Source organism: Apium graveolens, chromosome 6, assembly GCF_009905375.1.
Source record: "Apium graveolens cultivar Ventura chromosome 6, ASM990537v1, whole genome shotgun sequence".
In the NCBI taxonomy this organism is placed as follows: Eukaryota; Viridiplantae; Streptophyta; class Magnoliopsida; order Apiales; family Apiaceae; genus Apium; species Apium graveolens.
The window spans coordinates 176,023,641-176,095,729 of NC_133652.1; the positions used below are offsets into that span (position 1 = coordinate 176,023,641).

Below are 72,089 nucleotides of genomic sequence, written 5' to 3' on the forward strand. Positions count from 1 at the left end.
GAGTAAGATTCCTTATGCTTCAGCAATAGGATCTATCATGTACGCGATGTTATGTACTAGGCCTGATGTTGCATATTCAATCAGTGTGACGAGCAGATATCAGTCCAATCCAGGTGAAGACCACTGGAAAACAGTGAAGAACATCATTAAGTACTTGCGAAGGACTAAGGATATTTTTCTTGTTTTTGGTGGCGGATCTGAGTTGAAAATAGAGGGTTATACTGACTCTAGTTTTCAATCAGAAAGTGATGATAGCAAATCCATGTCAGGGTACGTGTTTACTCTGAACGGTGGTGCGATTAGTTGGAAGAGTTCCAAACAGTCTACAACAGATGACTCCACAGCGGAAGCAGAATATATAGCTGCAAGTGAGGCTGCAAAAGAAGCCGTTTGGATGAGGAAATTTGTTTCTGAGTTGGGAGTTGTTCCTAGCATTGAGGAGCCTATTGTGTTGTATTGTGATAACAACGCAGCAATAGCACAAGCCAAGGAACCTAGGTCTCATAAAAATTCCAAACATGTTTTGCGACGCTTTCATTTGATTAGGGAAATCATTGAAAGAGGAGATGTCAAGATTGAGAGAGTTGACACACATAACAATGTAGCAGACCCACTCACAAAGTCATTATCTCAGATTCACTTTGATCGTCATAAAGAAAAGATGGGTATTAGATACCAGGGTGATTGGCTTTAGTTCAAGTGGGAGATTGAAAGTATTTGTCCTAAATCCAATCATGTATGATGAGTTAGGAAGAACTTTCTTGTATTCCTATTTGATTTTATTTTGAATTAATAAAAGACTTGTTATATTTTTATGGGCTTTATCTATTTAAAGTGTATTAAATAAGATGTTCCATAGTTTAGAGTAAAGCTTCTAGAATTATAATGAGATTATAATAGTGAGATCTAGAAGATGATAACTCTGGACTTAAACAGTTCCTGATCATAGGATAACTAATCGGATGTTAGTGGATCCGCAAAGATTGGTACATACTATGCTTGCTCCCTTCAGGAGGATGTCTGTTCTCATAGGCATTTGTGTGGTGACACTATAGCTAGTATGTAGGTGCTTATTAGGGAATAAGTTCACTGAACATGACTCGATAAGTTGAACAACTAATGGAGATTACTCACGTGTCAATAGTTATTCACTGAGTGATAGTTGTACAAGTGTCCTTAGACTTGAGATCGTTAAAGGTATCTTATATATAATGAACTGTGCTTTGGTTTAGTCCTTAGTCTCAAGGACATCCATTAGGTCTATTCTGGGCATAGGGATTTGTGTATATGGATAGTTAACGTCAATAGAGGATCTACCCCTTCCAGTATAGGAAGAGAATATCCTATGTTATTCTTAGTATGCGAGTTCTGGAATCTCTGGCCAGAGTGTATGAAATTAGAAAGGAGTTTCTAATTTGCATTAATATGAACTTTGCATTATGAATAAGAAATCATATGATTAAATTTGATAGGCTTGACACAAGATCCATGCCCTGTATTTAATCGGGATATTATAAGGGTAGAAGGAATTCATTGTACGGTAACTATTCACTGACATGTTCTTGGTATTCTAAGCAGTGAATTCATATTATCCGGATAATCGCGATATGTTGAGAAGCATCACTCACGATGTAGAATAAATATAATTAATTAGTTAATTATATTTAGTGAATTTTAATATTCATATAAATAATTAATAAAAGTTTATTATTATTTATTTCTACTACCGGCATAATATTGAACCTATAGGGTCACACCATAAAAGAATATTTTCTTTGATGAAATAATGAGAGAGAGAATTATTTTCTAAATAGTTAAGAAAAGAAATAATGATTAAAATAGTTTTAATTATTATTAAAGCATTTTATGAAGATTAAATGTGAGGGTTAATATATATATAAAGATATATTATAAAACCCTAGGAGAGCCCTATAAATAGAATGAGATAGATGGCTCATAAAACATAACACACAACTTTGGTTTTATGAAAACCCTAGCCTCCATCTTCTTCTTCTCTCTCTCTCTCCCAAAAAACTCCATTTTTATAAAAGCTCAGTTTTATAAAAAGGTTTATCGAAGAGGATCATTCTTGGTGGATACTGGTAGAGTGCTTCACACACTGAGGAGCAACTGTTAGCACTCCAATTTTATAAAGCTTCGATTCACGAGGTATGATTTCGATTCCTCAGTTTTTCCCTTTTATACGTTTTTCTATATGTGCGATATATGGTTTTTACGGAATAAATGTTATTTCACGCTTCTGCTCATCCGTAAATTCCATCAGTTTGTTAACATCCTAGTGTACTATTCTATGTCTGATCCGCTTGCACTATGGGAAAAATACTGGCCAGCATTTTCAGACGATGTTCTATATATGAGGCACAAGATTTCAGATAACATTCATTTAACATTATCTAAGTATGAAATTCAGATTTATGCTTTAGCAGGCATGTGATCATTATTAAATAATTGATACGCCAGTTAGTTCTTAGTATTACTTTTATTATTGTTAATCAGATGTCGGACCATTTACCATTGTGTTTTTTGTGCAGAGATTTAAAAGTTGTTAAATGATTTTGGGAAATCCTTAAGAGATTTTCATATGATGCCATTTCCTGATAAACGATTTTTTCACACATTTGTCAATCGTCTCATTGTTGAGGAAACTAGCTACAATAAAGAAGAAATGAGACTTAATCATGAAAAAGATCATAAAAATCTGAACTCAAGGCGATTGGATGTATATAATACAGTTTTGGTTAATGTTAAAAAAATAAAGGTGGAATGTTTTTTGTTTATGGGAGTGGTGGATATGGTAAAACTTTCCTTTAGAAAACTCTCTGTTCACGTTTTCGATCAGAAGGAAAGATTGTTTTTCCTGTTACAGTCTTCGAAATTGTTGCTACACTTCTTCCTGGTGGCCGAACAACTAATTCTAGGTTTAAAATACCGCTTAAATTAGATCAGAGCTCTATTACTGAAATAAAAAATGGTATAGACATTGTAGAGTTGATGCATCACATAAGTCTTATAATATGAGATGAAACTCCAATGCAGCATCGCTATGCATTTGAAGTCGTTGACAGAAGCTTGCGAGAAATAATGGCTGCCGTTGATGTAGAAAGAGGAAAAAGACCATTTGGTGGTATTATAGTTGTTTTTGGTGTCAATTTTTGACAAATATTACCTGTTTTGCCTAAGACCGGAAGGGAAGAAATAGTGAATGCGTCGTTTAACAAATCCCTACTTTGGAAATCTTGCAAGGTATTTCTTCTCACTCAGAACATGAGATTACATTCAGGTAATTATGATGCCAAAAGTAAAGTAATAGCTGACTTTAGTAAATGGCAACTTTAGATTGGAGACAGAAAAGTTGAATGCATTGATACTTATCGTGCAGATGTTGAAACTGAATTTGTAGTTCCTGATGACTATGTTGTCAAATATTCCTCGAAAAGTCCCATAAAACCCTAATTGACATTATATATCCAGATTTTCAGAATAATATGCATTCAAAGGAGTATCTGAGATCGAGATCTATTTTGACTCCAACAAACGTTTTAGTTGATGATAATAATGCACAGATTCTTAAAATAGTTCCGGGTAATGTGCATACTTATCTCAACCAAGATTCAATTGAAGACAGTGGTGTTGACGATAATGATTTTGATGCATCCTTTCCAGTTGAGTATCTGAACTCTCTTAATATGCCATGTTTGCCTAAACATGAGTTGAAAGTAAAGGTTGGAGCTGTTGTTATGTTGATGAGGAATTTAAATCCGATTATGGGTCTAGTAAAAGGTACATAGATGATAGTTACTAGATGCAAAAAAATAGTATAAAATGTCAAATTCTCTGTGGATCTCAAGTTGGTAAAAAACATATAATTTAAGAATCAATATGGTCCCAACAGACAGGAATTGGCCTTTTGAATTTAAAAGAACACAATTTTCTCTCCAAATATGTTTTGCCATGACTGTGAACAAGAGCCAAGGCCAATCATTGGACACAATTGGATTTTATCTTCCTCGGCCCGTTTTCTCTCATGGTCAGTTATACATTGCAATATCTCGTATTACATCTCCAGAAGGACTACATTTTCTTATTCATTATGATAATGGGAAAAGCACAAATATTACATCAAATATTGTGTTTGAAGAAGTTTTCTACAACCTTCAAAGATTGTGACAATATTTGTGTTAACTAACTTATTGTAATTGTTTGACCATGAATATTTTGTACTTGAACTCCTTATTTCATGGTATGGAAGTTGTTTGACAGTTAAATGTTTTTTTATTATAATTTTATAACATGGAGTTTTGTTTGGAATAAATATTTATAGTATAAAAAAGAATAAAATAGAATGTCATTGAAATAATAAGGTTGTATAAGTAGTTCCCACTAATCCATCTAACTAACTAGATCCTGAACCAATCAGATTGATCCTCATCGTATCAAGTAATAATCCATCCAATCAAGGGATATGTTTATGATTCAGTTAAAGGCTGATTAGATTAACCCTTCACAAGATTTATGTCACGTATTAAAAGGGAAAGTTCAATTCCGTAATATATGTGTTTTGTGCAAGTCATTCTATAACATGTCATCAATATCATTCCCGTTAATGTAGGCTAATGTACTAAAAAAAGACTATCACGTCGGTGTGATATTTTAAGTTCACTACCTCCATTAAGAATAGAACATGTAAGCTCTCTCATGAGTCATGAGTTTTAAATTCTAATAATATATCATCGTGTTTAACTTAAATTACATTTTGTTTTCACAGAAACTTGTAGAGATGAAAGCCCTCATGTTTGAACATATTGAAAGTCTTGACAAATCTAGGTCAGGTTGGAAGATCAAGGCAAGAGTTACAAGAATGTGGCCTATAGTATCTTCTGAATCAGGAATAACGAAAGGCTAGAATCTCTTCTTCTTGATGATGATGTAATTATCTAATCTGTTAAATTCGTTATATATTGATTATGTTTACATTTTCATAATTGATAATTAAAATTAAACTTTGTCACTTTATAATATATGCAGAATACTCATATTCATGCATTTGCTTTTGCTGGTACTTGGAAACTGATTGGGAAGAATGTTGTTGAATGAGCTGTTTATATTATTGAGACATTTATGGTCAGGGATGCGGCTGAGAATTTAAAGCCTGTGTCTACAGACACATCTATAAGATTTACAAATGCTACCACTTTCCAACCATGTACCAATGATGTTATGATTCCAAAATACAAATTTTAATTTATGGATTTGGGTGATCTGCTAGATGAAGCCAAAAAATATGGTCCCAAAGAGAATCTAGAATTTGCTATAGGTTACTTCCTCTTCACTATTTGTTTAAGTATTATTTGTTTATACAATTTTATAATAGTTGTGACTGCAATCCATGTGTTTATATATTGTAGACATAATTGGAGTTGTTGAAGACTTTATTAAAGTCAGCAAAATCCCCACTAAGTTTGGAGATAGAGATATTGTTCGATTCAAAATTTGTGATGCATGGTTATTCTTTTAATTATCTTAACAAATGTTTTTTCATTATACGTTGTTATCATTTTTCGTACTTTGCTCTATAAATTATGAATTGCTTACTTGATTATATTATAGCAATAAGCACAGGGTTGGTATATGGGGAGATATGGCGAAAGTTGTGAGTGATCAATATGAGGAATATAACCATGAGGAAAATGTTATTGTAATCTTGACAAGCGCAAAGCTAGGAATATACAATGGTTTGATCTTTAGTATTTTATGCTATATAAAAATTTGTTATTAAGATTACACACAGTTATAATAAATAAAATTATGTTTAAAATACATATTACTTTTATACTTTAGATACGCTTCAAATCAACAATTTAACATCCTCGAAAGTGTACATCAATCTTGATGATGAGTGTGTACTTGAGATGAGAAACAGGTACAATATTTTAAACTTTTACTCCTTTCCCATATTTAGTCAAGATTGCATATAATATGTACATCATATAATGTGTAGGCTTGAGCTTGAAGGCTACAAGCCGTCGAGGGATGATGTGGATAATAGCTATGCGTTAACATTGGTCTCTCCTTACGAGTTTATAAATTTGAAAAAATTAATTGACAATATTGCTGGAAGTGTTGAGGTTAATTCAAATTTCACAGCAATGTTAGAGCATTATCTTTGAATTATATGCAATATACTTATCATTTATAACACTATGCTCAAAATTATCAATTGCAGAAGAAATTGTATTGTGGTTTCACAATTGCTAAGTTGGAAGAAGGACATCCTTGGTTTTCATATTCATGTAACAAATGTCATTTAGAAGTTTTGGAAGTTGGGAATAGATTTAAATGCGGTAAATGTAATCACACTTTTCCAGTGGCTGAAAAAAGGTATTGATACATAATAAATCATATATTAAATATTTTCAATGTACATCGTCTTTGGATTACGAAAATGTAAAATTATTTAATAATTTGTTTCCAAGGGTGCTCCTTTAGCCTGAGCAAATTACTTTCTTTTCCTTTGATCCCTGGTTTTCTTTCCTAGCCTCCTGTCATTCTCCTCTATTTGAAGTTGAAGTTGTCTGTAGAATTCAGCTTTATCTTCTTCATTGATATCTAACTTAGATTGCATATCCTTGAGAGTTTCATTACTGGCAATCTTTAGCTGATCTTCAATTCTGAAAAATCTTCTGACTCCTTTGTTGTCTCTGAACTCCATCAACCAATGAGGTGATTTGTAAATTGTAATACCTCTCTCTTGAATGAGTAAAGTTCTAGGCAAGGCATTGGGCCCCCTCCAAGTTTTCCTTATGTTGGCAATCTTGTTGAGAATCTCAGTCCTGGAAGTTCTGGTAAAGCCAGAATCCTTATGTATGGCTGAGTAGACTCTAATCAAGGTAGAGTAGCCTTCATTCAGAATTCTGTGAAGAGACCATGTTCTTTCCCCAGCTCCTTTGTATTTGAACACTAGTCTTTCTGGTAGCTGTCTGTAGGCAGCTATTCCCCTTACATCCTCCAGCTCATCCAGATAGAGTTCAATATCTGAAAATTCTTTTATGTCACAGATGTGAACATAATCATCTTTAGAGGTTTGAGGTTTAGGCTTAGGCTTCTGTGTGAATTTGATTGAGGCTTTAGAGGGTGTTGATTTGATTCTTCTTTTCTGTTTCTTTGATGGTGGAGAAGAGGTTAGGAAGGTGGGCAATTTGATGGTGTCCCAATCAATTGGTTCCTCCTTGGGAATGATTGTTTCACCATGAATGTTCATGAAGGGGTCAGGTACAATGGGTTCAGGAATAAAGGGTAGTGGTTTGGATATTGATTGGGTTTCTTCAGTCTTATCTACCTTCTTTCTCTTTGCATTGACCTTCTTTCTTTTTCCTTTCTGCCATTCTTCCTTACTTCTTTCCTCCATCTCAGTGCCAACCATGTCCCCCATAGCTTCATCTTCACCTTTGTCTTCAATTTCTTTCTGTTCTTCAGCCTGACTTGACTTTAGCTATTTTTCAAGCTTTGCTTGTGCTCTTTTGTCAGCCTTTAGCTGTTTGGCTTCTTCCTTCAACCTTTTGGTTTCTTCCCTCTTGGCTATTGAGAATTTGGGATGTCTTTGCATCACACATATGCTCTTTCCCTCTCTGAAGATAATAGCCATGTTTCTCCTTACAGCCTCATCCATGGTCTCTTTGAGATATGCAATACTTCTTCCTAAAAGCTTGTCCTCATCTGCTTTTGGAAGAGGAAAATCCACCTCTTTTAGAGGATTCTTTGTAGAGTCCTTATTGGATCTGTTGTTGGGCTTGAGAACCATAGGTTGCAGATCTTTGGAAGAAGTTTCTCCATCCTTATGCCTCCCTACTGGCTTGAGTTCCATAATAATTGATTCCACTTTTGTGCTATGCTTCACAGATTGTGATTGAGAAGTTGTAGAACCAAATATTAGTTGCATCTTTTCATCAATCTTCTTCCTTTGCTCTTTGACTTGCAATTCAGCTGCTGCTATCTGGATTAGATCAATTCCATCTAGCTTTCCTTTGACTTGAATTGGTGGAGAAGTTGTGATGACAGGAACTAGCACTTGAGAAATCTGAACTGTTGTAGATGGCTCTCCTTCCCCTTTCCCTTTATTCTCCCCCTTTTTGTTATCATCAAGGGTAGGGGTCAAGCCTTGTGCTTGTGCCAGCTGCATGAGTAGATTTGTTTGAGTTTGTTGATTCTGAAGAATGGTGACCATAGAGTCTTCAATGATTTGAACCCTATCTTCCAATCTGGCCAGCGTCTTGTCAGCATCAGATGCCTTCCTCAGTCTCCCCAACAAATCTTGCATAGTACCATAGGGTATAACTGAATCCAATTTCTCAGCATTGTAGGATTTCAGATCAGCAATGTCCAGCTTGAGCTCATCCATACTTAGATTTTGCTCGGTAATGCTGCAACTGCAAGAGATGCAGAGATTCCAGATGAGCTTGAAGAATTGCCTTGGTACCAGCATCCTGAGTCTCCTGAATGGCCTGCTGAATTGTCATGACTTGTTTGACCAAAGTGACACCAAACTCTCCTGGTGTTGATGGTTTTGCCCATGCCCATGCAGGAAGATTAGGAACAGAACTTGGGCCTGCTACTCCCCCTAAGTTCATGCTCTCATTCAAAGAATTAGAGTCATCATCATTAGAATTTACTCCAAATTCTTCAGATGGCTCACCAGCTTGAGAAGGCAGCCTGTTGACAACAGCTTTGTCTCTGAGAAGAGATTCTGAAGTGTGTACAATGTGTAGTGTCTGTTCTGCCTCCACATTGCCCTGTGCAGCCAATAATTGATAGGCTGAAACAGGGTGAGTAAAAGTGTCAGCATCCAAGGAAATGTTATCAATGACAGCTTTGTAATGTTGCTGAAATTGTCTTTCCTTATCTGCATCATCCACTTTCATTAACTCACTAGCAATGGCTGGATCCACCCTTATAGCTTCTGTACCTGCCTTTCTCTCAATTTCTCTCTTTTCTTGCATCAGGGGCTCCCCCTGGCTCACACACACCCTCACACCCTCACCTTCACCTTCTAAGGTGGCACTCCTCTCACTTACTTTTGCCATGCTGGAAAAAATAGCATGCATTTGGTGACTCTCAACCTCTCCTTTTGCCTGGGAGCAACCCAGCCTCTCACTCAAAAAATCACTCCCTTCCCTCAAGCCTAAAAGTGATTGTACAGTTGCCATGTCCTCTACAGTTGGAGTTGTTTCGGTTAAGTGTGTAGAGGCCATCAACGGATAGGGAGTATCCGTTGAAGTAAAAACTGATGGTATCAACGGATAACTGCTGTTAAGCTTATCCGTTGAAGAACAACCACTTGTCAACGGATGAGAGATATCCGTTGAAGAAGGAAATGATGTAGAGATAGAAAGTGATATAATTGTTGAATCTGTGTGGATTGATTTTAAGTGTGGTGACACAGATTCTGCAACTACATCTGAAAGAATTGGCTGATGATCCAACAAATCATCTAAAAGATGATGACTACCAGGCTTTGAGTGGGGCTCCTCCCTGAGTTTTAATGAGGGAGAATCAGGAATTGATGTGAATATCATATCCACATCCAGAGAGGGTGTTGGAGAGTTTGAGGAATGGTGTGTTTCTATATTGAGAGAATGGGGCTGTGATTCCACATTTGCTGGAATCACATCAAGCTGAATTTGAGAAGGCACAGATACTGGTGGATGTATCTGTGCTGTGTGTGTCCCTTGTGTGGAAACTAGGGTTTTGGCCTTCTTCTTCCTTGAAAAGGATTGAATTGGTAAATGTGTAGCTTCAGTGTCCCTCCCTCTTTTGTTCTGTGTCCCTGGTTGGGGACTATTTTCAATAGTTGCATCCTTTTGGGAGGATGCAACTAGGGATGTGCTGGACTCCTTTTGAACCACTACAGTCTTTTGAGAGACTGTGGCTTGGCTGGTTTGGGTACCACTCACCTCTCCCACCTTATCCTGGGGGGCTTTTTGATGTTCACCCCTCCCCTCACCACTCACACCCTGTTCACTCCCTTCAGGGTTTATGGTAGTTGTTACAACTGTTGTCTTTTAAGAAACAACAGAGGTAGGTTTCTTTGACTTGACTTTGGAAATTTTAGATTTGGTGGCTTTGGTAGGAGCCTGTTTGGACAATGACACAGGTTCCATAGCCACACTAGAAGGCAAAGAAACATTGGGGTTGGAAATAGTAGGAGTTATAGAAACATTTACCTCACTTACCTGTGGTGCATTCATGATTGGCAAGTATACCAATGACACCTGGCTGTTGAGGTTCATTCTCAAAAGGTCTGCAAGGACCCTTTTCTCTTGTGCCCAGCATTTGAGTTTATTATTCTCATTGGATATAACCAAACCATTCAGCAACATGGTTAGCCAATAACATAAAGAATCTAGCAAAGTAGATGTTATGTGGTCTATTAGCTTTGTTGCCTAATCTGGAACCTAATTCTAGCATAACACAGTTGCTAAAATTAAAGTACCTATCAGAAACTAGCATATAGAGCATATTAACAAGAGATGAAGTGATAGCATCAAAATTGCTAATCTTCCCAGAGAAAACCTTAATAAAGGCATCTCCAAGAAAACTCCATTCTTTCCTAAGGCCTTTCCTTCTAATACTACCTAAACTAGCAGAATCAAAAGCATAGCCTATGGAATCTAGCATTGCAGAGACATCTTTATCAGTATGTGGTGTCATGGCATTATTCTCAGGCAACTTAAAGCAAGATTGTATATCATCGCAATTAATGCAATAGTCCTTACCTTTGAGAGAGAAGGCAATAGTCATATCTGTGGAGTTGAACTCTGCAGTTGTCCAAATCTCCTCAATCACTTCACAGTAGATGGTTGGGGCTTCCAGCATTGCATAGCTCAGTTTGCAGTTCTTGATGAAGTCCATCATCTTGTGATAATCAGAATGGGCTTCATTCTTTTCAACCAAGACTATGAAATTATTCTTTTCATAAACAAATCATGTTTGAGACATAATTTTGACTACTGGTGCCATTGTTGTGAGTAGAGGTTGCAGAGAAAAACTTGAGAATTAAGAGAGAAAGAGAATGATAATTGCAAGAAAGCGTAAAGTGAAAATAAGAATTCAATTGGGCTTTTATACTTTCTTGAATTAAAACACAAATAAAATAATTAAATGATACTTTTAAGTAAGTGATGGCCGTTCAGGAATAAATGAAACTGTAGAAATTCTGAAAACTACCATAAATACAAATACATACAATACTGTATATCTGTATCAACGGTTGAGTAAAAGAATCAAAGGCTGTGACTCACTGACGTGACACATCAACAGATAAGGTAAATAGTTATCCGTTGATGAACAACACTATTTTATCCGTTGAAGGATAAAATTACCAGAAATGTATTTGTCTTTCAACGGATAATGAATATCCGTTGATAGAACAATTTTGGCTTTCAACGGATAGGGAATATCCGTTGATAGGATAAGTCTTGATAAAAGCCAACTTTGTTCTTGCAGCAAATTCATTTCAGGCTACAAGACAGATTACATAGATGACAAGATTATGAATAGTTAAGCATACCTAACTCACTTACTAATCTTGTGAATGTTGATTCATCAAGTGGCTTGGTAAATATGTCTGCAATCTGCTTTTCACTTGGAACAAAATGAAGTTCCACTGTACCTTTCATCACATGTTCCCTAATGAAGTGGTACTTGATATCAATGTGCTTGGTTCTTGAGTGCTGCACTGGATTTTCAGTAATGGCAATGGCACTTGTGTTGTCACAAAATATTGGAATTTTGTCAACAGTTATACCATAGTCAAATAACTGGTTCCTCATCCACAGTATTTGTGCACAGCAACTACCAGCTGCAATGTATTCAGCTTCAGCTGTTGATGTGGAAACAGAATTCCGCTTCTTGCTGAACCATGATACAAGCTTGTTTCCTAGAAATTGACAGGTGCCTGTTGTGCTTTTCCTGTCTATTTTGCAACCTGCATAATCTGCATCTGAGTAGCCAATTAGATCAAAACCAGACTCTCTAGGGTACCAAATTCCTAGATTTGGAGTCCCCTTGAGATATCTGAAAATTCTTTTAATAGCCACTAAGTGAGATTCTTTAGGGTCAGCTTGAAATCTAGCATAGAGACATGTATAAAACATAATATCAGGTCTACTGACAGTTAAATATAAAAGTGAGCCAACCATGCCTCTTTAACTTGTAATATCCACAGACTTTTCAGCCTTGTTTAATTCAAGCTTGGTGGCAGTGGCCATGGGAGTTTTTGCAGGTGAAAAATCCATTAAGTCAAACTTCTTTAAAAGATCATAAATATATTTAGTTTGACTAATGAAAATTCCACCACTAACTTGTTTAACTTGTAAACCAAGAAAGTAAGTTAGCTCTCCCATCATGCTCATTTCATATTTACTTTGCATTAATTTAGCAAACTTTTTACAAAGTTTATCATCTGTAGATCCAAATATAATATCATCTACATAAATTTGTACAAGTATCTTAGAGCCATTAACATTTCTAAAGAAGAGAGTTTTGTCAACAGTACCTCTTGTGAAGTGATTATCTAGAAGGAACTTTGATAAAGTCTCATACCAGGCTCTAGGTGCTTGCTTTAGTCCATAGAGTGCTTTCAGCAAATAATACACATGGTCTGGAAAATTTGGATCTTCAAAACCTGGAGGTTGGCTTACATAAACTTCTTCCTCCAATTCCCCATTTAGAAATGCACTCTTGACATCCATCTGATAGACTTTGAAATTGGCATTAGCTGCATAGGCTAGAAAGATTCTGATGGCTTCAAGTCTTGCAACTGCAGCAAATGTTTCATCAAAATCTATTCCCTCTTGTTGAGAATAGCCTTTGGCAACCAATCTGGCTTTATTCCTTATGACAATGCCATTTTCATCTATCTTGTTTCTGAATACCCATTTTGTGTCAATAGAACTCTTGTTCTTTGGCTTGGGTACCAGCTTCCACACTTTGTTCCTCTCAAATTGGTTTAGCTCCTCTTGCATTGCTAAAATCCAATCTGGATCCAAAAGAGCTTCTTCCACTCGCTTAGGTTCCTCCTGTGATAGAAAGCTACTATACAGACATTCATCTTGAGTAGCCCTTCTAGTTTGTACTTTAGATGTAGCATCACCAATGATCAGTTCAAAAGGGTGATTCTTGGTCCATTTCCTTTGAGGTGGTAGATTAGCCCTTGATGAGGTTGCCTCAGTATTGTCATGATGTGAGATAGAATGTTGATTTGTTGAAACTCCCCCTGAGTTGCTGATCCTTTGAAAGGAATTGGGAGTTCTATCAACTGATGAGGTGAATTGATTATCTGTTGACAGACTGTGATCAACGGATGCTTCGTTATGAACTTCAACGGATGATGCACTTTGTCTTTCAACGGATGCTGCATTGCTTCTTTCAACGGAAGCTGAATTATGACTTTCAACAGATGCAGCATTCTGTGCATTATCCAAAGGCAGACTCTGGTTTCTTCTTGAGATGCCTTCTTCATCATTCTCATCTTCACTATCATCACAATATATCTCAATATTGTTAAATTTGAGTCCTTCATGATGTCCCTCATCTGTTAGTCCATCAATCTTTTTATCATCAAACACAACATGTACAGATTCCATGACAATGTTGGTTCTTAGATTGTAGACCCTATATGATTTTCCAGCAGAATAATCAACAAATATTCCTTCATCAGCCTTTGCATCAAACTTTCCTTTGTGATCAGATTGATTCCTTAAGATGTAACATCTGCAACCAAAGATATGTAGAAAGTTTAAAGTTGGTTTTCTTCTCTTGAATAATTGATAGGGAGTCATGCATTTTGCTTGATTGATTAGAGAAATATTCTGAGTGTAACATGCACTGTTAACAGCCTCAGCCCAAAAATAAGTTGGGAGTTTTGACTCCTCAAGCATTGTCCTTGCAGCTTCAATTAGTGATCTGTTCTTCCTTTCCACCACACCATTTTGTTGTGGAGTTCTTGGCGCTGAGAACTCATGCGTGATCTCATTTTCTTCACAGAACATCTTCATGGTTGAATTCTTGAACTCAGTTCCATTGTCACTCCTAATATTCCTTACTTTGAAATCAGGATGATTGTTGACTTTCTTGATATGATTGATGATGATTTCACTAGCTTCATCCTTTGATCCAAGAAAATAAACCCATGAAAACTTTGAGAAATCATCTACAATCACTAGGCAGTATCTTTTCCTTGAAATTGACAATACATTGACTGGTCCAAAAAGATCCATGTGTAGAAGTTGCAGTGGTTCATCAATTACAGATTCAAGCTTCTTACTGAATGATACTTTCTTTTGCTTTCCTTTCTGACAAGCATCACACAGTCCATCCCTTGTGAATTCCACTAGAGGCATTCCTCTAACTAAGTCCTTTTTGACTAGATCATTCATTGTCTTGAAATTCAAATGGGACAGCTTCTTGTGCCATAGCCAACTTTCAACTGGACTTGCTTTGCTGAGAAGACAAGTAATGGATTCTGCATCTGTAGAGTTGAAATCAGCTAAGTACACATTCCCTTTTCTAACTCCAGTTAGAACCACTTTATTGTCCTTTTTACTTGTGACAATACAGGCTTCAGAATTGAAGGAAACAATATTCCCTCTGTCACATAGTTGACTGATGCTCAATAAATTGTGTTTGAGACCATCAACCAATGCAACTTCATCAATGATGACATTTTCTTTTGAAATCAAGCCATATCCCATAGTGAATCCTTTGCTGTCATCTCCAAAGGTTATGCTAGGGCCAGCTCTCTCCTTAAACTCTGTGAGCAGGGTGAAATCTCCTGTCATGTGTCTTGAACAACCACTGTCCAAGTACCATAGATTCCTTCTTTGTCCCTGCACACAGCAAAATCAATCAAGTTGATTTTGGTACCCAAGTGTCCTTGGGTCCAGCCTTGTTAGTCTTTTTCCTAGACTTCATTCCTCCTGCATCTTTTGACTTAGGTAACTTTGGGTCTACCTTGGTCTCAGATGTGGTTGGTTGAAGTGTAGGGTTAGTCACAATCATTTAACACATTTGATTGAATTTGATAAAGCATAGGATGTGCAAATATGTTATTCCACATAGGCATATTGTATGGCATTTGAGGCATACTAAATGCAGTAAAGTAAGGATTGTTAATGTATGGCATGTTTGCAAAATGTGCATGGGGATTCTGGTGAGACATAACAGGCATAGCATGCAGAGGTGACATAGACATGTTAGGCATGGAGGGATTTGAAGGCATGGGAGCATTTTTAACAGATTTGCAATTATCAGATAGGTGATTAACACTTTTACAATGTACACAGCTTTTTCTAGGAGCATACCTATCAGGTGTGTAATTGTTATGTTTATTAATCCCTACCTTTCCATTTCTTTTAGATTTTCTTTTAGTTTCCTTCTTATCCTCAACCAACTTAAGCCTATCTTTCAACTGATCTAAAGTCATGTGTCCTATATTCACCTTACTAACATCTCTGGATGTGCTAGCTCCTTCTTTGATAAAGTTCTTGAGAGTTGAATCATTCTTTTTATTTTTAAAAGAACTTGCATGTTTTAATTGATGAGCCTTCAACGGATGCTCCTTTTCTTCCTTCAACGGATAACTTTCATCATCCGTTGATTCCACATCCGTTGACAATCCATCAATTAATTCTAACTTCTTTTTGTTTTACTTCCAGGCATCCTCACAGAATGATTCAATTCCCTGAACCTTGGCAATTTGAACACCAACATCCCTAGATGTTTTCCAGGCCTTGATTACCTCTTGCTCACTTTCTAACTGTTTAGAAAGAATTTCTACTTTCTTAACAGCTTCTTCTAGTTCACTCTCAACAGTCAAGCATTTAAGTTTAATCTTTTCAAGCTCAATTACCTGATTCTCTAACACAGCATTCCTATCACTTAAAAACACATTATTTTCTTTGATCCTAGTGTTTTCTTTAGCTAGTGATTTAAGAGAAACACGCAAATGATATAATTCATTGGACATATCATTTATGGCTTCATTGCATTCATGTTTAGAAAGCTGAGAGCGATCAGTAGTAATTACCTGGTTGCTTGATGAACTAGTTTCATTTTCATCAGAATTAGCCATCAGGGCTAGGTTGACATATTCCACATCATCATCTTCATTTACCCCATCTGCTGCCCAATCATCTTGAGTGAGAAAAGCTCTTTCCTTTTGTTTGAGCAAATCAAAATACGTCCTTTTGTAATTAACTTGCTCAAATTTCTTTTTCTCAGAATTTGGCTTCCTACACTCACTTGCAAAGTGTCCACTAATGCCACAGTTGTAACATTTTAACTTTGATTTGTCCACCATGTTTTTGTTTGGCTTAGTGAACTTTGTGTTTTTCCTGAACTTCATCTTTGCAAACCTCCTGGACAGAAAGGCCAGATGTTCATCAATATCATCAGATTCATCCTGACTGGAATTGTCTTCATCCTCAACAACTTGCTCTTTACCCTTGCTTGATTCTGATTTGCTTGTGCCAATTTTGAGACTTGGCATTGTCTTTTCCTCATTTCTGGCTTCAACTTTTTCACTGTCAGCTACAAGTGCAACTGATCCTCCTTTTCTCTTTCCCTTTTCCAACAGCTCATCTTGCTCCATCTCAAGTTCATAAGTCTTCAATATTCCATATAATCTTTCAAGTGTGAAGTCCTTATAATCTTGAGAATTTCTTAGAGAAACAGTCATAGGCTTCCATTCCTTTGGTAGAGACCTTAGAAATTTTAAATTGGAGTCCTTGACTTGGTACACTCTCCCATACAGCTTTAATCCATTCAATAGTTTTTGAAATCTGTTGAATGTATCATTCAATGATTCTCCTTCTTCAAAATGAAAATATTCATATTGTTGAATGAGAAGCTGCATTTTGTTTTCTCTAACTTGCTCAGTGCCTTCACAGATAAGCTGCACAGTATCCCAAATTTCCTTAGCAGTTTGGCTATTGATGACATTGTCAAACATATCTTGATCCAGGCCATTAAACAAAATGTTCATGGCTTTCTTGTCCTTGTGGACCTCTTCAATATCTTCAACAGTCCATTCTGCCTTTGGCTTGGGAATAGACTGTCCAACAGCAACTATAGCAGTAGCAGCTGTGGCCACCTTGTGTGGGATGTGAGGACCATTCTCAATGCAGTTGATGTAGCTTTCATCTTGAGAGAGAAGATGTAAATGCATCTTCACCTTCCAGTGATGATAGTTATCTCTTTCCAGGATTGGAATCTTTACACCAATATCCTTCTTACTCATGATGTTAGCAGAATAGATCTTTAAACTCTTTGTATGTTAAGAGCTTGCTCTGATACCAATTGTTATTCCCATTGGACTAACAATGAGATTTACAGAAGGGGGGTTGAATGTAAATCTCAAAACTTTTTCAAGTTTTGAGCAGTTTGTAAGACTAAGTGTTTGGGTGATCAAATGTGTGTGAATTGCTTGGAGCTGATGCAGACAGATATATATTCAAAAACAAATGTAATGAACACAAAGAACTTAAAAACTTTTCTGGTGGATTTGTTGTTCCACCAGAGATGTGTTATTTCAGAAAATCTGTGATTCAAAACTAAATCACAGCTGCTTCCTAGTACAAACTAGATGATTTTCTCTCTTGATATTTCTAAACAGCTCAGGGAAAATTCACATCTAATTACTAGCTACTACTTGGTTTATATAACACCAAGTTTACAAGTGAAGACAAAGATAAAGTACAATAAGATAATAGTTCTCCACTTGTTTCTGTTCCATTTTTATCCAGTGTAATATGGAATTATCTGTTGACTTTCCATTATGAATCAGACTAAAAATGGCTGCTTTTTCTGTTGTTCCTGAAATAGGCTACCACATCTCTGTCAATCCATGTGCCTCTGTCAGCTTTGTTAACTGTCACTATCAACTGCTATGAGACTGAGCATCCGTTGAAGCTTTCATCCATTGATGGCTTTATCCGTTGATGCTCTAGCAGTGCATCCGTTGAAGCTTTCATCCGTTGATGGCTTTATCCGTTGATGCTTTAGCAGTTGAAGCTTTATCCGTTGAAGCACTTATCCGTTGATGGATATTATCCGTTGAAGCATTAGAGACATCCGTTGAAGCTTAGTTTCTTATCCGTTGAAGGTCTTCAATATCCGTTGACACTTCTTCACTTATACAAAATTACAAGGCATGAAATATTTACAATTAGCCCTCCTATTTGTACATCCATTAGTAGTCAACATGACTGATTATCTCCTAACAACATCTAAGAATTACAGCTTGAAATTAGAGAGTGAGATGTGCTACAATACCAAACTTATTGCTAAGTAAGGCTACTCCTTCAACGGATAGCCAAGATGGTCTTATCCGTTGAGGCTACAAACACTAGATTTCTACTTAAGTATTTTGCTGAACTTATCATCAAACTAATACAAATATTCCTAACAAATCCATTATATTTTTAAAAAAAATTTCCATTTTATAAATTATTTGCAATACAGACCAATTAGAGTTATGACTTAATTACCAAAATAGGAAGAGGTAGCTGCTAATATGTTTCCTGCAATTCTGCATGACATGGACGGGAAATAAATTATTGCTTTTGTTGAAGTTCATTCATCCAATGATGTTCTTGAAAATTTCATCATTAAAGACCAAGACATGTATGATGCAAACATGTATGCCATGTCAAATTCTGAATCATCCAATCATGTGGAATTCCCTACCCTTGATTTGTCAGGGGTATGAAAATATTTTCATAAATTACTGTGATTGCATTTATTGAAATATAGTTAAACAATATTGACAAAAATTTCACATTACAGTCATTATAGTTAATCAGGATGAGAGTTCAAAGACCCCAGGATCTTGCAAATCCGTTAGTAAGAAGATAAAATGGTAATAGTAATAATAGCTTTTGAGTTAATCTGTTAACCTATGCGTCTCTTACATCATATGCTCAAATATTACAGGAGAAGTGATGATGTGCATGTATTTGGTGTCATGGATGCAGTATTTGACTTGACAATCCAATTTCCTAAGTTTTTTTTATGAAATTTCCTTATCACATTGGACTCTAAAAGTTATTTCCGGTTGTTCCAATTTTGTTTTTCTATCAGAATCTATCAACATTGCGCTTTTGTTTTTTTTTTTGTCATCTAATTCATACTTTTGAATTATCACAATTTTCATATCTAATGCAATTTTAAGAGGAACACCAAATTTTAGAATTCGTTTTTAAGTTATATTTATTACATGTAGTTATTCTGATATAGTTATTGTCACACCCTAAAACAACCACACACACTCGAAACAATAGCGAACCATAATTATATTACAAACTTATAAGTCTAAAAGATGGTAATAATACGATTATAAACCCAACCAAAATAGTAACAATCCCGAGATCTTTACAAGTTCAGAGTTTGGAATTGCCCATCTAACTGATACCACAATTACAAACCGACAGATTTTTCCTAATCTATATATTCTACCTACGCCCTCAAATGGTCTTCACCCTGCCTACCGGTTGACTTACGGGCGGTCTGTTTGGTACGAACCATGATTACTAGCTGTAGAACAGGGTAAAATACAAGAAAATGAGCTAAAATACTCAGCAAGTACTATCAGTTCTATTATACAAGGCATTATCAAAAAAATCACGGGTTCATGAATCAAGAGGTTATAGATGCTTGAAAAAATGACAATAAGAAACATGAAGTTTTATTATAAAGACATGATAGAATTATAGCAACTGAAACATGGCATATGGTATCATGGCATCGGGAAACATGTTATAATCAATTAAATCTCAAATCATCAAAATTCATTTTAGGACGCTACGAATTCCAGCTGGTGATTAGCCGCGAAGTAATCCCGAACCACGCTGGGTTCTCAAATATAATGGGATCGCTAGTCTATATGTGAGCCTATCAATAAGTGTGAAAAGGACTTGCGTCTAGTCCAATCCACTAAGTTAAGAAAACATTTATTTTATTTTTAATGATTTATAACATGGATGTCGGGGAAAGATTTGGTATCACTTTAATGGAATTGTAACAAGAGAATTCAAGTTCACTAATGAGGTCCGCTTTAGGGAATTTGGTAGAGAGTTTAGTATTCACGGTCTAATGGATAGGGAATGTTTTGAAGGTAAGGTACTAACAAGATTAAGAGTTATTAACGGTAGTATTTGAATTAGTTAATGACATGGTGATTATCACAACTACACATTCACGAAAAAGTATGTATACTTGCAATAATTATAAGCATAAGGAGGTAAGTAACTTGCCTTCCAATAGTTCTAAGATTATTCGATCTTGACGACACGAGTCTTCCCCTTCGCTTCGGAACCTACACATTATATTAACTTCATTACTATTCACCTTTTAACACATCATAAACCTATAAGCTCCTAAACTCACTATTACCTTTATCATAACTATTATTACACAAGAACTTATGATTATAAGAATACACATAACTGAATCATATATAATTGAAGTAATCCACATAGTCACATAATCACATAACGACATGGCATATACTACTAGTTATTTATACTATAATATCACTTAAATACCCAAGCACATAAGCAAGTAACACATAAGAACTATTATTGACCTTAACTTAAACCTAAAGATGATTTGCAACACTCGGACTCTTCACCACAAAGTCCCAATTACAAAGAATACCGCTAAAGTTTCCTAAGGCCACTCTAAAGGTGCTCTCGGGTTTCTTGGTGGAAATGTGATGTCTCCACCTTGGGCATTCACTCCAAAATACTTCCTAAAGGTTTTTAAGACTCCAAACTAACTTCTAAAGTTGGTGAGACTCAGGGGCCTCACTCCTATAGGCTTACAAAAATCAATACTCACACTAAGGTTTTCTGCTAGCACCAGTTTGCACTACCCGCACTCTTTGACATAAATCTTGACTTCTACATGGGCCCTTCTAACAAAACTAATTTCCATGGATTCTTAAGACCTAAAAATAACTCTCAGACTTGGTTTCATGGAAAAGCCTCACCTAGGCTTCTCTAGGCCTCTGCTTAAAGTTGACACTGCCCAGCCTCCCTCGAATTCACTATGCTCTGATTTTACTTACATAAAACTCATTTTTCTCACTTAATTTTTAATTATAATGGTTTGTTAAGCTTCCTAAGGATGTATTATTCTTATTTAAGTCAAGGCCCCGTAAAGGCCTCGCCTATTGCATGGTTATAATCAACCAAAGTTCAAGTTTATGCAGTCCTGCCATGTTCTGAGTTACTCTCGGAAATGTGTGGTGCACCTACCTAAATGCAAGTTTTTCAATGAATAAAAACCACCGGACTCAATTAAAACTCAATTCCTAACTCCAGAAAACTCAGGCCTAGCAAGGCCTCACCAAAACTCACCTAAAACAGCCTATACTTATGGTGAAAAATTCTGCTATAAAGGGCCTAGTGTACCTCCTTCCACCTTAACTCCCATTTCAACACTAAAACCGACATGCAAGCCAACAAATCTATCCTATAGTGTAAAAAACCCTATTAACTATCATTTTATGAAAAAATACGAGCATAAACATAGCCATATAATCCATTTACCGTGGCAAAATAGAGAGCATAGCAAAGCAGATTTTACTTATGCAAAATTTAGGCAAATTTCAAAACCAAAAATACATGGTATCAAGTTGATGGCTACAAAATTTGATCATGACTTATCAAGGCACATAGCATACTAGCTTTTCAGAGCAAAAATCATGGCATGCATTGCACAAAAACTCAAATTTAAATCACATAATACATTTGTCCAAAATATCACTTATATCATGACATGCAAGTACTAATTTCTACTTTTATCATAAGAATAATAGCATGCAAGGATAGAAACTTTGTAAAATACATTTTTAAAAGATCATAAGTTCTTTGAAAGCCACATGCAAAGTCTCTTTCTTTTTGAAAACAAACAAAACTATCACACAAATAACAAAATCCATTCGGCTCCTTAGGAGTCTTTGTCGAATGCTTTAGGCCAAGATCATGGCTTGAAAATAGAAGCAAAACACTTCATCAAGACCAACTCTTGATCAAGTTTTATGAGCCACATTAGGTTCAACTCTAGATTCATAAGAATCAAAGTTAGACCATTGGCTTTAGCCACATGCACCTAAGAAACTAACCTTAAATGAAGATGTAGCACTAAGTGTAAATATCCTTTGCTTAGATGAGTTGAAAGGTGTTAGGAAAATGAAGAAATGAGGAAGAAAAATGAGAGGTGTGGAGGAGGTTTAGGTGCGGCCGAGAGGAAGTAGTGAGAAGAGAGAGTGGAGTGATGTGTTGGTGGAAAAGAAAATGATGTGAGATGAGTATTTTACTTAGTTTTTGTCTCACCAAATGGTAGTGAAGTTTGAGTTTACTATTTTATCCTTCATCCACTAATAGCAAGCTTTTGCATGCAAGGCTTTATTGGTCATTTGTTTGGTCAAATGGAGTTAGTGGAGGGTGAAAGGACGGTCTTACCCTTGATCTCTATTTGGGTGGAATTTGCATGTAAGGGTACACTTGTAATTCAATAACTATTAAAAGTATAATTTAAAAGAATAATTTTTAGTATTAAAATACAAACTCATAAATCACCAAATTAATACCATAAATACTATGAGATTTTAAAAGTTTAATAAAATTGTTTTCAAAATTTTTAAACCAAATTTTTTATATTAAAAGAATTTTCTAATATTATCACACTAATAAATAAGTCATGTAAAATATAATTAATACATTAAAAATTACACAAGAAATTGCAAATAAATTGACTCTACTCCACAATATTAGAACATAATTTATCGCCTAATCGCAACTTATTCAAATATCACTAAATCACGAGAATCTCAATTATTACTTAATCGCGTAGTCGCAACTATTCGAATAATATCAAATTGCACTACTTAATTAATCGCGTAACGAAAATCTTACTTGCGTACGAAAGCTATACGCTTAAAAATATTCCACCAACATTCGTAATGCCATATGAAAAAATTATACAATATATAACGAATCCACATAATTGCCATTATATCACAGAATATTTATGAATATATACATCGCACTTATAAAATAGTTCAAATATTTACTGGTTGTCACATCCTCTCCCCCTCATAGGATTCGGTCCTCAGAATCTAGGAGAATAGTTGAGGATACCGATTTCGCATTTCAGATTCTAATTCCCACGTTGCCTCTTCAACTCTAGGATTCCTCCACAATACTTTCACCAAACTTACTGCTTTATTTTTAAGAATTCTCTCTTGTCGATCCTGTATCTGCACGGGTTGCTCTTCATATGATAAATTAGCTTGAATTTCCACTGGCTCAATCTCTATCACATGATTGGCGTTCGGATTATACTTCTTTAGCAATGAGACATGAAATACATTATGCACGTGCTGATATTATGGCGGCAAGGCTAGCTCTAAGCAACTTTCCCTACTTGGTTCAAGATTTCAAAAGGTCTAATGTATCTTGGAGCTAATTTCCCTTTCTTACCGAATCAGGTGAAACCCTTCCATGGTGATACTTTTAGCAATACAGCTTCCCCAATTCCAAATTTCATATCCTTCTGAGTGGGGTCCGCGTATTTCTTTTGTCTATCCTGTGCAGCAATGAGTCTCTTCTTGATCACAGTGACAGTGTCCTTCATTTGTTGAATCAATTTAGGTCTAAAAATCTTTCCTTCCCCAACTTCATTCCAACTCGTCGGTGTTCTACACTTTCCCCCATATAAAGCTTCGTATGGTGGCATGCCAATACTTTAATGGTAACTATTATTATATGAGAATTCTACGAGTGGTAGATCATCCCAACTTCCTGAAAAATCAATTGCACAGCTTCGCAACATATCTTCAATGGTTTGGATTGTTCGTTCGCTTTGGCCATCGGTTTGTGGATGATATGCCGTACTCATGTTTAATTTCATTCCGAGATTTTCTTGAAATTGCCTCCATAACCTCAAATTGAATCACGGGTCTCGATCCGAAACTATCGATATAGTTACACCATGGCGTAACATGATTTTGCGTACATACATATGAACTGGTCTGTCTAATGAAGACTTCTCATTGATTGGAAGAAAATGAGCCGATTTCGTAAGGCGGTCAACTATCACCCAAATTGCGTTGTGTCCAGAACATGTTCACGGTAATCCCACTACAAAATCCATAACAATATTTTCCCACTTCCATTCTGGAATCTTCAATTTTTGAATCAAACCACTTGGTTTCTGATGTTCTGCTTTCACTCTTTGGCATGTGTCGCATTTTGAAACCCATTCTGCAATTTCTCTTTTCATGTTCGGCCACCAGAAGCTCTTTTTCAAATCATGGTACATTTTGGTACTTCTCGGGTGAATCGAAAATCTTGAGTTGTGTGTTTCTTGCAAAATATCCTTTTTCAATTCAGTCACATTTGGGATCCAAATTCTTGTCAAAAATCTCAACACACCTTGTTCGTCTTTTTGTGTACACATCTCTTCTCCTGTCAACTGATTATTCTCTTGAGTCATTACTTTATCTTGGAATTTCTTTATCCTCTCTAGTAGTGTTAGTTGAAAAGTAATGGCACAACACATTTCTTCCGCTTCTCCATGTTCACAAAGCTCTAACTGCAATTTTTCAACTTCATCAGATAATTCCTTCGGCATTGTTATCATACTTAGCTTTTCCTTCCTACTCAGAGCGTCTGTTACCACGTTGACCTTTCCCAGATGATATTGTATCGAAAAATCGTAGCCTTTGATCAATTTCAACCATCAGCGCTGTCTCATATTTAGCTTCTTCTGAGTAAAGAGGTACTTCATACTTTTGTGATTCGTGTATATCTCGCACTTTTCCCCATATAAGTAGTATCTCCATAGTTTCAAAGCAAACACTATCGCAGGTAATTCTAAGTCATGAGTCGGGTACTTCTGTTCATGTGGTTTAAGTTGTCTTGAAGCATACGCTATCACCTTCCCATGTTGCATTAATACGCATCCATGTCCTTTATAAGAGGCATCACTGTATATCACAAAATCTCCCTTCTCATCTGGTAATGCTAAAACTGGAGCAGTTACCAATATTTTCTTCAATTCTTGAAAACTACTTTCATAATTCTCCGTCCATTAAAACTTCTCATTATTCCTTGTCAATTTGGTTAGTGGTGCGGCAATCTTCGAAAAGACCTTTACAAATCTTTAGTAGTATCCCGCTAGTCCCATAAAACTCCTCACTTCTGTAGGCGTCTTCGGTGCCTCCCAATTCATTACAGCCTCAATCTTTACAGGATCTACCCTAATCCCTTCACTTCCGACAATATGTCCTAGAAATCTTACTTCAGTTAACCAAAACTCATATTTTGAGAACTTGGCATACAATCTCTCCTTTCGCAATACTTCCAAAACTATTTTTAGATGTTCCACGTGATCAGCTTCTGTCTTTGAATATACGAAACTATCATCGATGAAAACTATGATGAACTTGTCCAAGTACTCCTTGAATACACGATTCATTAAATCCATGAAAGCAGCCGGTGCATTCGTCAACCCAAAAGCCATAATGAGAAATTTGTAATGTCCATATCTTGTTCGAAAAGCCGTTTTCGGTATATCCTCAGACTTAATCTTTAATTGGTGGTATCCCGATCGTAGATCAATCTTTGAAAAATAAGAGGCTCCTTTGAGTTGGTCAAATAGATCATCAATCCTAGGCAAAGGGTATCTATTCTTAATCGTCAACTTGTTCAATTCTCGATAATCTATACAAAGTCTCATGCTTCCATCCTTTTTCTTCACAAACAAAACTGGCGCGCCCCACGGTGAAATATTTGGTCTTATAAATCCCTTGTCTAGTAGTTCTTGTATTTGCTTTGCTAATTCCTTCATCTCCATTGGTGCCATCCTATATGGAGCTTTCGAAATAGGCTCGGTGCCGGGTGCAAGATCTATTGTAAACATTGTCGGTCTGGGGGTAAGCCAGAAAGCTCTTCAGGAAGAACATCTAGAAAATCCCTTACTACTGGAATGTCTTCCGGATTTCTCTACTTTTATCAACTACATATGCCAAATACACCTCGCATCCTTTCTGAATTAACTTCTTTGCTTGCATCGAGGTGAGGAATGTCTGAGTTTGCCTTTGGCCCTTGAATATCACTTTCTTACCTTGAGGTGTACTTAATACTACCCTTTTATCTTTACAGTCTATTTGAGCACTGAAACTTGTTAGCCAATCCATCCTTAAGATCACGTCAAATTCACCTAATTGAAAAGGAATAAGGTTCGCAGGAAAAATGTGTCTAGCTATCTCTATTGCACAATGAGGGCAGATATAATTTACAGATACTCCATCTTGATTAGCTAAAAAAATGGATAAGGGCTCATGCATCAATTGGGTTTTGCAATTCAACTTATCAACAAAAGACTTCGAAATAAAATACCTGGTGGCTCCCGAATCAATCAAAACTTTAGCACTAGCAGCATTCACAGAAAGCGTACCTGAAACCACATCGGAGCTTTGAATTGCATCCTTCACATTCATGTTGAAAGTTCTTGCTTGAGCTGGATAAGTCAAAGCTAGATTTGAAGATGATGCTATCTGAGGTTGATTGAAAGACATTGGGAATGATGAGGCTGGTATAGGAGCTGCTTGATTCACATGGTAGGGTACAATGGTCATTTGCAGCAATTGATTGTTACCCACTCCTTTGCATTCTCGTGACACATGTCCAGCTTTCCCACACTTATAACACGTGATGTTGGCCTTCTGATTCTTACATTTATGAGCATAATGGCCCTTCGTATGACACTTGAAACAAACTACATTCACCTTGTTGCAGATTCCCGTATGTCACCTATTACAAACCTTACATTCCGGAACTGATCCTTGCGGGGGTTTCTGTCCACTAGTTGTTTGAGATCTTGTTTCTTGTTATTTATTCCCAAATTCTTTCTTCCTAAAGTTCCCGGGTCCACTCTTAGGTTTAAACCTTTGATTAGTTCTCTGATTTTGACCCTTGTAACTTGAGCCTTCTTCTCCCGATTCAAATCTTCTTTTCTTGTTGCCTTTCTCCTTTTGATTCTGCTCACTCTCACCTTCGATTACCATGCTTTCTGAACCACTTCAGCATAAGTAGTCAACTCAAAAGCTGCCACACGACTCCTTAACCAAGGCTTAAATCCCTGTTGGAACCTTTTTCCTTTTTCTCTTCAGAATCAATATACTTTCCCGTAAACCTAGAAAGTTCTTTAAACTTCTTCTCATATTCTCTAACTGTCATAATGTCTTGCTTTAACTCGAAGAACTTCATCTCCATTTGTGTTTGCATATAGCGAGGAAAATACTTATCCAAAATCATTCTCTTAAACCTATCCCAAGTAATAACTTCAGCAGCTTCTAAAGCTTTTGCCGACTCCCACCAATAGTTCGATTCACCTTTAAGAAAATAAGTGACATACACCACCTTCTGATTATCTCCAATATTTGTTAAGGCAAAGGCCTTCTCCAATTCCTTAAGCCAAGCATGAGCTTCTATTGGGTCTTGAGTTCTTCTAAATTCTGGGGGTTTTATCGATTGGAATGCTTTGAAAGTAGTGACATTTGCTGGGGGTGGTTGAGGTGGATGCATTTGTTGAAGTAGTTGTTGCTGCTGGGATATAGTAGCAAGCAGTTTGTTGGCGTACCAATTCCATAAGTTGTGCTATATCAGGGTTTTGGTTTTCTCCTTCATTTTCTTGGTTATTTGTAGGTCTTCCTTGGGCTCTTCTAGGTGCCATTTTCTGAAATAAGAGTTATACAGTTTGAGTGATGCAAAAACTAGGGTATTATTTGTAGTCATCATGGTATACAGTTTTCAATATAACAATAAAAGTGATGCATGGTTATAAGCAAGAATTTAAAAGAACATATATAAGAATCAAGGAAAGTGCATAACTAAATTTAACATGGTTCAAGTCGAAAGGTACGAATCACAAGGTACAAATACGAATATAGATCCGAACTAAAACAGTATGAAAGTATAGAAATGGAAATAAATAATATGGTCAATAAAAGAAGCAGCCTAATCCGAGCAACTAAAAGTCAAGTCCCCTAGAACTCATCCTAAGCCTCCTCCTCGGACTCCTCCTCACGGGTCCTTGCGGTGTCGGGGGTAGTTCCTCACGTAGCATCTTGACAATGCTCCCAAGCTTATCCACTATCATCTGCACGGTAATCTGACTGGTCCGGTTGTGATGCACGGGCATTTCCTCCAATCTTGATGTGGCTACTTGGATCAGTGACTCGAGCCTTGAAATGGTTTTCGCCTTAGGTCCGTTACCCATCACTTGCTTACTTGCATAGAGCTCCTCAATACGTTCCATCAGCCTGACATACTTTTCTTGGAGAGTGTCATGATGCAACCTTAAGTCAGCATAGACAGAAAAAGGAATTGTGTACCTCTGTGGGGCCGAAGATGACGAGTGCGCACATTGCTGTCAAGTAATATATATTTACAGGGTTAGATACGGTTTACTCGAATATCGTGCATTAGTACTCCCGATATTATTATATACTCATACTCCCTATAGTCCTAATTGGGCTGTCCAGGGACTCTAAACCTAGGCTCTGATACCAACTCTGTCACACCCTAAAAAACTACACACACTCGAAATAATAGCGAACCATAATTATATTACAAACTTATAAGTCTAAAAGATGATAATATTATGATTAGAAACTCAACCAAAATGGTAACAATCCCGAGATCTTTACAAGTTCAGAGTTTGGAACAGCCCATCTAACTGATACCACAATTATAAATCGGCGGATTTTGCTTAATCTATATATTCTACCTGCGCCCTCAAATGGTCTTCACCCTGCCTACCGGTTGACTTACGGGCGGTCTGCTTGGCACAAACCATGATTTCTAGCTGTAGAACAGGATTAAATACAAGAAAATGAGCTAAAATGCTGAGCAAGTACTATCAGTTCTATTATACAAGTAATTATCAAAAAATCACGGGTTTATGAATTAAGAGGTTATAGATGCTTGCAAAAATGACAATAAGAAACATGAAGTTTTAATATAAAGACAAGGTAGAATTATAGCAACTGAAACATGGCATATGGTATCATGGCATCGGGCAACATGTTATAATCAATTAAATATCAAATCATCAAAATTCATTTTAGGACGCTACAGATTACAGCCGGTGATCAGCTGCGAAGTAAACCTGAACCGTGCTGGGTTCTCAAATATAATGTGATCCCTAGGCTATATGTGAGCCTATCAATAAGTGTGAAAAGGACTTGCGTCTAGTCCAATCGACTAAGTCAAGAAAACATTTATTTTATTTTTAATGATTTATAACATGGATGCCGGGGAAAGATTTGGTATCATTTTAATGGAATTATAACAAGAGAATTCAAGTTCACTAATGAGGTTCGATTTAGGGAACTTGGTAGAGAGTTTAGTATTCACGGTCTAATGGATAGGGAATGTTTTGAAGGTAAGGTACTAACAAGATTAAGAGTTATTAACAATAGTATTTGAATTAGTTAATGACATGGTGATTACAAAAACTACGCATTCACGAAAAAGTATGTATACTTGCAACAATTATAAGCATAAGGAGGTAAGTAACTTGCCTTCCAATAGTTCTAAGATTATTCGAACTTGACGGCATGAGTCTTCCCCTTCGCTTCGGAACCTACATATTATATTAACTTCATTACTATTCACCTTTTAATACCTCATAAACCTATAAGCTCCTAGACTCACAATTACCTTTATCATAACTATTATTACACAAGAACTTATGATTATAAGAATACACATAACTTAATCATATACAATTCAAGTAATCCACATAGTCACAGAATCACATAACGGCATGGCATATACTACTAGTTATTTATACTATAATATCACTTAAATACCCAAGCACATAAGCAAGTAACACATAAGAACTGTAACAACCCAAATCCGGGGTCAAGATTTGGTGTTACTAAACAATCTTTACATAACATAAAAGAAAATTAAATTAACCCCTTGAATCCGGATCGTTTATAGGTTATGGTATGAAACAAGAATCTAACCTTCTACAATTTACAACCACTACAATACGAGTGTTAATACCTTTATGCTAACGTCCTTGTCATATTTTTTTAACATCTTTGTCCTCTCGTAGCGGAGATCTCTCTGGCTTCTGCTGTCTAACGAAAACTATTCACTTTTAACTTTATCAGCTCGTGAAAGAAATAAGAATTTACAAGGCAAGAGTGAGCCAAAAATTCCCAGCAAGTATATAATTTGAGTTTCAAGCATTAGTATCAAAGGAATATTTCCGGACAAAATCTTTAAACAATTTTAAACAATTCTATTTATTTGAGTGAGTTGAGCGAATAAATGTTGGCTGTCACCAGCCTTTAATTATAAATCCAAAAGTGACAAGCGATTCCCCGTATCATCTCCTGAATCAGGGTTTTGTCCAATTTTTGGAATCATAAAACTTTCGAGAGAGAGAATGCCGTTAATGGAGATCAACAACAAATTGGACTGGACACTAGTTCGCACCTATATCCTGCTGATCAGCCAAGATACAGTGCAGATCTATACCTACCTTTATAGATCCAGTCGGGTACCCAGACTCTACGGCCCATCTCAAGGATACGGAAACATTCCGGTCCTTGGGATTAAGAACACTTAATCCCACACATCATCATCATCCAGCCCGTGGAGTATTTTGATGTCAAATCATTTTGAATCCAAAACATCCCAATGTAGGGTTCGCAAATAACCCGAAAGAATGGGTATTTGCTCAAGAGAGTAATCGATAATATAGGAACAACAATGAAAAAAACTGGCATAATAAGAGTAATTACAGCGAAATATAAAACAGTTAACTATTCTGAACTTAGAATAGGAATGAAGAAATATTTGCAGTATTTTAAAAGAAAAATCAGGAATACTTGCTTCAATAAGCTTTAATCGCTATTACTGGTTGACTTGGGTTCGACTTGAACGTTCGGCTTTAACATCAAACTACTATCCCATTTTGGATACGATCCCAACACTCAGGCCCTTCGATTGGAACTTCGTTAATCTCGACGTCTAATCACTAGATCATTCCTAGTCCAATGTCAAATCTCGGGTCTTCCGACTAGGACCGGAAAAATGGGGCAACGGCGGCCGGAAGCAACCGGGAAAGAAACCCGAAAACAAAACAGGAGGAAGGGGAAGGAAAGGAAGAGAAAAAGGGGAGAGAAAAGAGAAAAAAAGAAGAAGAAGGAGATGAGAGAGAGAGATGAGGGAGAGAGTGAAAAATGAGAGAGATTGAAGTCGGCAAAGAGAGACGAGAGAGCTGTAAGGAAGGAGATAACCATAATCATATTTATCTGATTTTTTTTCTTATTCTTGTTTTAAACCCCATTTCTGACACCAAGCTGTGGAATTAACGATACACAGTGCGTGCAACAATTCATCGAAATAATTTCAAAATAATTTTTTAAAATTCCTAAAATATTCAAAAGTTAGCAAAATAAAAGTTTTATGATTTTTGAATCTTTTTTGGAACCTACATCAGACCCGTATTTAATTAATTACCGAATAAACGCGCGATTGATTAAAAGCCAAAAAACTTCCGAAATAATTTTAAAATTCTCTAAATATTTAAAAGTTAAAAAAAATAAAATTTTCATAATTTTTGAAGCAGTCTAGAATTAAATATTGATTTTACAATTAAATGAAATCAGAAAATCATTTAAAGATAAATAATTAATAAAATATTGATTTCTAAATTTTATAAACTCCAAAAAATAATAAATAAAATTATAAAACAACAAAAATAATTTTAGAGATAATTTTAGCATTTATAAGAATAAATATTCAATAAAATCATTTTAAAAGCAAAATAATTCGTACAACTCAATAATCAACTATATAATTAATCTTTGTACCCAACAGATCACACACAAGTAGTAATAAAGCAAGGAACAACTGACAGACTCATCAAGTATTTTATTTATTTAATAATTTGATAATTATATTTACAGATCGGATCCGAAAATAGGTTACTTAGCCGCTAAGTAACTATATAACGATACATTTTTAATACCAGATTTGGATAATTATCAAAACAAAGCCTCTTATAAAATACTTTATACGAAAATAAGGTGATAATATCTCGTCTTTTGAGAATACGGATTTTTATCGATCTATAAAATGATTAGCGTATCAAAACTTTCACGCCGGGACTCGTACAGGTCAAACCGTATCCCGAATTGAAAAAGTCAAAATACGGAAAGTGTTCAGAATTATCAGATTAGGTTAGGAAGGAGTTTTCGGAAGAGTTTCGGGTTGTAAAAACGCAAAAACGGTTGAAGTGGGATGATTTCTGATTCTAAAAAGTCATTTTATAATTACGTAAAAATAATCATTATTAATTCTATAAATTCTTATAAAATCATAAAATAATCCCAAAATTACCAAACAAATACCAAAATTATCTATATTTAATTCTGGATAATTATAAATCAAAACATCCTAATTTTATCAGAAATAAATATCCAAATATTAACATCAATCATCAAATAATTCACCAAAATTCACATAATAATTATTTATTGATAAAAATAATTACTTAATATTTCCCGGACGTTACAAGAACTATTATTGACCTTAACTTAAACCTAAATATGATATGCAACACTCAGACTCTTCACCACAAAGTCCCAATTACAATGAATACCGCTAAAGTTTCCTAAGGCCACTCTAAAGGTGCTCTCGGGTTTCTTGGTGGAAATGGGATGTCTCCACCTTGGGTATTCACTCCAAACCACTTCCTAAAGGTTTTTAAGACTTTAAACTAACTTCTAAATTTGGTGAGACTCAGGGGCCTTACTCCTATAGGCTTACAAAAATCAATACTCACACTAAGTTTCTAGCTAGCACCAGTTTGCACTACCCGCGCTCTTTGGCAAAAATCTTGACTTTTACATGGGCCCTTTTAACAAAACTAATTCCCATGGATTCTTGAGACCTAAAACTAACTCTCAGACTTGGTTTCATGGCAAAGCCTCACCTAGGCTTCTCTAGGCCTCTGCTCAAAGTTGACACTGCCCAGCCTCCCTCGAAATCACTCTGCTATGATTTTACTTACATAAAACTCACTTTTCTCACTTAATTTTTAATTTTAATGGTTTTTTAAGCTTCCTAAGGATGTAATATTCTTATTTAAGCCAAGGTCCCATGAAGGCCTAGCCTATGGCATGGTTATAATTGACCAAAGTTCAAGTTTACGCAGTCCTGCCCTGTTTTGAGTTACTCTCGGAAATGTACAACTCAAGTCCTAACTCCAGAAAACTCAGGCCTAGCAAGGCCTCACCAAAACTCACCTAAAATAGCCTATACTTATGGTGAAAAATTCTGATACAAAGGGTGATAGGGAATAAAATAAACCCTGATTGCGCAATTAATATCGCATTAATTGTATTAACATTGGGCTAACCGTTAAGCCAATTAGAAGAGGCTCAAGACCCTTGATAGGGGCAAAAAATAGCCTAGGAATATAATTGGTGTTAAAATTAATTAGACCAGATACGGTCCAATACTGAAGCCCAATTAGAAAGGGCCCAAAACCTTGAATATTAATTAATTTCGTAATTAATTAATAAGGGATAAAACAGCTGTCAAGATGAGTCCCAATGAGGATATAAATCCTTGAAGATTAGCCCCCAAGGGACCTGATAGGATAAGGAATCAGTTTCCTACTTCCTAGGACTCCAAAGTCCATTCTAATTTTGAGACTTGCCCACCAAGTCTCCTAACCCAAGTCCAATTCTAGGACTCCCAACATCTATATAAGGGGCCTCACCCCACAAATCAGAACTATATTTTTGGCTTGATCCTTGGCAATCAGCAAGGTATGTAGGCATCTTGTTAAGGTAGATTGAGTCACGAAATACAAGAGCAGTCAAATCGAGCCTCGAAGCTCACGTTCCTTAGTAATAAATACAACAATTATTATACTTTAGTTTTTGATCCATAACATTTGGCGCTGTCTGTGGGAAAGCACAACAACAACCATGGCGAGAACACGGAGAACAATTAGAGCCCTTGAAGGAGGAACACCAGTGGGGACAACCTAAGTGATTTCGTCAACCGTGGAGGTACCTCCTCATTCAACTTATGCAGCCACCCAAGGAGAAGCCCAGATAGGGGCAACTGAACCTCAGCCACAAGGGACGATTCCCTCGGCTACTCAAGGTTGGAGGAAGTGGACATGCTGGACGGAGTGAAGTATGAGGGCGATCGCCCCCTATATACAAGGCTTGGCTCCTATCCCTGGGGATCAGGAATTTTCTGGTCCTTATATTGAGAGAGACTCCAAATCTTCAGATGATGAAGTGGCCCCAAGAAGGAGGCGTGCTGGCAAAGAGCCGATGCCTGATGGTAACCAACGTCCCAGAAGCACCCGAGGGACGAATCCCCAGGAAGTGCAGGAGAGACCAGGGCTCACGAAGCTGAGATTCAAAGGCTAAAGCGTGACTTGGAAGCGCACCAAGCTCCCAGGCCCCTATTACCACCTAGGGGGAGAAATCCTCCTCCAGTCATAGACCTGGATGGTCCGTCACAAAGAAGAGCTGTAGTCGAGAACTGATCCAAGCAATCTTCTTCCCCTTGGAGATCCTGATGATCCTACTCCACCATTCACTGAAGAGATAATGAATGCCCATATCTCAAGGAAGTTCAAGATGCCCACTATCAAGGCTTATGATGGCACGGGAGATCTCGCTAATCATGTCAGGACATTCTCCAATGCAATGTTGTTGCAGCCCGTGAATGACGCTATTAAGTGTCAGGCCTTTCCTCAAACCCTGTCGGGTATGGCCCAAAGATGGTATAGTTGTTTGCCTCCGAACTCTATTGGGTCCTTCAGAGAATTAATTCAGGCTTTTATTAAGCAATTCATCAGCCAGAGAGTACATAAGAAAAGTTCAGCATCCCTCATGAGCATTGTACAGGGAGCGAAGGAATCCTTGAGAGACTACCTGAATCGTCTCACAAAGGAAGCTTTAAAAGTCCCGGACCTTGATGACAAGGTAGCTATGATAGCACTGCAAAAGGGAACTAGGGATGAGTTCTTCAAGATGTCCTTGGCCAAGCGCCCCCCTGAAAGCATGTTGCAGCTCCAAGATAGGGCCGGGAAGTATATCAAGGTAGAGGAGATCATGAGGAAGACAGTAGTAAGTAACGAGCCCACTGGAGGCAAGAAGCAGAAAACTGATCTGGAATATATCGCTAAGGACAAGTATCCTAGAACTGAGCAAAACCCTGATTCAACCCCAAAGAAGGGAGGACCTGGGCAAAAGTTCACTGAATACGCTAAGCTGAATGCTCCTAGAAGCCAGATCTTGATGGAAATCGAGAAAGATCGAGATATTTGTTGGCCTAAACCCTTGAAGGCTGATCCAGCCAAGCAAGATAAGAGCAAGTATTGTAGATTTCACAAAGATGTTGGTCATGACACCGATGAGTGTAGACAACTGAAAGATGAAATAGAGTTCCTCATTCGAAAAGGAAGATTGAACAAGTACACTGGGGAAGGAGGAGATAGGAATAACAATGGGAGAAAGAACTTTGAAGATCGTAGGAGGGACCAAGATGAAAAGGGGCGGAATCCTCAGCATAGGGGACGGGTTATAAATGCAATCTTTGGAGGACCGCGACCCCGAGGGCCTGTGATAAACATAATTTTTGGAGGACCAACTGTTGTCGGATTATCCAGGAACTCCAGGAAAGCATATACCAGAGAGGTTATGCATATTATGGGGGAAGTCCCGAAGAGGGCTAGGACAGGAGTAACAATGGCATTTGATGATTCTGACTTAGAGGGTGTGAAATTTCCTCATGATGACCCGCTAGTCATAACTGTTAGGGCGAAATCACGCACTAATATTCACGCAAGTATACGCGTTCGCAAGTAATATAGAATACTTTCTAGTTCGTTCCCTCAGAGACTCAGACTAATTTATTGTCTAATTAAACTCACTCACCAATGTATGATTACTTCTCAATGTTAAGATAACACTTAAAATTGTTGATTAAATATTAACTATAATTAACTACTTAATTAACCACTTAACTAACACTTCAATTTATCAATAATAAAATACTCATGAGATCACAACTTCATTATTACTTCCTTCTATAGCCATAGTTATTACCTTTAGCATGTGACAGTGATGATATTAATCGAATAACACGAAACTGATAAAAGCCAACTTTCATTGTACTAATACCATTCTACCAAACATCCACAATTAAGATAGAAGTTGAATAGTCATCAATTATGTTGAGTTCCTATATGTCTACAGAAATTGACAACACAACGATTTAAGCACAAGTTATTCCTTTTGATTACATAGGGCAAATAAAACTGTTAGAGTTACCCACTAATCATGCACAACGTACATGAACCTATGCTAGCATGGCAAGTTCTAAATCTCAAGATCCACCATCGCTTCACAAGAGATTAACACCCTATCTTATATGTTCGCGACGCACATAAGACGAATACGCACAACCAATACTAGATATCATGCAATCATCACACACTAAAGTATTAAACAATTAACTAAAGAATTCCATAATAAATCCGTTGCAACCCCATGATCACGATTAGCCCATAATAGAACTTATCGCCATCATGGGTTCATATGAAATCATGATAACAAACACAAGAAAATAATAACTAAACTGATTATATTAAAACAGAGTACGTCACAAGAGTAAATAAGTCAAAGCAAGAAAACTAGCATCCAACGTTACAACGAAACAAGAATCACAAGAATATATGCTTCCTCTTCGCTGCTATGTGCTAAATCGGTCTTCTTCCTTATCTCCTTCGCTTCTTGCAAAACACAATCTAAAACATAATCTCCTCTTAATACTCTGTGAAAAATGTCTCAAATCTACTTATATAATAGTCCAATAAAACTCAGATTACATAGAAGTTGGAAGCCAAACAGAAGTAGAAGTCTAAAATAATATATCTTTTTCCCCGACCCTGCGCGGCCGCTCAGCATTTCTGCGCGGGCGCGCAAGGCTGCTGCGCGGCCGCTCAGCATTGCTGCGCGGGCGCGCAGGACCCTTCTGGAAAAATTCCATGTTTGCTCCGTTTTTTCGCCGTAATCTGTCCGTTCTTTTCCTCTCGCAATGGTGAACACATGCCAAGGCTTATTCTTGATGATTCCTCCTCCGAAATGCAACTAATACCCTGAAATGCATAAACACTAGAAAAACGCATCAAATACACAAAATACTTGATTTCAAGACACCAATTTAAGCCATTTTAAGACGTTCTAAGTGGTATAAAATGCCACTTATCACACCCCCAAACTTAAATCGATGCTTGTCCTCAAGCGTCACAGACTCAAAAACAAATAAAAATATGCATGAATGCAATCTATATGAAAATGCAACGATCCCCCTTACTACAATTAACCAACCAAATTGTCATGTCTCAACGAATGCAGTTAGACACTAAAGATCAAGAAACTCATGCAAACGGACATACCGCCAGAAACGTGGTGTGTGCAAATGCTTAGATATGCTTTGGAACTAGACCAATTACTATGACTAGACTATCCTCAAGGCAATCCTACGATTATACAAAGAATAAAAATTCTAGGCACAAAGTGATATACAACACTACAAGAACTCTGGAGCTTACTACGGAATCGTGCTTTTTATTTACAAATCAAATGCTTATTTGACCGTGCAATGAGTGAGGTCCACAAAAGACTTATACAATGGTATCCATGTAACGAGCGTTAGGTTAGCGGATCCCAGACTCTAAAAGCCTTAGGTCACTAGGCACAAAGTCCCCTAAGAACTTAATAACTCGAATACCAAAGAGCCTACTCTTGATCAATTACACAAAACTTTTTTTTTTCTTTTCTGAGCAAGTGCGTTTCGCTCCATCTTGCTCAACCCTAGACTACTCGCATAACATGTGAGCCGGCTACTAGCCATTTGACGCCTAGCCACAACTAGCAACAAATTCCATTTTTACTCCATTTTTTTTTCTTTTTCATGCCTTTACCACTAAGAACCTATTATCAAATTCTAAGCATAATAAATAGATTATCCTCGAAAATAATCAGATCATAACAACAATCTAGCCCTTAAGCATTCTCTAAGACTTAGTGAAAATACAAGTGCTTCTAGCATGCATATCAACCTACACAACTTAATAACACTTTAATGCTATCACTACACTCGCATCAATATCACACTTCAGTCGATAAATCATTGCAAAAGGGATCATGGTATATGCATGAGCTATATGATTTGACAAACAACTAAAGCTATATAAAAAACTATATGGCAAAAATTATGCAACTATATGAACTAACTATCATGAATATGCAGCTATATGACACACACAAAATATTCCTTAACTACCACCCCCAAACTTAAAATCTTCACTGTCCCCAGTGAAGGTAGTAGAAAGGAACACAGGGTATACCTACTCGGAGTCATCATCATCATCACCCTCAGTGGGTGGAGTATCAGGCGGCGGGTATGCAGAGTCCTCACCAAAAACTGGCCACTGGATATCAGCTCCAAGGCCTCGAAAAGCAGTCCCTAACGCAAGGGTGAGCTCCTGAGCAAACCTGCTCTGCGTCTCATACATGGCATCCATCCGCCATGAAAGCCTCCTATACCGGGCATCACCCATCCCAGCACCCTCCTGAGCTCTCGAAGAACTAGCCTCACCACGCCCTGGCCTGGCCATAGTAGCACCTCGTGCTGGACGCCCTCCTGGAAGACGATAACCCAGCCCATGCTCCTCAGACTCACCACCGGTCCACTCCTGCATCCCATTCAGAGTGCCAGAATCTATCGGAGCTGCTGGCAACTGCAACTGCTCATGAGTCGGCCAGTTCACTCCTACTGCTCGGCATAGCTTCGTAACCGTGGATGCATAAGGGATGTTCATATGCTTTGCTCCCCTTAAAAACTTCAGAATTCCTTGGTAGATAAACTCACCAAGGTCCACATAGTATTCCTCATTCAGAATTCCCCACAACAACTGTGCTCTCTCAACTGTGACCTCGTGTGCATGTGAAGAAGGCAAAATATTAGCACATATAAATGCATTCCATGCACGGGCATACCTGTTCATGGCGATCGCCGGAAAGTGACGATACTCATTATTGGCTGGACTGCGGTTCCAAACTGTGCCCGGTCGACAGAGAGTCGCACAAATCAAATCCAAGTCAAAATCCTCAGCAGTCTTTTCATTCCAGTTCTCCTCATCGGGCTTCCTCTTTCGCTGTCCAATCACACGGCGAATCGCCGCAGGATGATAATCAACTGTCAGCCCACGAACTACAGAAAACCCATTCTTTTCAGCCTTCACGTTCGCGTAGAACTCGCGAACAACACTCATTGGTACTGCTTCGGGTGACTCACAAAAAGCTATCCACCCTTTCTCTGCAATCATGGGCAACAACTCACCATCCCTCCCTGATGGTAAAAACCCCCTCTCCTTCAGAATCGGCTTCCCCAACAGCCTAGTGTACTCATCCTCCGCGGCTCTGTCAGTTAACTGAGGCCTTACAGCAGTACCCCTTGATGAATCAGCAGTAGGAACTGTGCTGCTGCTGTCAATAGTGCGTGCTCTCTTGGGTGCCATTGATTTGTGAATAAAAGTGTGTAAGAACTGATTTTTTGATGTTTATGAGAGGGTTTAAGTGTAGGAAGTTGTGGGAGATATGTAGGATAGGTGTATGTATATATAGGGTGTGGAGTAGGTTAAATTAGATTAGGAGTGGAGTTGAGGGATAAAATCATGGGGTAATGGGAAAAGAATTCGTGGGTTTATGGGCTGTAATGGGTTTCTGTGTTTTTGTTTGTTTTTTTTTTTCTGAACTGTAAAAAAATTTCTGGAACTCGACCCCTGCGCGGCCGCTCAGCATTTCTGCGCGGGCGTGCAGAAAGCTGCGCGGCCGCTCAGCATAGCTGCGCGGGCGCGCAGAGGGTCTCTTGAAAAAAATTTTTCAGCCCCTGTTTTCTGATTTTTTTTGTGTTTTTGGATAGGTTATTAACTTCTAAGGGTTCCTGTAACAACAATTCATGGGTTGCCTCCCACGCAGCGCTTCTTTTTCGTCATTAGCTTGACGTTCCGTACCTTTCTCACGTAGTCAAAAAAATGGCACTAATCACCTCTCGGTTTGCCATGTCCCCATAGTAGTGCTTCAACCGCTGACCGTTAACCTTGAATGCTTGGTCCGAATCATTCTCAAAAATTTCCACCGCTCCGTGTGGAAACACAGTTTTGACAATAAAAGGTCCAGACCACCTTGATTTCAACTTCCCAGGAAAAAGTCGGAGCCGAGAGTTGAATAACAGAACTTGTTGCCCTGGCACAAATAACTTAGGATGTAGCTTCCTATCGTGCCACCTCTTCACCTTTTCCTTATACATTTTGTTATTCTCGTACGCTTGAAGTCGAAATTCATCAAGTTCATTAAACTGAAGCATTCTTTTCTTACCAGCTGCATCTAAATCCAGGTTCAATTTCTTCAATGCCCATTAGGCCTTATGCTTAAGCTCTGCCGATAGATGACATCCCTTACCGTACACCAACTGAAACGGTGACATCCCAAGTGGAGTTTTGTATGCTGTTCTGTAAGCCCAAACAGCTTCATCGAGCTTTAAAGACCAATCCTTCCTTGACGGACAAACAACCTTCTCTAGAATGCGCTTTATCTCTCTGTTAGATACTTCCGCTTAACCATTTGTTTGCGGGTGATAGGCAGTAGCTACTCGATGATTCACATTATAACGCTGCATCATAGAAGTGAACTTACGGTTGCAAAAATGCGATCTTTCATCACTTATGATTACCCGAGGTGTTCCAAACCTTGTGAAAATTTGCTTATGAAGAAAATTTAGCACTGCCTTTGCATCATTTGTCGGTAAAGCTTTAACTTCGACCCATTTTGAGACATAATCGACTGCCAGCAAGATGTACTGATTATTGCAAGACGAGATAAAAGGCCCCATGAAATCGATTCCCCATACATCAAAGACCTCGACTTCAAGCATCACATTTAATGGCATCTCATCCTTCCTTGACAAATTTCCCACTCTTTGGCAACGATCACACCTTAAAACAAACTGATGAGCATCCTTGAACAAGGTGGGCCAGAAAAAACCTGCTTGCAGAATATGAGCTGCCGTCTTCTCACCTCCATAGTGTCCACCATAAACCGTGGAATGGCAGTCTCATAATATCCCCTCCGTCTCACAGAACGGGATACATCTCCTGATGATCTGGTCAGCTCCCTGTCTAAACAAATATGGTTCATCCCACATATACCACTTCACCTCATGCAGAAACTTCTTCTTTTGCGCGGATGTCAAATTAGGAGGCATTATATTGCTGACAAGATAGTTTACAATATCTGCAAACCATGGTTCTTCCTCCTGAATTGCAAACAACTGCTCATCCGGAAAAGATTCATTGATTAACGTCCTATCTTGTGAAGTAGAATCGGGATTCTCCAACCTAGAGAGATGGTCAGCTACTTGATTCTCGGTACCTTTTCTATCTTTGATCTCTAACTCAAATTCTTGAAGTAAAAGCACCCAACGAATGAGTCTCGGCTTCGAATCCTTCTTAGAAACCAGATAGCGAATAGCTGCATGATCAGTGAATACTGTCACTTTCGTACCAAGCAGATAAGATCGAAATTTCTCAAAGCCAAAGACTATAGCCAAAAGCTCCTTCTCAGTAGTGGTGTAGTTCAATTGGGCCCCATTTAAAGTCTTACTCGCATAGTAGACCACATGGAAGAGATTTTTCTTGCGCTGTCCCAGAACTGCACCTACCGCATAGTCACTCGCATCACACATCATCTCAAACGGTTCTGTCCAATCTGGTGCTGTAATAACTGGTGCCGTGATCAAACTCTCATTGAGAGTCTCGAATGCTGCCAAACATTCATCATCAAATTTGAAAGGCACATCTTTCTCAAGTAAATTGCACAACGGCTTAGATATCTTTGAAAAGTCCTTGATGAATCGCCGATAAAAACGCGCATGACCGAGAAAACTACGGATTCCTTTCACCGAATTAGGTGGGGAAGATTTTCAATGACTCCCACCTTGGCCTTGTCCACCTCCAGACCTTTGCTAGAGACCTTATGCCCAAGGATAATGCCTTCACGCACCATAAAATGACATTTCTCCCAATTAAGCACCAAATTAGTTTCCACGCATCTTTTGAGTACGGCGCGCAGATTATTCAAACATTCATCATATGAGTGTCCAAAGACGGAGAAGTCATCCATGAACACTTCGACGTTATTTCCAATCATGTCAGAGAATATAGCCATCATACATCTCTGAAAGGTGGCCGGGACGCCACATAACCCAAACGAAACTCTACGAAAAGCAAATGTGCCAAATGGACAAGTGAAGGTAGTCTTTTCCTGATCCTCTGGTGCAATACAAATCTGATTATACCCGGAATAACCATCCAGAAGACAAAAATACTCATGTCCCGCCAATCTGTCAAGCATTTGATCAATGAATGGGAGAGGGAAGTGATCCTTCCTTGTGGCTTTGTTCAATTTTCTATAATCCATGCATACTCTCCATCCTGTAACTGTTCGAGTAGGGATGAGCTCATTCTTTTCATTTGCGACCACAGTGATACCTCCTTTCTTAGGTACACATTGCACGGGGCTCACCCACGAGCTGTCAGAAATAGGATAAATGATGCCTGCATCTAGCCATTTCAGAATTTCTTTCTTCACCACCTCCTTCATGATCGGGTTCAGTCTTCGCTGCTGTTCCACAGTTGGCTTACTACCTTCCTCTAACAGAATTTTATGCATACAATATGAAGGACTTATCCCCTTGATGTCTGCTATGGTCCATCCTATAGCCGATTTGAATTCTCTCAAAATCCTTAAGAGCTTGTCTTCCTCACTACCTGAAAGGTCAGCTGAAATAATAACAGGTAACGTAGATGAATCACCTAAAAAAGCATACCTCAAGTGTTCAGGTAATGGTTTGAGCTCCAAGGTAGGTGCTTCCTCTATTGATGGTTTGAGCTTCCCTTCAGCATTCTTAAGGTCAGAAGTACCAAGAGATTCAAATGGTATATCCAGCTTTCGCTTCCAGGGAGAAGCGTTCAGATATTGTAATTGCTCATTGCTATCTTCATCATCACTGTCAAATTCCCCCACTAAGGCCTTTTCCAATGCATCAGACATTAGCATGTGATCGAGTTCTGAAGTAACCGCAGAATCAATCACATCCACTTTTAAGCACTCCTCATCTTCTGTAGGGAATTTCATTGCCTTGAATACGTTGAAGGTCACATCCTGATCTTGAACCCGCATAGTAAGTTCCCCTTTTTGCACATCTATCAAGGTACGGCCAGTAGCCAAGAAAGGCCTCCCCAAGATTATGGGAATCTTCTTATCTTCCTCAAAATCCAGAATAACAAAATCAGCAGGAAAGAAGAGCTTATCCACCTTGACGAGCACATCCTCAACTATGCCCCTTGGGTAAGTAATGGAACGGTCCGCCAATTGTAGCGACATGTATGTGGGTTTTGGATCAGGCAGATCCAGTTTTTTAAAGATCGACAACGGCATCAGATTAATGCTTGCTCCCAAATCACAAAGGCACTTGTCAAAAGTTAGATTGCCAATGGTGCAAGGAACGGTGAAGCTTCCTGGATCTTTCAGTTTTGGTGGTAACTTTTGTTGCAGAACCGCGTTGCATTCTTCCGTGAGAGCAACGGTTTCAAGGTCATCCAGTTTCACCTTCCTTGAAAGAATAGTCTTCATAAACTTCGCATAACTAGGCATTTGTTCCAGAGCCTCAGCGAAGGGTATATTGATGTGAAGTTTCTTGAACACCTCCAGAAACTTCCCGAACTGTCTATCCAGCTTTTGTTGCTGCAATCTCTTAGGAAAAGGTGGTGGAGGATAGAGCTGTTTCTCCCCTGTATTAGCCTCAGGCAGAGTGTGTTCAACAGTAGTCTTCCTTGGTTCTGCCGCTTTCTCCCCTTGCTTAGATTCTTCATCTCTAACTTCAGCTTCGACTTCTTTTGCCTTTTCAGCATCAGCTACTTTTCCAGACCTTAAGGTAATAGCCTTGACTTGCTCTTTAGCTTCCTTCCTGCCTGGTACTTCCGTGTCACTAGGAAGAGTGCCAGGTTGACGATTGAGCACTGCATTGGCTAATTGACCGATTTGATTTTCCAAGGTCTTGATAGAAACCGCCTGACTCTTGCACAACAGCTTAAGTTCCTCAAAATCAGCACTAGTAGGTGCACCTGCACTTCCCTATTGAGGATATGATTGTCTTGTAGCATACTGCTGTGGTTGCTGGAATCCAGGTGGGTTAAACTGTTTACTCACTTCTTGCTGATATGGTGGCTGAATAGCATTCTGATTATTTCTCCAGCTGAAATTTGGATGATTTCTGTTGTTAGGATGATAGGTCGCTGGCACAGGCTGCTGTTGTCGCTGATAATTATTCACATACTGAACAGATTCGTTGATAAGAGAACACTGATCCGTAGCATGAGAACCTGCACAAAGCTCACAAACCATAGCTATTTGATTAACTCCATACGTAGCCAAAGAATCAACCTTCATTGATAGCGCTTGGAGCTGGGCTGCAATAGCGGTGGCTGCATCAACTTCCAGAATACCTGCTACCTTGCCTGATGTCATCCTCTGAGTTGGGTTTTGATGCTCATTTGCAGCCATCGTCTCAATAAGATTGTACGCCTCAGTATAGCTTTTAGCCCATAAGGCGCCTCCAGCTGCTGCATCGAGCATGGGCCGAGATTGGGCCCCCAAACCATTATAAAAACCAGTGATTACCATCCAATCCGGCATTCCATGATGTGGACATTTTCTCAACATTTCCTTGTAGCGTTCCCAAGCCTCGCACATAGATTTTGTAGGTTGCTGCGCAAACTGAGTAAGAGCACTCCTCATAGCAGCAGTCTTTGCCATTGGATAAAACTTCACCAGAAACTTTTGCGCAAGATCTTGCCACGTAGTGATGGACCCAGCTGGTTCAGAATGTAACCAATCTTTAGCTTTATCCCTCAGTGATAATGGGAAAAGCCTCAACTTGATAGCCTCATCAGTCACACCATTATACTTAAAAGTGCTGCAGATCTCGACAAAATTCCTTATGTGCATGTTGGGGTCTTCAGTTGCCGCTCCTCCAAAAGAAACATAATTCTGCACCATCTGAATAGTGCCCGGCTTGATTTCAAAGGTGTTAGCTTGAATAGCCGGATGAAGGATGTTTGACTGAATGTCATCAATTTTAGTCCGAGAAAAATCCATAAGAGCTGGATCAGCTTGAACAATACGATCTCCCATGTTTACTGGTTCTTTCTGCTCAGTTCCTGAATCCGAATCCTCAAAATCTGACTTCTCCGGAGTTTCAATAACTTCGTCTTTTCCTTCAGCTGTATCTAAGGTCCTCTTGCGAGCACGAGAACGAGTTTGCATAAACGCTTGCTAAAGTACCTGAAACACAACCGAAAAGAGTAATTAACTACTACGTCCTAATCACTGAGTCCTAATGATCAATGATGGTAAGTACATAAACTAAACAAATACGCCGAGTCCCCGGCAGCGGCGCCAAAAACTTGTTAGGGCGAAATCACGCACTAATATTCACGCAAGTATACGCATTCGCAAGTAATATAGAATACTTTCTAGTTCGTTCCCTCAGAGACTCAGACTAATTTATTGTCTAATTAAACTCACTCACCAATGTATGATTACTTCTCAATGTTAAGATAACACTTAAAATTGTTGATTAAATATTAACTATAATTAACTACTTAATTAACCACTTAACTAACACTTCAATTTATCAATAATAAAATACTCATGAGATCACAACTTCATTATTACTTCCTTCTATAGCCATAGTTATTACCTTTAGCATGTGACAGTGATGATATTAATCGAATAACACGAAACTGATAAAAGCCAACTTTCATTGTACTAATACCATTCTACCAAACATCCACAATTAAGATAGAAGTTGAATAGTCATCAATTATGTTGAGTTCCTATATGTCTACAGAAATTGACAACACAACGATTTAAGCACAAGTTATTCCTTTTGATTACATAGGGCAAATAAAACTGTTAGAGTTACCCACTAATCATGCACAACGTACATGAACCTATGCTAGCATGGCAAGTTCTAAATCTCAAGATCCACCGTCGCTTCACAAGAGATTAACACCCTATCTTATATGTTCGCGACGCACATAAGACGAATACGCACAACCAATACTAGATATCATGCAATCATCACACACTAAAGTATTAAACAATTAACTAAAGAATTCCATAATAAATCCGTTGCAACCCCATGATCACGATTAGCCCATAATAGAACTTATCGCCATCATGGGTTCATATGAAATCATGATAACAAACACAAGAAAATAATAACTAAACTGATTATATTAAAACAGAGTACGTCACAAGAGTAAATAAGTCAAAGCAAGAAAACTAGCATCCAACGTTACAACGAAACAAGAATCACAAGAATATATGCTTCCTCTTCGCTGCTGTGTGCTAAATCGGTCTTCTTCCTTATCTCCTTCGCTTCTTGCAAAACACAATCTAAAACATAATCTCCTCTTAATACTCTGTGAAAAATGTCTCAAATCTACTTATATAATAGTCCCATAAAACTCAGATTACATAGAAGTTGGAAGCCAAACAGAAGTAGAAGTCTAAAATAATATATCTTTTTCCCCGACCCTGCGCGGCCGCTCAGCATTTCTGCGCGGGCGCGCAAGGCTGCTGCGCGGCCGCTCAGCATTGCTGCGCGGGCGCGCAGGACCCTTCTGGAAAAATTCCATGTTTGCTCCGTTTCTTCGCCGTAATCTGCCCGTTCTTTTCCTCTTGCAATGGTGAACACATGCCAAGGCTTATTCTTGATGATTCCTCCTCCGAAATGCAACTAATACCCTGAAATGCATAAACACTAGAAAAACGCATCAAATACACAAAATACTTGATTTCAAGACACCAATTTAAGCCATTTTAAGACGTTCTAAGTGGTATAAAATGCCACTTATCAATAACACCAGTAATAGGGAACAGCCCGGTGAAGAGGGTCCTTGTAGATAATGGTGCTTCAGTGGATATCTTGCTTCATGATACCTTTTTAAGAATGGGTTACAATGATTTTCAACTAACCCTGACCGATATGCCAATATATGGATTCGCAGGAGTGGAGTGCCCCGTGGAAGGGATAATTAAGTTACCAACAACCATAGGTCAGGAACCAAGGCAAGCAACTCAGATGTTGGACTTTGTGGTGGTGAAGGCTAGTTTAACTTACAATGCTATCATGGGGAGAACATGGATACATGCCTTCAAGGTAGTCCCTTCTTTCTACCATTCAGTTATGAAGTTTCCCACCCGGAATGGGATTGGAGAAGAGAGAGGAGATCAAAAAATGGCTAGAAGTTGTTATGTGGCCTCACTGAGGGCAGATGGAGCTGGGGGCAGGTTATGCCTATTGAAGATCTGGATATTTGAAAGAATGATGAGAATAGAGGAAAGCCAGCAGAAGACTTGGTTTTGATTCATTTAGCTCTCGAGAATCCTGAGAAGGTGACTTCCGTTGGAGCCACATTAGAGGATCCCCTTAGAGGGAAATTGGTGAAATTTTTGCAAGAAAATAGTGATGTGTTTGCAAGGTCAGCAGCTGATATGCCAGACATAGACCCGGAATGGATTACTCATAAGCTAAATGTAGATCCAAATCGGAAGATAGTGAAGCAAAAGAAAAGAAGTTTTGCTCCAGAGAGGCAAGAAGCTATAAAACAGGAAGTAGAGAAGCTCTTAGAGGCTGGTTTCATCGAGGATATACAATTTCCAAAATGATTAGAAAACCCTGTAATGGTGAAGAAGGCCGGTGGGAAATGGAGGATGTGTGTGGACTTCTCTGATCTGAATGACACATGCCCTAATGACTGTTTCCCCTTGCCAAGGATAGATACTTTGATAGATGCCACTGCTGGACATGAGATGCTGAGCTTCATGGATGGATTTAGTGGATACAATCAGATCAAGATGCACAAGGATGACATCCCAAAGGTATCATTCATCACTGACTTTGGTGTTTATTGTTCTCTTGTTATGGCATTTGGTATTAAGAATGCAGGAGCCACCTATCAAAGGTTGGTAAATACAATTTTTAAGGATCTTATTGGCAAGACCATGGAGGTCTATGTTGATGACATGTTAGTCAAGAGTCTAGTGAAGACTGATCATATAACCCATTTGAGGGAAGCTTTCGAGGTCCTAAGGTACCACAAGATGATGTTAAATCCTACAAAGTGTGCTTTCGGAGTAGGGTCTGGAAAGTTTTTGGGATTGATGGTCTCCAAGAGAGGAATCGAGGCCAATCCCGATAAAATAAAAGCAATCCTGGACATGGAGCCACCAAAAACTATCAAAGATGTTCAGAAGCTCACTGGAAGGGTTGCTGCGTTGGGACGATTCATCTCCAAGTCTGGAGATAAGTGCTTGTCATTCTTCAAGTCTTTAAAGAAGGTTAAGGATTTTGTATGGAGTGAGGAAAGCCAGAAGGCATTTGAGGAATTAAAGAAATATATGGCCCAGGCCCCGTTGTTGGCCAAGCTAACTTTGAATAAAGTTTTTACTTATACTTGGCCGTTTCAGAGAATGCCTTGAGCGCTATATTGGTTAAGAAGGAACTGAAAATCCAGAAACCCGTATACTATGTCAGAAAAATTCTGCATGGAGCTGAGTTGAATTATTCAACTATTGAGAGGTTTACTTTAGCTTTGGTAATGGCTTCAAGAAAGTTACATCCTTACTTTCAGGCTCATCAAATAGAGTTGCTAACAAATCAGCCCCTGAGAAATATCATTAATAGTCCCAAGGCTAGTGGAAGGTTGATCGAGTGGGCAATAGAGCTGGGAGAATTCGATATCAAGTATAAGCCATGAACGGCAATAAAAGCCCAGGAATTGGCTGACTTCGTGGTGGAATGTACCATATCCAACCAAGAAGTCTGGGGGCAGGAGGATACTAGACCTCAACACAAGGAAGTTGATAAGGGGGACAAAGAACAGGATGATAAAGAGAAAGAATATTGGGTTCTCTATTTTGATAGCGCATCAAAAACAAATTCAAGTGGAGCAGGTTTAGTTTTACAAAGCCCTGATGGGTTCTTGATTGAGTATGCCATGAAGTTAGACTTCCCGACCACAAACAATGAGGAAGAATATGAAGCTCTGATAGCTGGCCTCGGCCTAGCAGGGACACTAAGAGTCAAGAACTTGAAGGTCTGTGGAGACTCGAAGTTGGTCATATTCCAAGTGAAGGGAGAGTTTGAGGCAAGGGATGACACGATGGCTAAGTATGTCCGCCTAGTAAGGGCTATGATGACTCAGTTCGATGAATGCCATGTTGAGCACATCCCAAGGGAGGAAAATGCTAAGGCAGATGCATTGTCTAAGTTTGCTTCATCTGAGATAGAGGAAAGTTCAAGAAGTGTATACTTCCGCGTTCTGAAGATACGGAGCATTGATGTTAAGCTTGTAGCTCATATAGGTCTGGGGACACCATGGATAGATCCCATTAAGACTCATATTCAAATCGGTTGGTTGCCTAATGATGTTGATGAAGCACGGAAGTTGGCTGTTCGAGCATTAAGATACTCCCTAATAGATGGGATTTTGTATAAAAGATCTTATGTGGTTCCTTACTTAAGATGTCTCAGGCCCGATGAGGCACGCTTGGCTCTTGAAGAAGTATATGAAGGTATCTGTGGAAAACACTTGGGGGGCAGAGCACTAGCTCATAAGATAACTCGTTTAGGCTTCTATTGGCCAGAAATGATGGCTGATGCCAAAGAGTATGTGAAGAAGTGTGACCGCTGTCAGTGGCATTCACCTGTCGTTGGACAACCCCCCGAGATGCTGACCTCCATCAACTCACCTATCCCCTTTGCTACGTGGGGAATGGAAATACTTGGGCCTTTCCCTATGGCCACGACATAAAGGAAGTTCCTGATTGTAACCATTGATTATTTTACTAAGTGGATTGAAGCCAAACCCTTGGCCAAAATCACAACTGAACAGGTTGCACAATTCTTGTGAGAAAATATCATGTGCCAATATGGAATCCCACGCATCCTTGTCACGGATAATGGGAAACAATTTGATAATGCAGAGTTCAGAGAATATTGCGACGATAACAACATAGAACTTCGCTTCACCTCGGTTGCACATCCTCAGGCAAACAGGCAAGCGGAAGTTGCTAACAGAATCATCCTTGATGGACTTAAAAAGAGGGTAGAATGCTCGAGAAATACTTGGGTGGATGAGTTGCTGCATATACTATACGCATATCGTACCACCAACAAAGTGATAACTGAAGCTACCCCATTCATGTCGGCTTATGGAGCCGAGGTAGTGGTGCCCCTTGAAATTACACGGATCCCCTAGGATCGAAGATTATGAATCGGAAACCAATGAAGAAGGCATGAGGCTCGCTCTCGATCCCATTGACGAGGTCAGAGATGAGGCCAACGCCCGCAATGCAGAGCATCAACAAAGAGCCTCCCTCTATTTTTAATAAAAGGGTTAAAGAAAGGTTCTTTTACCAAGGAGGCTTGATCTTAAGAAAGATTGAGGCTTCAGGAGTTGAAGAGAAAAAAAAGCTAATCCCTAACCGGGAAAGACCGTATAAGGTCGAGAAAACATGAGGACGAGGATCCTACAAGTCGGAAACCCTGAGCAGTAACAAAGTGCCTCATACCTGGCGTGTTTCAAAGCTGAAGGTTTAATATGTTTAGGACATGAAAGACATGTTCCTGGTATTCAGTAGTAAATGGAGGAATAAAGTCGACTAGTGTACGAGCATTCAATGAATAAAATTCCCGAAGGACCAAAGTACCGAAAATAAAAGACGAATATGAAATCAAACTACAAATGCAGGAGATCCTGAAGGATCATAAATCAAGTCATGATGAACAATTAGCTTACACACTGAAGATGTTCAAGTTCATGAAGGACTGCAAATAGATAAAAGCCAAACACGACAAACAAAGCCATGCAAGGCCTAAACACTGAAGGATAATCTATAGTCCAAAATCAGATGATTGATCAATAATGGCAACCTCGAAAACAACCCAAAGGTTAGGAAAGCCCCGCAAATTTACCATATCCGGGTAAGAGCTATGAACAGAGCCAATGGACATATTAACGGAGCGCACCTCATCATCATGAAGAAACTTTCTCTCAAGTTTCTTCATCAATGCCGCCAAGGCCATGTGCTCACTCCTTCATTTTGCACTCCTAGTGAAAGAAGCTGCGAAGTAGGCGTTGGCCTAATAAGAAAAAGATATTAGAAAGCTAACTTTCCGAAATTTATATGGTCAATTGAAGTCTATATTACAAACTCCAACCTACCAAAGAAGGCTGATCAGCCTCAAAAGAAAGCCTTTGACCAACTGGAGATCCCTCGGAAAGGGCTCCAGCAGACCCGCCTCCAAGGGATGCCTTAAAGCCATCCAGGCTCCTCCTTTAATTTGTGAAGTATTGAAAGTTCTAAAAATAATAGATGTACCAAATACAAGGCATGAGCCCCGCATATCCCCGCCTCAGGAAGTTGTTCGCCTAATTGGAACAAACTTAACTAATGGGAAAATAAGAGGGGTTAGGCCAACTTTAACAAGGTTCTTTTGAATTATGAGGACCCATCAAGAACACGAACGTGATAGTTTATGTTCGAGGTCCATCGAGATATGTTGTCCAAGAAAGCAAAAATGTTTCCCCTTGACCGACCAGAGAAGGTCGAGCTTTGACCGTCTAAAGGGTCCTTACATGAGGTCCCCACCGGCAAGGCACTCCCTCGAATAAAAAAGAGAGAAGTCTAATCCATGAATTGATATTGAGAATATTGAAGTTCAAGAACTTCCACGAAATAGGATCCCAAAGGGCCAAGAAGCTCTAGACATTAAGGTTACGGCCGACCAGGGCTTGGTCTCTATGGCCGACCAAGAGTCCTTGAAGCTGACTCCTCCACATGGAGGGTTAGGCCGACTAGGACGTCCTCGAAGAAACGTCTACAGACGTCCAGAACTAATAAGGATGGCCCCTAAGAGAAGGTTTCAAGAAAACCATGAACTAGAGCCAAGGGATTCTCCTAGTGAAGAGTAGAACATTCACGAGAACAAGTACATAATGCTCACTAGAAAAAGGGCCAAACGTCCAAAAAGAGCAGAATTTGACGATCAGGCCACATGAAGGCCTCATAGCCGACCGGAACCCATGTAGGGTTGATTCAGACCCTCCTAAAGGTTTTCTGGTGGAACTCCTATGAAATTCCTTGAGAATTCTTGAAAAATTAGGCGTCCAACGAGAACAAGTTCCACGAAGGCTAAAGAGTCCATGAGAACAAATTTCGTGAAAACTAGGTCATCCACGAAATCAAGTTTCATGAAGAATAGAACGTTAACTAGAAAACGATCAGAAAATCCTGACTAAGGCTAAACAACAAATCGATAGTCTTAAGGGGTGACTATGTTAATCACAATGATAAGAAAAATCCCACATTCCAGAACCTTCCGGAATGTCCTCGAAGATTCTTAATGATTTCTTTGATTTTTAATGGATTTGGAAATATAAAGGCCCCAGTCAAGGTTCAAATTCAAAGAATCAAAGCCCAAATCTAAATAGGATTTAGAAATATAGAGGCCCAAATCAAAAGAGGATTTATAAATGTGAGAGGCCCGAATTAAAGCCCAAATACAAAAAAGAGCCAAAAAGACCAGGATCTAAGTCGAGATCTAGGTCGTGAATCCTGGACAAATTAGTTCGAATAGGAGCCTAAAGATGAGCAAAATTTCTACCAAGACCCAGGACGTAATCTCGACTAGGATCCAGGTCGAAACCCTGGTCGTGAATCCTAGTCGAAGTTTCATGAACAGGAGTCAAAAGGTGGCATGAATTTCGACCAAGACCCGGGTCGTAAACTCTACTAGGATCCAGGTCGAAACCCCGGTCGTAAATCCTAGTCAAAATTGAAAGAGATATGTCCTAAGTCCAATCATGTATGAGGATTTAAGAATAACTTTTATGTAATCTGTTTTGATTTCATTGATATTAATAAAAGATTTATTTTATTTTTATTGCGGGCTCTATCTATTTAAATGTTTAAATAAGATATACCACAGTTTACAGTAAAGCTTTTTATGGATTGTGATGAGATCATAATAATGAGACCTAAAAGATGATAACTCTAAATTTAAATAGTTCATGGTCGTAGGATTACTAACTGGTAATTAATAATCCGCAAAGATCGGTACATACTATGCTTGCTTCATTATGAAGGATGTCTGTTCTCATAGACATTTGTGTGGTGACACTATAGCTAGTATGTAGGTGCTTATTATATAATAAGTTCACTGAACATGACTCACACAGCTGAACAACTGATGGAGTTCACTCACGTGTCAGTAGTTGTTCACATAGTGATAGTTGTACAAGTATCCTTAGACTTGAGGTCATCATAGTCATCTTGTGTACACTGAACTATGCTTTGGTTTAGTTCTTAGTCTCAAGGGACAATTATAAGGGCTCTACTGGGTATAGGAATTTATACACGAAGATAGTGTATGATCAATAAAGGATCTACCCCTTCCAGTGTAGGAAGAGAATGTTCAATGCTGATCCACTTATGTTAGTTCAGGAATCTCTGGCCAGAGTGAATGAAATTAGAAAGGAGTTCTTAATTTACCTTAAATAGAACAAAGAATAGTGAATGTGAAAGCAAGTGATTAAATAAGATAGGCTTGACACAAGTTCCAAGCCTTGTATTTAATCGTGACATTGCAGGGTAGAAGGAATTGATTGTACGGTAACTACTCACTGAATAGGTTCTTGGTATTCTAAGCAGTGAATTCGTATTATCCGGATAGTCGCGATATGCTGAGAAGTATCCCTCACGATGTAGAATAAATATGATTAATTAATTAATCATATTTAATGAATTAGGGAATTTATATAAATAATGATAAAATAGTTTTATTATTATTTATTTCTACTACCAGCTTAATATTGAACCTATAGGGTCACACCATATAAGAGAATGATTTAATGGTGGAGAAATTAATTAATAATGACTGATAATTATTTATTTATGAAATAAATAATTAATTAGCAAATTTAATAATTGATTAAATGAGATTTAATTGATTATAAATTAATTAAGAAAAAGTTTTTAATAATATTAATTAAGAATTTAATTTTTGAAATTTAAATCAAGTGAGAGAATTATTTCTAAAGTGTTTAGAAAAAGGATTAATAATTAAAAGGTGTTTTAATTATTAGTGAGAATAATAAATGGTTAATAATAATAATATTTTATGGGAAAATTTTCAGCTGAAAATTTTGCCTATAAATATACTATTATATACCCTATTTTTGCCTCAACCAAAAAGATTTACAAAACCCTAATTCTCTCCATCTCCTCTGCCTTCATTACATCATTTTCTTGATGGATACCGGTGGAGTGCTTCACACTTGAGGAGCAGCTGCTAAGGATCTCCGTTCATCATTTTTAGATCGCCATTAAAGACCTCCATCTTTCCATTAACGTAAAGCTTCTTAAGGTAAACATACTGAACTACGAATTAAATATTATTTTTCGCATGGATCCTGCGGAGGGTTTCGTTTTTTTAAGATTTAAATTTACGTTTTCATTGCATTTATGTGCTAAGAACCCTTCGATGGCATCAGAGCTACTTGCGAAAAGTTTTTAATTCGTTTATGTGTTTAACTGTTTTCGATATATGAGCATGTACGTGATTTGTTACGACCGACATTTTCGTATAATATTATTTGTGGATTTGGTATAATATTAAAGCCGAATAAAAAATATGTTCACTGATTGTACGTTTGTGTGAGTGAAAATTTATGCATTATAAAATTGTTATGTGTAGTATATGATTTTTTAAAGCAAAAGTTTAATTATTTCCTTTATTTTTGATTTATAAGGAATATTCTAAGCCTTGGAAAATTTTTCTTTTAAAAGATATTTTGTTCACAAATTTTGAAAATGATTTTATAAAATATCTAAAAATCCAAGTTACTTTATGGTATAAATTTTATAATTTTTGAACTTTTATTTTATTATATAAAAATAAATCTTTGAAAATTTGGTTGCTTAATAATTATCAAATTACATGGTTACCCTTGCATGCAAATACTCTTCCATTCAACTAAGGGGCAAGGAAGGCATTTCCAACCCCACTCACTTTCATTCTACTAGCCAAATTACCACTTTGTCCTTGCATGCAAATCTACCTAACTATATTGGAAGGTTACTCTTGTAAATTCTCATATCCACTCACTTGTGGTCAAATAAAAACCAAACCAATATGATTATCACCCCACTTTCACTCCACCATTTCCACACTCCTCCTTCCTCCCCCTCTCCTCTCGGCTCTCCCCCTCTCCTCTCGGCTTTTTGGCCGAAGCCCTACCCCCTCCCTTTTCTTCATTCTTCATTCAAGCTCCCACCTTCCATTCAAGTAAATGTTACTTCCTATATCTTGATCATACATAATTCAAAGAGTTTTGAGTGAAAAGTTTAAGTTTTGAGTTTGCATGTCAAAGCTTTAGTTGGAACTCAAAGTACAATCTTGATCTTTATGGATTTAAGGTTGTATTTGAGAGAACTACAAGGAATGGTGAAATTCCAAGTCATGAGAATGAGGCTCTTGATTTTAAATGGTCAATTCCCTTCCACTTCATTCGGCCATGACCTTGAGGGAGCCGAATGAATGGTTCTTGAGGATGTTTTGTTGTCTTGTTTCAATTTTATGTGTTTTTGGTGGTGATAATATAAATTTTGTATCAAAAACTTGATGAAACCCTTTGCATGCTAAGTGATCATCTAGTTATAGCTTATGCTAGGCTTGCATGTTGATTCCATGGTAAAATTTATTTGGAAAGCATGTTGTTTTGGTTTATAAGACTCGAAGTCATGCATGCATGTAGATTTCTCTAGGAATTTTGGAAGTTTTTGATCATTTGGATTGATTTTGTTAGTAAGCCTTAATTTCAGTAGGGATAAGATATTAATCTTGATTAATGCTCCTTGATATGTGGTATTAATTCGTATATATTTATAAAAAAAATATATAACTTGTCGTTTTCAAAAACTTAATGGCTTGTAAGTTATGTAATGTGATTTCCTTTGTTTTGCTATGTTGCACCTTAGGTAAGGATGATCTCCACCAAGATTATTTTGAGTGTAAGGGAGTTAGTTCAGTAGAATACCTTAGTTAAGGTTTGTGTTGGATTTTTGGTTGTTGTAGGTTGGGTTTGTTAAGTAAGAACCTTGGTGAAAGGAGAGTATTAGTTTCTGCAGAAAATCAGTTTGGTACCCTGAGGTTTAGAGCGAGTTTTAACCATGTCATTGTTGTGCACTTTGAGGCCCAAGCCACCAGAAGCTAGAATTAGGAGTATATAAAAGGTTTTAGGTGTTTTTTGAAGGTTTACAAGTCGTTTGGTTAGGTGCACAAGTGGAATCACAAAATCTGTCCAGCAGGGGACAGTTTTGTTGCAACTTAGAAATAGGAAGTTTTGACCATGTCATGGGTAGGCCCTCATTAGGCCCTGTTGGGCCTTAGTTAGAGGGAGTGTCAGAGGAGTTTTTCCAACCATAGTTCATAGGATTTGAATTAGGACCATGTGTCACAAGTTAATTCAAGTCAGGATATTTTCTGCCCAGAAAAACAGGGGAACCATGGACTTTAAGCTTAGGACCAAGGAGGCCCAAGCTAGGCCCTTGAGCCACATCAAGTTTGGGAGATGCCTTTTGGTCAGAAGAGTCTATTGTAGAAGTTTTGGATGTAAACTTGTAGTTTAAGAGTGTCTAAAGCACTCAAGAAACCATAGATGTCATTCTGAAATTTACTCCAGTGAGCACTTTCACTTAACACTTAGTTTTAGAGCACTTATAAGTAAGACCTAGGTTGACCGCTATGGTTGCAAGATAGTATAAAAACATTAGAATTAAAGGCCCAAGTGAGGGTCAATAGGTTTTGGACAGTTTAGTAAAGGAACATTGAGTAAGGAAGCCAAAATTTGGAGACTTTGTCTAGTTTAGCGACCAAGTGACTTAAGTTGTGGGTCGAGATCATCCAAACCTAGTGTTGCATTATGATGTGTGTGATATTATTTGATATTAAAATATGATATGTGAGTATATGTGGCTATGTGGACTATGGTATTTATAAGGTAATTATAAATTGAGTGCATATAAGCCTAAGTGCCATTGGTGTTTAATTTCGAGTTGTAAATAGGTTAAGTTGGTGAGAATACATTATAATGAGAATTATTATTATTTATGTAAGATCTCGAGACGAGGGTAAACTTGCCATAAAGGTCGAGTGAAGCTTCCAGTTGCTCCTACCAGCCAGACCAGACCAGCCTTTCTCAAGGCAAGTGATTCAACCTGTCTTTCGTATTCACTGCAAATGTGCAATAATTAATTCATCTATATTGATGCGATTATCCTGAGTCATCTTGATATACTTGAACCAAGCGATATTTAAATCTATCTTTGTATTATTATACAAATGCCATGAACCCACAAGTACATATTGATATTGCAACAGTTGTATTACGCTAGTATATCATAGTAATTGGAATGCCATGATAAAATAAAGATTTGATATAATAATTGATTGAACCTCTTGGTTATCATGCTATTGATCCCTAAAATATTGACATCTCACCCTGATGCTTGAACCCCAATAGAAACTTTACCTTTGTTGTGAATATGTTGTGTACTTGATGATCACTTAAACAAAATGTCTAAGTAGATTTTACTTAGTGAAATTATGTAGCACTCGACGGATAAGAATTATAGTCCCGACGGATAACTCATTATAAACCCGACGGATGATTAACTTATTATCCATCGAGTGAGTAGCTTATATAATAATAAGTTTGTAGCACAGTGTTGTATGCACCTTTGTATAGAATCTGTAGTAGCATATAAGTCATGTTGACTTTAACTAGATATGCAGAATAGGTTGATTAACTGTACATAAGCAATATCTTGTAATTCTGTATAAGTGAAATGAAGTCAAATGCCAAAATAGCTATCAACGGATGATTAACAAAGCTTCGACGAATGATCAAATGACTATCAACGGATGCTTAACAAAGCTTCGACGGATGATCAAATGACTATCAATGGATGTTTAACATAGCAGTCGACGGATGATCAATTAAGTCATCGACGGATGATCTGAAAGTCGACGGATGATCATATCAAGATTCAAACATCAGTTGAACAGTGAAAGCTGACACACAGCCGTCGAGTTGGATACAAACACACTGTGGAAGCCCATTAACTGGATAATAGAGGATGAAAAGCAGCAAAGATCAAGACTGTTAGATTTTATATTTGTTCAGTTCTTTTGACTTTGTAATCTTGGTAATATATAAACCAAGAGAGTAGCAAATAGAAAAATAACTGAGATAGCTAAGAAACTAAAAACAGAGAAATCTTTGTAAGCACTATCTTTAGCATTTCCTGTATTCTCAGCAGTTCTATTTTGTAAGCAGCTGTGAGCTTTTCTGCACACAGAGTCCTCTCGATATATTATATATATCTCTGGTGGAGTTGCTTAAATCCACCAGAAAGTTTTTAAAGACTCTTGTTTTTAATTACTCATGTTTTGATTCATTCAAGTTCACATTCCGCATTGAGCTAATCAAAACAGATATATCCATAATCGAGTTGAACATTTTTATTTCAAGAAAAAGGTTCAAGAATTCCATTCAACCCCCCTTCTGTAATTCTTGCTATATTGTTAAGGGACTAACAATTGGTATCAGAGCAAGCTCTTAATCTACAAAGAGTTTAAAGATCAAAACAATTCAGCAAGATGAACAAGAAAGATGTTGGAGTCAAGATTCCTTTTCTTGATAAAGATAATTACCATCATTGGAAGGTAAAGATGCATCTTCACATGCTTTCTCAAGATGAGGCCTATGTGGACTGTATAGAAAGAGGCCCTCATGTTCCAATGAGAGCTGCAACAGGAAATGAACCATCTGTTCCAAAGCCAAGGCATGAATGGTCTGATCCTGATATTGAACAAGTCAGGAAAGATAAAAAGGCCATGAACATTCTGTTCAATGGTGTTGATGCAGACATGTTTGATAACATCATCAACTGCAAGACTGCCAAGGAAGTTTGGGACACAATACAGATAATCTGTGATGGTATTGAGCAAGTAAGAGAAAATAAAATGCAGCTCCTGATTCAGCAATATGAGCATTTTCATAATGAAGAAAGTGAGTCACTCATTGACATTTTTAGTAGATTCCAAAAGCTACTAAATGCTCTTAAATTGCATGGAAGAGTCTATCAGACTAAAGACTCCAATCTGAAATTTCTCAGATCTCTTCCAAAGGAATGGAAACCAATGACAGTCTCATTAAGAAACTCACAAGGTTATAAGGAGTTTACTTTGGAGAGACTGTATGGCATTCTGAAGACCTATGAGCTTGAAATAGAGCAGGATGAAAGAATGGAGAGAGGAAAGAAGAAAGGAGGATCCATTGCACTAGTTGCTGATCTGGAAAAGGAGAAGGAAGTGAAGATGGAAGTTGTAGAATCAACTTCAAAGGCCTGTGAAAGCAAGGGTAAAGGGCTAGCTGCAGAAAATGAAGATTCATTGAGCCAAGATGACATGGAGGACATTGATGAGCACCTAGCATTCCTTTCAAGAAGATTTTCCAAACTCAAATTCAAGAAGAACTTTGGAGCTACCAAGCCAAATAAAAACATGGTGGATAAATCAAAATTCAAGTGTTTCAAATGTGGCTTAGCAGGGCATTTTGCAAATGAGTGTAGAAAGTCAGATTCCAGTAAGAAAAGGTTTGAGTTTGTGGATTATAATCAAAAATACTTTGATCTACTCAAACAGAAGGAAATGGCTTTTATTACACAAGAGAATGACTGGGCAGCTGATGGTTTGGATGAAGATGAGGATGTCAGCTATGTCAATCTAGCTCTTATGGCCAAGTCTGATGAAACAGAGACAAGTTCCTCAAACAATCAGGTAATCACTTCAAACCTTGCACATTTATCTAAAGCTGAGTGTAATGATGCAATAAATGACATGTCTACAGAATTGTATCATTTGCGTGTTACACTTAAGTCCCTCACTAAAGAAAATGCTAAAATCAAAGAAAACAACTTGTTTTTGAGTGAGAGGAATAATGTGCTTGAGTCTCAGTTTGTTGAGTTTGAGAAACTAAAAATTGAGTGTAGAATTGCCAAGGAGGAATTAACTGAGTCCTTGAAAAAGGAAGAAATTTTAAAGAAGCAGCTTGATCGTGAACAAGAGGTGATTAAAGCATGGAAAACATCCAGAGATGTTCATGCTCAAATCACCAAGGTTCAAGGAATTAAGTCTTTTTGTGATGAAGCCTGGAAAAAAATAAGGAGAAACTAGAACCTATTTTGGTTGATGGGTTGCTGACAGATATAGACTCGACGGATGATGAGGACTATCCGTCGGATAACAAAAAGTGTTATCCGTCGAATGATAAAAATCCTCATCCGTCGGCTGTAAGCAAACCCATTAGCAAAGCCAAATTAACCAAGCTAAATGATAAGTATGGGTCTGTTTCCAAGAACTTTGTTTCAGGAGAGTCAAGTCAAGCCAAGAAAGGGAAGAAGGCTAATGTTGGTCACATGACTGTCAAACAGTTAAGTGACAGACTTGAGAAGATAGAGGTAAAAACAGAGACTAAAAGAAAAAACAATAGGAATGGTAAAGTAGGGATTAACAAACACAATAACTACACACCTGACAAATATGCTCCTAGAAAAATCTGTGTCAAGTGTGGTAGTGTAAATCATTTGTCTGTTAATTGCAAATCTGCCATGCCTACTCCCATGTCTGTTCAGCCTCAATTCTCTAACATGAATGCCATGCCTCCCATGCCTGTTAATGTTATGCCTACACAGAACATGAATGCACAGTTTGCTAATATGCCATTTGCACCAAATCCATATTATGCTGCATACAATATGCCTCAAATGTCATTTAGCATGCCTTACTGGAATAACATGTTTGCACCAAGCATGCCATTTCTTGTTAGCCATAACATTCATGATAATTCTGGTGCATCTAGTGGTTTCAAAGGCCCAACCCAAATGACTAAGGAAGAATCTGAAATTCCTAAGTCAAATGAGTTAAGACCTAAGTAACAGAAGAAGAAAGCTAACAAGGCAGGACCCAAGGAAACTTGGGTACCAAAATCAACTTGATTTGATTTTGATGTGTGCAGGGAAACAGAAGAAATCTTTGGTACTTGGATAGTGGTTGTTCAAGACACATGACTGGTGATTCTACCCTGCTCACAAAGTTTGAAGAGAGAGCTGGCCCAAGTATCACTTTTGGAGATGACAGCAAAGGTTATACTGTGGGATATGGCTTGATTTCAAAGGACAATGTCATCATTGAAGAGGTTGCCTTAGTGGATGGTCTCAAACACAATCTGTTGAGTATCAGCCAGCTTTGTGACAAAGGCAACTCAGTAACCTTCAACAAAGAAACCTGTGTTGTGATTAATAATCAAAATAACAAAGTGGTTCTCACTGGTGTGAGAAGAGGAAATGTGTATCTAGCTGACTTCAACTCAACTAAGCAGAATCTGTAACTTGACTTCTTAGTAAAGCAAGTCAGGATGAAAGTTGGCTATGGCACAAGAAGCTATCCCATTTGAACTTCAAGACCATGAATGAGCTGGTAAAGAAAGAGCTAGTTAGAGGTATTCCTCTGGTGGAGTTTACAAAGGATGGACTGTGTGATGCCTGCCAAAAAGGGAAGCAGATTAAAGCATCATTCAGGAAGAAACTTGATTCAGCAATTGAAGAGCCTCTGCAACTGCTTCACATGGATTTGTTTGGACCAGTCAATATATTGTCAATTTCAAAGAAAAGATTTTGCCTAGTAATTATAGATGATTTCTCAAAGTTCTCTTGGACTTATTTCCTAAAGTCCAAAGATGAGGCTAGTAAAATCATCATCAATCACATAAGGCAAGTTAACAATCATCCTGACTTCAAAGTTAGAAGAATCAGGAGTGAAAATGGAACTGAGTTCAAAAACTATGTCATGAGAGTATTTTGTGAGGAAAATGGGATCTTGCATGAGTTTTCAGCAGCAAGGACTCCACAACAGAATGGAGTAGTAGAAAGAAACTCTTATTGAAGCTGCAAGGACAATGCTTGAAGAATCAAAATTACCAACTTATTTCTGGGCTGAAGCTGTAAACACTGAATGCTACACTCAGAACATCTCCCTGATTAATTAAGCAAGATGCATGACACCTTATCAATTGTTCAAGAACAAGAAGCCAACTCTAAACTTTCTTCATGTCTTTGGCTGTAAATGCTATATTCTGAGAAATCAAACTGATCAAAATGGGAAGTTTGATGCTAAAGCAGATGAAGGAATTTTTGTTGGATATGTTGTTGGTAAAGCATATAGAGTCTACAATCTAAGAATCAACATTGTTGTTGAATCTATACATGTTGTGTTTGATGACAAAAAGATTGAAGGACTAAAAGATGGAGATTACCATGAGAGCCTCAAATTTGACAATGTTGAGATGGTCAATGATGAAAGTGATGATGAGAGTGATCAAGAAATAGTGTCTAAGGATAATGCAGACAAATCTACCACAAATGAAGCACAAAACTCAACATCCGTCGAGTTACATAATGCTTCATCCGTCGGAAGGCAATCTGTATTATCCGTCGGAAGACAACCTGCCTCATCCGTCGGAACTCAAAATTCACCATCTGTCGGGTTATCAAAAGGAGCAGGAAGTCAAGGCAGATCACCCATAGAAAGTACCCCAATATCAAATCAAAGATCCACAAACTCAGGGGGAGTTTCTAGCAATCAAAACTCAATCACACATCAAGACAACATTGAGGTCTCTTCATCTAGGGCTAATCTACCTCAACCAGGAAAATGGACACAAGATTACCCCTTTGAACTGATTATTGGTGATGTTTCTTCCAGAGTTCAAACCAGGAGAGCAACTCAAGAAGAATGTCTATACAGCAGCTTCCTGTCTAAGGAAGAACCAAAGAAGGTAGAAGAAGCCTTGTTAGATCCTGATTGGATTTTAGCTATGCAAGAGGAGCTAAACCAATTTGAAAGGAATAAAGTATGGAAGCTGGTACCCAAGCCTACAGGAAAGAATCCAATAGACACCAAATGGGTATTCAGAAACAAGATGGATGAAAATGGCATAGTAGTAAGGAACAAAGTAAGATTGGTTGCTAAAGGCTACTGTCAGCAAGAAGGGATAGATTTTGATGAAACATTTGCTCCTGTTGCAAGACTTGAAGCCATCAGAATCTTCTTAGCCTATGCAGCCCATGTCAATTTCAAGGTCTATCAAATGGATGTCAAAAGTGCCTTTCTGAATGTAGATTTGGAGGAAGAAGTGTATGTAAGTCAACCTCCTGGCTTTGAAGATCCAAATTTCCCAGAGTATGTCTACTATCTACTGAAAGCACTTTATGGACTGAAGCAAGCACCTAGAGCCTGGTATGACACTTTATCAAAGTTCCTTTTGGAAAATCACTTCACAAGAGGTACTATAGATAAAACTTTATTTTTCAGAAATGTTAATGGCTCTAGCATACTTGTCCAAATTTATGTAGATGACATTATTTTTGGCTCTACAGATGAGAAACTTTGCAAAAAGTTTGCCAAACTGATGCAACGTAAGTATGAAATGAGTATGATGGGAGAACTAACTTACTTTCTTGGTTTACAAGTTAAGCAAGTTAGTGATGGAATATTCATTAGTCAAACTAAATATATTCTTGATCTTTTAAAGAAGTTTGATCTAATGGATTGCACATCTGCAAAAACTCCCATGGCCATTGCAACTAAGCTTGAACTAAACACTACTGAAAAGTTTGTGGATATTTCAAGTTACAGAGGCATGGTTGGCTCACTTCTGTACTTAACAGCTAGTAGGCCAGATATAATGTTTGCTACATGTTTGTGTGCTAGATTTCAGGTTGATCCTAGAGAGTCTCATTTGATAGCTATTAAGGGAATTTTCAGATATCTCAAAGGAACACCAAAACTTGGCATTTGGTATCCTAGAGATTCTAGTTTTGATCTAACTGGTTATTCAGATGCAGATTATGCAGGTTGCAGAATTGATAGAAAAAGCACAACAGGAACCTGTCAATTTTTAGGAGACAAGCTTGTGTCCTGGTTCAGTAAAAAGCAAAATTCAGTTTCTACTTCTACAGCTGAAGCTGAATATATTGCTGCTGGAAGTTGCTGTGCACAGATTTTATGGATGAAAAATCAATTGCTAGACTATTGTTTGCAAGTTGAAAGGATTCCTATTTTTTGTGACAACACAAGTGCAATTGCCATCACTGAAAATCCAGTGCAACATTCAAGGACAAAGCATATAGACATCAAGTACCATTTCATAAGGGAACATGTAATGAATGGTACTGTAGAGTTACATTTTGTTCCAAGTGAGAAGCAACTTGCAGATATTTTTACCAAGCCACGGATGAATCCACCTTTTCTAGGTTGGTAAGTGAGTTAGGTATGCTTAATTACTCTTGAATTTATCTGAATTATCTTGCAAGTTGAAAAGTAGCTAGAAATTTAACTGATTTTTAGTCTTGAATGAAAATTTTGGCTAAGTCAAAATTTGCATCTCGACGGATGACCATTATCCATCGAGTTGAGTCATCCGTCGATATACAAATTGTAAATAAAAATCAATTACTTTTCTGGAGTATTTAAAGCTCGACGGATAACAGCTTATCCTTATCCGTCGAAGTGTCTAAATCTTAACCGTTAATTCCCTGAACATTATCCATCGAGTATACTTACAGTTTGTAAGCATTACACGACGGATAATGGGTGGAATTTTTACAGTTTATTTTAAAAAGGCTGTTTTAGGCAATTTCTTTTGGGTAATTTACTTCTCTTTATTATTTTTATTCGTTGATTTTGAGTAAAGTATAAAAGCTTATTTCATTCTAATCATTTTCTTTTATCACTCTCAAATTCAACTGTGTTATTTCATTCTCTCTCAAGCAAAAATCCTCTTCCTCTTCAAGATTTTGTTTTCTAACAATGGCACCCGTAGTAAAGATCATGTCACAGACTGGGTTCATCTATGAGAAGAACAACTTCACTGCTTTGGTCAATAAGGGGATTCAGCAATCTGAAGACTATCATAAGATGATGGACTTCGTGAAGAACTGCAAGTTAATTTTTGTCATGCTGGAATCACCCACAATTTATTGTGAAGTTGTTGAGGAGATGTGGACAACAACAATCTACAACTCTACTGACAAAATAATCACTATGACCATCAAAGGTAATGATTTCTGTATCAATAGTGATGTAATAAAACATGTTTCAAGATTCCTGATGATAATGTAACTGTACCACACACTGACACTGATATTGTCAATATGCTCAATTCCATTCATTATGCTCTTCCTACTGCAAAACTAAGTGAAATTAGAAGAGTAGGTCTTAGGAAGGAATGGAGTTACTTGTGTGATGTTGTAACTAAAGTCTTTTCTGGAAAAATTAGTAATTTTGATTCTGTGAACATTTCCATGCTTAACATGCTATACATGCTAGTTACAGACAAATTTTACAATTTCAGTGATCTTATTGTGTATGAGTTAGGTTTTAAATTAGGTGACTTAGACAAAAGAGGAAAGAATGTTTACTATGCTAGATTTTTTATGCTTTTGGCTAACCATCTTTGTCAAGAGATTGTACTTGAGAACCCTGACAACAAATTAGCTTGTTGGGTTCAAGAGAGAAGAATCATTGCAGACTTGAACAGAGCCAACCATCACAGGGATGTGCCAATGTTCTATTTTCCTGTAATGCTGACACCTCAGGTAAGTGAGGTAAGTTTATCCATACCCTCAACTATTCCAATCTCCTCTATTTCTTTGACTTCAGGCATAGCTATGGCAACTGTGAAAATGACCAAATAGTTGCCTACCAAAGCTGCCAAAACAACTGTAATTTCTAAATCCAAATCAAAGAAAACCCCCTCTGGTATCTCTCAAAAGGTACCAGTTGAAAAATCTACCAAAGCCAAAGAGGGGAGTGTGAAGGAGGGTAAGGTAGGTGAGGGAAGGGGTGAACATCAAAGAAACCCCAAGGATAAGGTTGGAGAGTTGAGTGAATCCCAGCATAGCCACACTGCAGTTTCCCAATAAACTGCAGTGCTTAAAAAGGACAAAAGCTCACTTCTAGCTGCATCCTCCCAAAAGGATGTGGATATTAAACAAAGCTCTCATCCAAGAGCATAGGCCAAGAGGGTTAGGGACACAAGCTCACCCCGAACTTACACTAGAAAGAAGAAATCCAAAACAATTGGGGATGCACAGGGCACATACTTAGTGCAAACTGGTGCTAAAGACACAGTCCCTGCACCTTCTCAAATTCAGATTGATGTGGCTCCAATAAATGTGGAGTCACAGCCAAAATCTCTCATAATAGAAGCCACAGAAACACAATACTCACCAACTAACTCACTGGAAGTGGACATGATAAACACTTCAATTCCTGATTCCCCTTCTTTAAATCTGTTGGGGAAGCCAAAATCTAGTACAAGTGAGCATCATCTTTTAGATGATTTGTTGGTTCACTTGCCAATTCTTTCAGATTCTATTGACATCTGTGCCTCAAATAACTTCAATCAACACAGAGTTAACAATAGTTTCTCTTCCCACCTCATTCATTTCTACTCTCTCGATGGATATTGCTCATCCGTCGAGTAGTGATTGTATCCCGACGGATAAGCTTAACAGCAGTTATCCGTCGGATAGCTTTACCACTCACCCGACGGATATCACTTATCCGTCGAATGTCTCTGCACAACTTCAAACTTCAATAATTTCGAGTGCAGAAGATTTGGTGGTAATACAATCACTCTTAGGACTGAGAGAGGAGAGTGCATTGAGTGAGAGGCTGGGTTGCTCCCAGGAAAAAGGAGAGGAAAAGAGTGAATCTCAGCAATCGATTCATTCAGGATTGGCAAAAGTGAGTGAGAGGAGTCCCACCTTAGTAGGTGAAGGTGAGGGTGTGAGGGTGGGGAGCCAGGGTGAGACCTTAATGCAACAAAAGAGAGAATATGAGAGAAAGGCAGGTACTGGAGAAATAAGGATGGAACCAGCCATTGCTAGTGAGTCAATGATTGTGGATGATGCTGAAAAGGAAAGACAATTTCAGCAACATTACAAAGCTGTAATTGATAACATTTCCTTGGATGCTGACACTTTTACTCACCCTGTTTCAGCCTATCAACTGTTGGCTGCTCAGGGCAATGTGGAGGTAGAGCAGACTTTGAATTTAGTGCACACCACAGAATCTCTTCAAAGAGATAAAGCTGCTGTGAACAGAATGCCTTCTCAAGCTGGAGAGCCATTTGAAGAATTTGGAGTAAATTCTGATGATGATGACTCTGGTTCTTTGGATGGAAGCATGAACTTAGGGGGAGCTGAAGGCCCAAGTTCTGCTTTAAGTTTACCTGAATGGGCATGGGCAAAGGAGTCTGCACCAGGACAATTTGAGGTGTCCTTGGTCAAACAAGTAATAGCTATTCAACAGGCCCTTCAGGAAGCTTCAGATGCTGGTACCAAGGCTGTTCTTCAAGCTCACCTAGACTCTTTACATTTAATGAAGATCCAACACTTAAGACAGAATCTCAGTGTGGATGAATTGAAAAGAGATATAGCTGACTTGAAGACATATAACTTTGAGAAGCTGGATTCAGTAATGCCATATGGCACCATGCAAGATTTATTACTGAGATTAAGGAGAGAATCAGATTCTGACAAGAAGATAGCCAAGCTGGAGAACAGAGTTCAAGTTATTGAGAATTCAGTGGCTCTACTTCTTCAAAATCAACAGACTCAGACAAATCTTCTTATGCAACTGGCTAAAGCACAAGGCCTAACTCCTCCACTTGATGATAACAAAAAGGGGGAGAGAGAATCAAGTAAGGGGGAGAAAGGACCAACTGAGGGGGAGAAACTTCTAGTTCAAATCAGCAAAGTAATTGTACCTTCAATTACTATCTCCAAGCCACCAGTTGTAGATGGTATAGATCTTATTAATGCAGCAGCAGAAAACTTGAAAGATGCTGATAAAGGAAAGTTGACTCTGATCAACTGGAAAAAGATTGATGAGGAAATAAAGAAAAAGTTTGAATTAGTCAAGGAACCAGTTCAGTCAAGCATCCATCACTCCAATGTCAAGCCAATCAGTGTGAATGAGATGAGCATGAACTATCTGGAGAAAGGATAATCTTCCAGCATCAAGACTACAAAGGCTGAGATAATTCTTAAACCAAGGGCAAACTATCAAAAGTCATCTTAGAAGAACCCTATGGATACTATGTATGAGACACCCAAGCCTGATGAAAAGAAGCTTCTGTCAAGATCTATTCTCCTCTACAAAGATCCAGCTGATTCAGCCTCAAGAAAGAGAATTGCAAAGATATTCAGAAATGGGAAGGAAATTTGTGTGGTAGCTGGACATCCACAATTTGCTCATGCAAAGGAAGAAGAAAAAGCCAGATTGAAGCAAGAAAAGAGGCAAGCTGCTCTAGATGCAAAGAAGTCTAAACAAAAGAAAGAACAGTTTGCTATCTTGGCCAAGCTACAGGCTGTGAATTCTTCTCAACAAATTCCCTCTCATCCATCTCAAACTACTGAATCAAAGAAGAAGATTGAAGAATAGAAGAAATCCCCAAGAAAGAAAGAACTGTCTAAAAGAACAAAAAGGAAGTTGGATGTTGTTGACAAGGAATTGGAAGATCAATTTCTAAAGGAATCCACTCAAGCTGAAACTCAAGCATCAAAGCCCTCTGTGGTATTTGAAGACATAAGGGTGGTGGACCCCTACAAGAACATACATGGAGAGCCTATTGTGCCAAAGGATGAGCCAATAGAGTGGGATAAATTACCAATTCCTGACTTCAACTTGCCGATTCTTACTAAGCCAAGAAGGACAAAATCAAGGGCAGTCAAGAAAGTGAAGTTGTCACCTCTCAAATAAAAGTCAGTAGTCAAAGCTCAACCCAAGATCAACAGGGGAGACTACTTGTACTTGTGTGACATCAAAGAATTCTCAGACCTAAACCTTTATCTGGAGGAGCTGGATGAGGTAAGGGCAATTGATGCATACAGAAACCTACCTGAAAGGTTGGTGTTCAAGTACAAAGGAGGAAGGGAGATTCAGTGGCCCCTTCACAGGATACTTCAAGAAAGCCAAGCTGAGTTGATCAAAGTCTATTCATCCTTCAAGAAAAACTTTGGGTTCAATGTAACTGCAAGAAGATTAGTATTGAAGAAGATTGAAGAGCTAAGGAGTGTTAGAGCCAAAGATGCAATTCCCAAGACTCTTATCATCCCATACACAGGGAGAAGAGTGCATCTAAGGCCCTACTGGCTGATGGAGTTCATGGATGATAAGGGTGTGAGAAGATTCTTCAGATTAGAAGACCAATTGTGTATCTCTAGCAATGAGACTCTCTTAGAGATGCAAGAAATGTTAGATCTCTCAGAATCTGATGAATTAGAATTCCACAGACAGCTCCAGAATCAAATTGAAGAAAACAACAGAAAGCTTGGAAGAAGATCCAGACCTTCAAGAAACTAGAAAAATCTGCTCAGGCTAGAGGAGCATCTTGAACTGACTGTGAGCCAAACCTTGTACATTTTGTTTAAATTGAAGCACTTTCAGTTTTATCTACTTATCTTTAAAGATATACGTTAAGGATGTTTTGTGATCATCAAGTGTCTCTTAATTTATGGCTACAATTCCAGTAGACATAAATTGGGGGAGATTGTTGTGAATATGTTGTGTACTTGATGATCACTTAAACAAAATGTCTAAGTAGATTTTACTTAGTGAAATTATGTAGCACTCGACGGCTAAGAATTATAGTCCCGACGGATAACTCATTATAGTCCCGACGGATGATTAACTTATTATCCATCGAGTGAGTAGCTTATGTAATAATAAGTTTGTAGCACGGTGTTGTATGCACCTTTGTATAGAATCTGTAGTAGCATATAAGTCATGTTGACTTTAACTAGATATGCATAATAGGTTGATTAACTGTACATAAGCAATGTCTTGTAATTCTGTATAAGTGAAATGAAGTCAAATTCCAAAATAGCTATCAACGGATGATTAACAAAGCTTCGACGGATGATCAAATGACTATCAACGGATGCTTAACAAAGCTTCGACGGATGATCAAATGACTATCAACGGATGTTTAACATAGTAGTCGACGGATGATCAATTAAATCATCGACGGATGATCTGAAAGTCGACGGATGATCATATCAAGATTCAAACATCAGTTGAACAGTGAAAGCTGACACACAGCCGTCGAGTTGGATACAAACACACTATGGAAGCCCATTAACTGGGTAATAGAGGATGAAAAGCAGCAAAGATCAAGACTGTTAGATTTTATATTTGTTCAGTTCTTTTGACTTTGTAATCTTGGTAATATATAAACCAAGAGAGTAGCAAATAGAAAAATAACTGAGATAGCTAAGAAACTAAAAATATAGAAATCTTTGTAAGCACTATCTTTAGCATTTCCTGTATTCTCAGCAGTTCTATTTTGTAAGCAGCTGTGAGCTTTTCTGCACACAGAGTCCTCTCGATATATTATATATATCTCTGGTGGAATTGTTTAAATCCACCAGAAAGTTTTTAAAGACTCTTGTTTTTAATTACTCATGTTTTGATTCATTCAAGTTCACATTCCGTATTGTGCTAATCAAAACAGATATATCCATAATCGAGTTGAACATTTTTATTTCAAGAAAAAGGTTCAAGAATTCCATTCAACCCCCCTTCTGTAATTCTTTCTATATTGTTAAGGGACTAACAACCTTGATACCTAAAAGCCAGATATTCTTTAAAGTTGTTCATAATTGATTGATAACCCTTTTTCTTACCCTAAAGTTCGACAATCCTGATATACCTTGAGCTAAAGATCATTTTCTTCATACCTTAACACCCCTAGTATTCATGAAGCTTACCTTCTTGATGTTCTAGTACTTGTACCTTGTTGAAAACCATTGCTTTAAGCCTAGTTTGGCATTATTCTTTCATATTATCCAATAGCCTTGCTAAATTTCCTTGTCAAAGTTCTTGTTTATGGAAACCTCTCAATTACCCTAATATAGTAAAGTCTAGTAGATCATGGCCCTGAGATTTAGTGTCATATTTTTAGTGTTTCAAGTTGATCTATAATCCCTTGATAAAAATGTTTACTACTTAAGAGATTTTATTATAAATTGGCATCAGTTTTTGAAATGTTTAAAATGTGGATTTTCAGTCCCAAAGGGGGATAAATGTTTTCTTTGAATAGTGGATCTGGACTGAGACGTGAGTCCTTTCCACACTTATATTGTAGGCTTAAAAGTTGCCTAGGGATCCCATTAATGTTTTAGAACCCAGCGAGGTTCGGGATTACTTCGCGGCTGATCACCGGCTGTAATCCGTAGCGTCATAAAATGATTTTGATTAAGTTATGATTTTGAAAATGTTTTGATTCAAGCAAATGATGCCATCACTCAGAGTTTTATCTCTTGTTATTATTGGTTATATCTTCACAATGTCATTATATTATACATATCTCGATTTATGTTTTGTATCATATAGTTTAGCACTTGTTGAGCATTTGGCTCACTCCTTGATTTACCCTGATATTACAGCTAGCAGCTATGGTTAGATTCAAGCAGACATCACGTAAGACCTGTGACGCCGATGCATATGTCCGAGCTCAGGTAGAATAAGAGATAGTTTTGTGTGAGGACTCGA

General features: G+C 37.9%; 2 protein-coding genes and 1 non-coding gene across 3 annotated transcripts; 1 reads left to right on the forward strand and 2 right to left on the reverse strand.

Annotated features, from left to right (window-relative positions):
* Positions 1-26,062: 26,062 nt before the first annotated feature.
* Positions 26,063-26,722, reverse strand: LOC141665606 (uncharacterized). The gene has a single exon (XM_074471594.1). It carries the CDS (start codon positions 26,720-26,722, stop codon positions 26,063-26,065), a length of 660 nt encoding a protein of 219 aa, XP_074327695.1.
* Positions 26,723-27,206: 484 nt separating this feature from the next.
* On the reverse strand, positions 27,207-27,671 carry LOC141665607 (uncharacterized). The gene has a single exon (XM_074471595.1). The coding sequence runs from the start codon at positions 27,669-27,671 to the stop codon at positions 27,207-27,209; it is 465 nt and encodes a 154-aa protein (XP_074327696.1).
* A 17,292-nt stretch (positions 27,672-44,963) lies between these two features.
* Positions 44,964-45,070, forward strand: LOC141669725 (small nucleolar RNA R71). The gene has a single exon (XR_012553991.1). It is a non-coding gene; the product is annotated as a small nucleolar RNA R71 (small nucleolar RNA).
* The last annotated feature ends 27,019 nt before the right edge of the window (positions 45,071-72,089 follow it).

Excerpts from the sequence above, each read along its gene's own strand:
- LOC141665606 (XM_074471594.1), bottom strand. The coding sequence starts at position 26,722 with ATGACCATTGTACCCTACCATGTGAATCAAGCAGCTCCTATACCAGCC.
- LOC141665607 (XM_074471595.1), bottom strand. The coding sequence starts at position 27,671 with ATGCATCCACCTCAACCACCCCCAGCAAATGTCACTACTTTCAAAGCA.